General features: G+C 40.2%; 3 protein-coding genes and 1 long non-coding RNA gene across 4 annotated transcripts in view; all 4 read right to left on the bottom strand.

Moving 5' to 3' along the window:
- Window positions 1-2,391, bottom strand: part of LOC116057035 (NLR family CARD domain-containing protein 3-like) — a 4,263-nt gene extending 1,872 nt beyond the window's left edge. Inside the window, exons 1-4 of the mRNA XM_036001112.1 lie at window positions 2,274-2,391; window positions 1,299-1,418; window positions 941-1,038; window positions 1-325 (exon numbers count right to left, since the gene is read on the bottom strand). The exon at window positions 1-325 is cut by the window's left edge and continues 701 nt beyond it. Coding sequence (XP_035857005.1) covers window positions 1-325; window positions 941-1,038; window positions 1,299-1,418; window positions 2,274-2,344 — 614 coding nt within the window. The 5' untranslated portion in view covers window positions 2,345-2,391. The remainder of the gene's footprint in view (window positions 326-940; window positions 1,039-1,298; window positions 1,419-2,273) is intronic.
- Window positions 2,392-20,818: 18,427 nt separating this feature from the next.
- LOC118495144 lies at window positions 20,819-21,653 on the bottom strand. The gene is made up of 2 exons (XR_004897466.1): window positions 20,915-21,653; window positions 20,819-20,852 (listed from the first exon to the last, which is right to left on the bottom strand). It is a non-coding gene; the product is annotated as an uncharacterized LOC118495144 (long non-coding RNA).
- A 3,456-nt stretch (window positions 21,654-25,109) lies between these two features.
- Window positions 25,110-61,317, bottom strand: LOC116057043 (NLR family CARD domain-containing protein 3-like). The gene is made up of 11 exons (XM_036001111.1): window positions 61,233-61,317; window positions 59,256-59,330; window positions 55,110-55,250; window positions 54,699-54,818; window positions 54,328-54,425; window positions 51,903-53,724; window positions 49,015-49,188; window positions 29,699-29,872; window positions 29,200-29,373; window positions 28,809-28,903; window positions 25,110-25,222 (listed from the first exon to the last, which is right to left on the bottom strand). Exons 3-11 carry the CDS (start codon window positions 55,229-55,231, stop codon window positions 25,110-25,112), a joined length of 2,892 nt encoding a protein of 963 aa, XP_035857004.1. The 5' UTR covers window positions 55,232-55,250; window positions 59,256-59,330; window positions 61,233-61,317.
- A 4,795-nt stretch (window positions 61,318-66,112) lies between these two features.
- LOC116057034 (zinc finger BED domain-containing protein 1-like) lies at window positions 66,113-68,004 on the bottom strand. Its single transcript, XM_031309463.2, has 2 exons — window positions 66,846-68,004; window positions 66,113-66,686 (listed from the first exon to the last, which is right to left on the bottom strand). Exons 1-2 carry the CDS (start codon window positions 66,977-66,979, stop codon window positions 66,113-66,115), a joined length of 708 nt encoding a protein of 235 aa, XP_031165323.1. The 5' UTR covers window positions 66,980-68,004.
- Window positions 68,005-72,089: the final 4,085 nt, after the last annotated feature.

The raw sequence follows: 72,089 nt of genomic DNA, 5'->3' as shown, positions 1-72,089 counted from the left end.
AGACAGAACTTCTGCACTGAGAAGGTTTTTCCAACGCCAGCGACGCCACTCGTCAGAACGACTCTGATGTGTTTCTGTTGGTCAGGTAAGGCTTTAAAGATGTCACAGCACTTGATTGGAGAGTCATGGAGGGTCTTCTTCTTGGAAGCTGTCTCGAGCTGCCTCACCTCATGTTGGGTATTAACCTCTTCACTCTGTCCCTCTATGAGGTAGAGGACAGTGTAGATCCTGTTGAGGAGGGTTCTACTTCCTGTTTCAGCTCCTTCAGTCACACGTTCAAATGTCCCCTTCAGCCTGATCTTATGTTTCTGACGACCAACATTCACTAAAAAAAGGACAAAGCTGAGAGACAGAACAAGAAAGAGAAAAGTTGACAATCCGATGATTATTTTTATTACCATATGAAAACAATCCAGTTAAATTTCAGATGGACGTAAACTGTAACAATATTTATGTTAAATGTCTTCGCTAGTGCAGCATAATATATAAGGAAAATACGTGTTAGGCTATAACTTTGTTGAATATTGATATATATACGATACATAATCACACAAACATGAAGTGTTCTCAGTTCTGCTGCTTTCAGGATTCTGCTAAAATACAACACAACAACGCTTGTTGAGTTAAAAACAAATGAAAGGAAATGATTTCTAACTTTCTTTTATTAATTTCAATTATTCAATTGAAATTAATATAAAAGACAAAAAAAGAATGACAGTTTAATTTTGAAGTTACTTAAATTATCATTGTAATTAACACAAAAAAATCTGCGTGTCTTTCTTGATGTGTATATTGCATTAGTTAACGCTAATCAACAATAAAAAAGGATATGTTGTGCAGCCCTAGTCTGTGCTGTCTGACTCAACACATGTCTCAGTATTACAACAACCAGCGGTGTGTTCAGACATGAAGACATCAGCAGACAGATGGACAGACTTACTTTGTTCAGAGCTGCTCTGATTGGCTGTCTTCAGTCCAGCTCTGGTTCTGGATCTGGATGGCTGCTCCTCCTCACAAACATCACTCCTCTTCCTCTCTCTGTGAAAACATTTCTTCATCACTAAAATGATAGAGGCAGTTTTTTATTTAGAGAAAATAAATAAATTTTTTCAGATCTTAAATAGTTAAAAAAAACTCTTTACAGTAACTTCAACATTCGGCTTTAAAAGCCAGAAAAGATCCATCTGAGTTAGAAACAGTATCTGAACTAATAGTTCTGCATCATGAATATTAATCTTTTAGCAGAACATTTAGTCTTCATCTTCATCAGGTCAGCTGACAGTAAAACAGTCTCTTACTTTGTGTCTGAGGGTCCAGGTTCATTACTGAAGTTTAGAGGAGGATCATTGGACCAGTCACTCTTCATAGACAGACAGCCAGATACTACAGACTCTGCTCTCTGTCTGTTGTCCTGAACTCTGCAAACACCAACAGGTTTTTATTCATATTGCTTCAATCTTTGATAAATGCTCTTTTTTTAGCCCTTTATGAAGCTCTAAACACACAAACTGCTGCTACTGTCAATAATTAGGAGGATTTAATGTTATGGGCTAGTTCTGACCCAGAACGCAGAGATATCACACAGACACTGTAGAGCAGTTTTAAAAGGTTTAATAAAGCAATGTGTACTCAGAGTAATACAGTTGATAGTCACAGGGCCGGGAAACTCCTGGCTGGTCCAAGGTGGAGGCGAGCCGACGAGGAGGAGTCCAGGCAGTTACAGGACACGAGGGGAGACAGGCTGAGGTGAGATCACAGGTGGGTTTCCTGAAGCGCAGACTGAGGCTGGCAGGTGAGGCTGGGAGCATGCAGACGCCGTGGAGATTGCAGCAGGACGGAGCGGAAACACATGGGCTGTAGTTAACGAACTGGCGCCGACAGGAAGATCAGCCCGGGTTAAATATTGCTGGTTGATTCTGGATGATAAGCTGCAGCTGCGAAGATCGGCTGAGCAGGGTTGAAGCGGTCACGCCCCTTGACCTAGATCTCTCCAGACCACGCCTCCAGCACTCCAAACAGAAACAAACACAGACAAAACACAAACACACACAGACACACAGGAAAAAGGACATCCCAAGCAGGACAGAGAGAGAGCTGCCCGTAACATTTAAAGTTTGTATTAGTCCCCTTAGATTAGATTAGAGAGTTTTTCTGGGTCACTGACAGCTGTCACAGATACAAAGAGGAAGATGGAACAAATGTGTGAATGTGTAACAACAATAACGTGGCATTGGCAACTGATTCATAAAATGAGTTAGTATCAGTGGTCTTACTTTGTGTCTGAGGGTCCAGGTTCATTACTGAAGAATAGAGGAGGATAACCTCTGGACCGGTCACTCTTCATAGACAGACAGCCAGATACTACAGACTCTGCTCCGTCCTCCTCTTCCTCCAAACCACTCATCTTCTGATCTGAAGTCAGTCTGAGAGGTAAAACAGGAACACTGACTGTGAGCTCACAACATTTAAAAGAAATCAAGTTTGTTCAGGAGTCAAAAACAGGAAGCAACGATCAGGAAGTACCACACACACAGAGTATACAGTAGGATATAAAACCAGCCAGCACTCAGTCAGTTGTCATGGAGGGAATCGTGAAATTGAGAAATTAAAAAGCTATAAGACAGATTCCATCAGGCCCTACATGAAGTCAGTGCTGAAAGCTAACAGTAACATAATAAATGTTGGATTACCACTCACCCTGCCTCAGCCTTCAGACACAAACACACACACATACACACACACACACACACACACACACACACACACACACACACACACAGTCTCACACACACACAATCACACACACACACAATCACACACACACACACACACACACACACACACAAACACACACACACACACACACACACACACACACACACGGTCACACACACACACACACACACACACAGTGCAGCAGGCAGAGGCAGGAGAGAGGCCACTGTAATTGTTGTCTGATTTCAACGCTATAAAGACCGTTGCCGTGGTTGCGTCCCTCCCTTACCCCTCCTATAGTCCCTATGGACACTGGGCCAGTGGGAATGCTAATGTAAAAAACAGTTTTGGGGGAGAGTAGTTAGTAGATCTGTTTTGAAGTGGACTGTTCCTATAACTACGTTCCTGGAACTACTTGGTCAGAAAGAGGCTGTTGGAAAGACTCCAGGACTAATGTCATCTTTCTGTCCTCTAATGGAGACAAGACTCCAGGACTGATGTCATCTTTCTGTCCTCTAATGGAGACAAGACTCCATTAATAACAATCAGTCTCACCTTTCTGTCCTGTGCATCCTCCTCCACACATCACTACAACAGTAACAGAGGCATTTAGGTCACTACATTTTATTCTGAAAGGTCCCAGAGGAAACAGTAGAGTCCTGTTGTGTCTGACTTTACGCTGGTGGAGACGACGGTGTGTTTTCTGACAGCAGGAGAAAGGCTCCGACCCCCCCCATCTTCAAACTCAGCCTTCATTTAGATCTCAACTACACAGCTGTAAAGTTTTCTGACTGCAGCCTCACGGTTGGGACAGACAGACGTAGAAACACCTGGCAAAGGATTTAAAACCTCCTCTGTAGTAGTTCATGTTACAACATGGAGATTTATCTTCAACACAAGAGTCCTGAACACTTTCTCAGGAGATAAGAAGAGAAGTAGAAACATTATATTTAACATTACAGAGCCAGAAACTAACCCTGAAGAGACCAAAGACTAACGTGGTGTTAAAGTACCAAACAGATACTTACAGTTTCTTCACACAGTCCAAAATGTCGACGTAGAACAACTCAGGTGAGTTGTTTCCTGATGAGTCACAGCTCCACCTGACAGGAAGCAGATTTTCACAATAAGAGCTTTGTTTCTTCTCTCTGTGTAACTGTGGTTGTTGTTGTCAGTGACTGCTGTGTTGATGCTCCATTACTGACTGAAAGATTTAAAGACTGTAGACACAAACTAGTTCAAAGAAGGTGAAGTCTGCACAACAGCTTAAAGCTCCGGAAAAATCCTTCAATAGTGTAAAGAAGGCCCACAACATCTGGGCCACACGTTGGCCTTCCTCAGGTGTATTTGATTGCAGTGACCCATGACCCTTATCTGTTTTCATCATGTCACATGGTCAGAGGTCATGTGATTTGGGAAAAATAAACATACATTGAAATACTATTCAGTTTGGGCAATTAAGATGACAAAGTAATGACCTCACTGTTTGTCTTTCTAATGAATGCACATAGTTGTTTCAGACTAACAGACTCATGAATACAATTCTAATTCCTAGCACAACAATTTAAGATGGCTACACATTTTTCAAAAGGTGACATGAATAAATTATGACACAATGTTTACAAAATAGATCTTAAACAGCAGTTAAGATGACAAAAAACTGGCCTCACTGTACACTACAGACACCTAAAGGGTCTCAGATTAACTTTTTTAGTGTCTAAATAGTTACAATTTGGTGCAAAAGACAACGTGGAACAGTTGAGACCCTTTTTCACATTTCTTATGTCTCTATTGGCAGATTACAAGACTCTTACAGCTCATAGTCATGTTGGACTGTTGAATGTTTTCACGTTTATTAAAAGAAAAACACTTATTGCTGCCAGTTCATATCTATGTTCTCATCCTTGCATAAGAATATAGAGTCATTTTGACAGTGTGTCTGATGTTATAATGCTCCATGATATCTTTTATCTGTTACACACTCAATATTCAACTTTAACTCAACTTCTCGCAAATCTAAATCACAATATCGGGCAGAAAATTCACAATTAGATTCTAACCCTAACCCATCGTTGAGCCCTAATGCCCAGATAACTAACGTGGAGAGAAAACTATGTAGGATTATTAGGATCTGTTCTTGTGTACCCACAATTGAGCTTTGTAACCTTAAATGCTGGACATCACTAAATGTTATTGACTTTAATCTATCGTCTCAGTTTGGATTCCTGAGTTCTGGATTCATTAGTCTCATCAACCAGAACACAAGAATTAGAGTGTCTAGTTAAACTGGAGTCAGATCTTCCTCTTGCCTTTGGGCCAGTATTTTTCCCTGAATTTTCTACAGTATTCAGACATGTTACTGCAGTAAAAGTACTAATAGCACAGTGTGAAGTTCCAGCTGCTGGCTGAGCAGATAACGTGGAGAGAAAACAGACAGACTCTCTTTTCTCTGTTCTCTGGACTTTAACAGAGAACCTCAGCAGAGAACTCCACATTACAGACAGCACATTGAGGGCTGGGAGCCAAAGGGGCATCACTGTGTTTCATCATTTAACAAGGCAGCTTGGTCAGGAGGAGGAAGAGGACAGAAAGAATCCTGGAGAACCAGAAACTCTGACTAAAGAGATCAGAGGAGACAAGAGGAGCTACACTGAAAAGATGCAGAACAAGTTTTCAGCCAACAAGGCTGCGTCAGAGCAGACAGGCCTGCAGGACATCAGCTGCCTGATAATAACTGGATGGATTATCATAGAGTGGGCGTGTCTGTGAAGAGAAGGCTCGGCCCAGAGAAAGTGATTCTTAGTATTAAAGTAAAATATAGCGTTGCTCATAACTGTGAGTCGTATGTAGGCATGACATGTGGAGAACAACATCCCTATCCCCTGTCAATGTATACATTCAGTTAGTTAGCTCACTGGTTAATTTCCAGATAAGTATAGGAATGTGAGTGTGTAACCGTCACTTCATTATAATATTGAGTGTGTGTGTGTGTGTGTGTAATAGACTTGGAATACACAGAAAGTTTAGCATGAGCACCAAATAAGTCCAGGAAATTTACAATATGCATTACTGTACCATACAATGAGGTGAAAGGGGACGGGTTGGAGGGTGTGTGTGTGTCAAGAGATGGAAGATCTGCCCGGGGGAGAGGAGGAGACACCTTCAAGCAACAGTGCATAAAAGTTGTGGGAAAATGATCAGTGGAGGTCCACAGTTGGATGGAGCCTGGGTAACCTGTACCTCGTACACTTTTGGTCTGCAATCAGGAATACTTAGGATCTGTTCTTGTGTACCCGCAATTGTGCTTTGTAAACTTAAATGCTGGACTTCACTAAATGTTATTGACTTTAATCTGTCGTCTCAGTTTGAATTCCTGAGTTCTGGTGTCATTAATTAATTAAGTAATTAATTAGAGTGTCTAGTTAAACTGGAGTCAGATCTTCCTCTGGCCTTTGGGCCAGTATTTTTACCTGAAGTTTCTACAGTATTCAGACATGTTACTGCAGTAAAAGTACTAATAGCACAGTGTGACGTTCCAGCAGCTGGCTGAGCAGATAACTAACGTGGAGAGAAAACAGACAGACTCCCTTTTCTCTGAAGGAGGAGGAGGAGGAGGAAGAGGAGGAGGAGGAGGAGGAGGAGGAGACAGAAAGAATCCTGTAGAACCAGAAACACTGTGCCAACAGAGATCAGAGGAGCAGTAACTCTTCATAACAACCAGCAGTGATAAACAGGAAATTAAACTTCAGTTAAAAGTCATTTTAACTGTTAACAAACAACGACATGATGAATTATAATGTTACTGATTATTGGTAATGTTGTCATCTGTTATTTTAGAGAGAAATACCAAAATAAAGAACAATCCAACTAACCCAAAGTCCCCAGTTAGTCTTCATCTCTGAGCTGGTGATGACGTCATGGCGCCCTCTGGTGACATCATCAGGAACTACAAGCAGAGCTCCACCAATCATATTCACACATTAAAACATGTTTACAGATTTTATTAGTTTCATTTCTATGTTCTTATCTCACACACTCACCACACTTTAAATTACATTTCATGTATTTATTTGGTAATACTTTTATTTTATAGTTTTTGTATAAAGACAGTAAATCTGAATGATATTAAACATTAAAGCAGCCATATTATGCTCATTTTCAGGTTCATAATTGTATTTTAAGGTTGTACCAGAATAGGTTTACATGGTTTAATGTTCTAAAAACACCATATTGTTGTTGTACTGCAGTGCTCTCTCTCACTGCTGCAGATCCTCTTTTCACCTGGTCTCTGTTTTAGCTACAGAGTGAGACCTCTTTTCTTCTTCTTCTTCTGGACTATCTTTGATTGCACTGCACATGCCCAGTAGCTCAGATGTAGATCATGTCAGCTAGCTAGCTCCATAGACAGTAAAAGAAAGGCTGTTTCTACAACTTCAGTCAGTTACAAGGCAGGATTAACTGGGAGACTTCTAAATGAGGGCGCACATGGAAGTAGTTCTTTTGTAGATTATGGTGAACTTGTGTGTGTTGTAGCAGTGCTTTGCTACTGAGAACGAGGTAGCATGCTAGCGTTAGCATGCTAGCGTTAGCATTAGCGTTAGCATGCTAACGCTACGAGCTAATGGTTGCGGTTAGCCTGCTCGTTTCGGCTTGTGACGTCACAAGCCGTGCCGATTTTGAACAGCTCACCCAGAGACTGAAGGCAGGACACATTCAGAAACCGTATCTCACTCTAAACAGCATGGATGGATTTTTTTCAAAGTTTGTATGTGTGTGGAAGCACCAGAGACACAAAATAACTCCCCAAATCCCAGAAAAAGTGATTTTTTCATAATATGGGCACTTTAAGATACACACACGCACACACACACACACACAGACACACACACACACACACACACACACACAGACACACAGACACACAGACACACACACACACACACACAGACACACACACAGACACATACACACACACACACACAGACACACACACACACACAGACACACACACACACACACACACACACACACACACACACACACACACACACACACACACACAATGGCACCCCCTACTGGAGACACACAGGAACAACATACACTGCCAGGATACACACACACACACACACACACACACACACACAGACACATACACACACACACACAGACACACACACACACACACACACACACACACACACACACACACACACACACACAGACACATACACAGATATATATATACACACACACACACACACATACACACAGACACATACACACGCACACACACACACACACACAGACACACACACACACACACACACACACACACACACACACATACACAGACACATACACAGACAATACACTTTTAATAAAGTCGGTGGCGTTATAATAAAGGAGGCGGGACATGTTAAGTGATGTTCCACTATTGGTGCAGCTAACGCTGCATTCAGAGGAAAAGAGTGGATGATAGAGATGAATCATCTTTAGCCGTTCTTGGCATATTTATTTCTGAGCTGCAGACACATCAGTCTCACGGTCAGACAGCTTCTAAGTTAACTACGGCAAATCAACTGGGACAAACTTAATGAGGCAGACGCGTCCTCAATAGCCTGCACCTTAGCACTTCCCTGTGGCATAAACATATACACAATGCATTACATTACATAATATACAACTGAGGACGTCATGAAGATATTTTAACAGGACCCAACCTTGTCTACCTTAAAGCAGACATAGAGTCTAGTCATATCCTTAAAGCCCCACATCACCGGTCCTGGGTTTTAGTTTCATCGCCAGGTGAAGTACTAACAGCTGGCTGCTCATGTGTTGCTGGACCAGGGCCATCTTGCAGCCATGCAGGTGCAATACTTTGGAAGGTAAAGTGTTGATTCTTTGGATTGTTTCATTTTTTTCAGTGTATTTTGTAATATTAGTTTGCAACTAACAACTATTTTATAATGGACGATATTCTACTGTAGGTTGAGAATGCAGTGAGACAGGGAAAGATAGGGATATCATGCACTGATGTGCAGAGGAAATGGAATGCAGGCACAAGGAAGAATGTAGAGCAGAAAAAGGTGAAGCATATACATTTCAAACGTCACAAACCAGACCACATTCATCCAGGTTCAGCAACATCAGTAGCAAGTGTGTCATCTACAGAACGCTGCCCCAAACTTTTCAAGGATCACTCAGAATTTAAAAGTGATGTCAGTTCCTATGTGATGGCCCCACTATTCCAGCTACAGACGGATGGTCTCCTTCAGCGCTGTTACAGATTAGATAGAGAGAATAATGAGGCTACTCAGAGCCCGCGTGATCTACAGATACAGATAACACTGACCTGTAAGAAATGTCTTACTCTTTATGAGACCTATGTACAACTAAGTCCTGCTCAGGTGGACAAGTTGACCGAAGAGACCCAGGTACCGAGTGCATCACAACTGTGGCATGATGCAAGGAAGCTGCGACTGACTGCGAGCACAGCAAAGAGAGCCCCCAAAAGGGGCACTACTAACCCACAAAAAGTCCTAAATGAACACTTGCATCCACCTTTAGTGGCAACACTGCAACTAAATATGGAAAAGAGAACAGGGTTTCCTGCAGAACATGTGTTAGTTAAGGTGGTGGGGTTGGGGGGGGGGGGACTACACACTACACTACATATTACATTTATATAATAATATATAATTAATAAATAACCAGCTTTTCAAACTAACAGTTGCAATGTGCCATGTTAAGCTGATTAAAGTATTTAAATCATGAGGTATAACAGTGTTACTGGCATGGCTCCCATTCTCCTCGGTGACACGCTCTCTTCCTCTTCACCTGACAACTCTTCTCCAAAACACACAGCTCTGAGATAACACAGCTCAGCCCATAGCCTCACTCTCTCACAGCTGATCAAACACAGGACACGTCATTTCACTGGGTGGAGTGGTAACTACACTAACTAACCGTGTGGAGTGGTAACTACCCTAACTAACCGTGTGGAGCAACCTGGTCTCACAGAATTCCGTGAAATGAACACGGCCCCTTAACTCAAAATCTGTGACAGTTTCATGGAATCGCCGAAAATTCCGTGACGGCCCACGGATCCGATGCCTATGTAAGTCAATGACAGGCATCATCTGTGGTCTACACACAGACTCCCTGATCACAGCACGTTTCTTTCTGCCAGTCGGCTGCAGCAGTGAAGCTGTATAACTTTGCTATTATTGGTATTTTTAGCCCAATAACCGCTGTTTTAATCAACATTTAGTCACCAGATCTTATCATGGTTTATTTCTATTTCTTTTAATGTTATTATTTCGGTCTATTTCGGCCAGGGAAGCTGGATTTGTTTGTTTATTTATATTTTTTAAACTATAACGCTAGATCTATCAACATTTATTTAGATGTTATCATAGTATACATTTCTTTATTTTAATAATATTATTTCGGTCTTATTACATACAGATCTTAATACAGAACATTACGATATGATCCGAGCTACTGACACGCATTCAAAGCCGATATCCTACAATGCAATGCGGGCATTCATTCACAGAATCGGGCAGCGATCAGCTGGTCTTTAACGCCAGCATCGCTTCAATATACATACATACAGTCAGTGGTTTAGTCACCAGCAACAACACGTTGCTCAGCTTTGTTCCAGTAAGTTATACACTGTAATAACGTTTGAAAAATCCGCGGAAAACTCCGGAAGCAGTACGTCCCACTCAGCGGAGACGAAGATAAAAAATACATAATATTCGTAATATTGATGTTTTTGTCTAACGTTGTATTTGAGGATGTAAACAATGAAGATATTAATAATAATAAAATACAGTTTCATGTATTTGTCTCATGTATTGTGTGTATGGCAGGCCGGCCGGCGGCAGCAATCTGAAATGGAATGAAGCCAGCAGCCACGGCAGACAGCAGAAACACAGGAGTCCAACATGTCCCCCCAGCCAGCCCGGAAGAACTACAAGTGCACAAGTTTTGTAACAGGTTCTGGGGCCCGTCTATAGTGGGAGTTGTAGTTTTTAAATATATTGGTATATTTCTCATAATTAGAAGTTGGTAGTGTACAATTGTGGATACAACCTGGGTTTTTTGGGATGGGGAACACACTGGTGTCATCAGATTTTAAAAATATAATCGTTGAATAGGTGAAAATAGCTTATTACCACATTTGACAGTGCTTACAGTGGATAAACTTTGGTGACCATATCTACATGAGAGCTGAGGTCCAGAGCTTTCTAGAACAGCTGGTCCTATGTGTGTAGTACCTTCTATAACAGCTGGTCCTATGTGTGTAGTACCTTCTATAACAGCTGGTCCTATGTGTGTAGTACCTTCTATAACAGCTGGTCCTATGTGTGTAGTACCTTCTATAACAGCTGGTCCTATGTGTGTAGTACCTTCTATAACAGCTGGTCCTATGTGTGTAGTACCTTCTATAACAGCTGGTCCTATGTATGTAGCACCTTCTATAACAGCTGGTCCTATGTGTGTAGTACCTTCTATAACAGCTGGTCCTATGTGTGTAGTACCTTCTATAACAGCTGGTCCTATGTGTGTAGTACCTTCTATAACAGCTGGTCCTATGTATGTAGCACCTTCTATAACAGCTGGTCCTATGTGTGTAGGACCTTCTATAACAGCTGGTCCTATGTGTGTAGTACCTTCTATAACAGCTGGTCCTATGTGTGTAGCACCTTCTATAACAGCTGGTCCTATGTGTGTGTAGTACCTTCTATAACAGCTGGTCCTATGTGTGTAGTACCTTCTATAACAGCTGGTCCTATGTGTGTAGTACCTTCTATAACAGCTGGTCCTATGTGTGTAGTACCTTCTATAACAGCTGGTCCTATGTGTGTAGTACCTTCTAAAACAGCTGGTCCTATGTATGTAGCACCTTCTATAACAGCTGGTCCTATGTGTGTGTAGTACCTTCTATAACAGCTGGTCCTATGTGTGTAGCACCTTCTATAACAGCTGGTCCTATGTGTGTGTAGTACCTTCTATAACAGCTGGTCCTATGTGTGTAGTACCTTCTATAACAGCTGGTCCTATGTGTGTAGTACCTTCTATAACAGCTGGTCCTATGTGTGTAGTACCTTCTGTTGCTAAATGACAAGCCTTCAAAGATGGACTGGGTTCAAGGTTCAGAGGTCAATATTTCAAAGCAGGAGTAATGTATCCTCTTCAGACTGACATATGTTACTGTCCAGTTTGAGAAGTTTCCAACGATGTCTTTGCTATAGTCCTACGACAACGTTTGAATTTTTACACATCATGGAGACCACTTTGCAGGTGACACTTGATTGTCCCCAGAGGAATATCTGCCTTGAGTTCAAATGCTTCACACATAACACTTGACATATTGTTTTATCATACAGCTGACATATACTTACAATAAAAAACAACATAAAGTGATATGCAGTCAGACTGAAGCACATCACACAGCCACAATCTATTGTTCATCTTTCACAAACAGTGACAAGAGCAACCTACACACAACCCTATATGCATTATATCATGAAGCTATTCAACAAGCAGCCTTAAGCAACATTATTTAAAGTTTTAGTTGAGGTAGGTCCAAATAAGGCCTATAGTTTAGAAATATTTAGTTTACATTGGGGTGCCAGCAGAGGATAAGAGCAACTTGGCATGGAGAATAAAGATCAGACCATATTAGGTGCTTGCCTGGAGAGACTGGTTTCTATTCCTCTCCACAACCTTCAGTCACCTGACAACCAAACTTTAAATGAGATGTTTTTAGATATTGTCATGCTTTCTGACATATGAATATGCTCTGTAATGCAGCCTTGTATAACATAAACCCTCTGATTCACCGTGTCTGCTCTAAATGATAACATATACTTTGAACACGGGCCTTCCAGCCAGGTGTTGTCCATATGAACACCAAGGTCAGAATCAGATCAGAATCAGAAATACTTTAATAATCCCAGGGGGAAATTATTTGATCCTATAGGTGCCTATAGGAGCAGAGCCGATTAATTGGTTCATCATTTATGACCTCTGGTACCCTCCGACCCATGTCACAACGTCACAAACTCCTCAGTTTGTGAAAAAAATGCCAAAACACATGTTGTATATGTACACAAACAAAGCTACATGCTTCCTAAAACTAGTCCTTTCTTAATTTTGAAGGCTATATGGCTACAAGCTGTAACCACGGTGATTGATATGAGGATCATCTTCTGAATATAATAATTAATATGTTAGGCCTACCATAAATTGATATTTCAAAAAGTCAGTTATTTGCTCATTTTGTGTTTCTCTGTTCTGTGCACCATCCAATATTACCAGGTTCATGTTGTGGAATCTGTTCTGTATATCTGAATGATAAATGGTGCTAATAAAAAATTTAACTAAAAAAAATCATTTATTTAAAACAACTAATAATGCAGTGTGATGTTAAATCGAAGTAAGTCCCACACATGCATATGCTCATGTTTTTTTCCCCTTTAGTCTTTGTTATTAACATTCATCAACCACAAAATTAGAAAATTGCGTTTTTAAATAATGATACATGGAAAATAAGATTAAAAAAAAATGCTTCTCTTTGTAAGTAGTTTATTTTTACAACAAATGCTAATAAGTCAAACATAAGCATAAAACACTATTTTTTCATTATTGGTATATTTATTGTACAAATTCTCACGTAGGATACAACGTGCAGCAAGCTTTCACAGACGCCGTGCGGTAATTACTACGTCACTTTCGGAGTCTTCAGCTGATTTGATTTGTTGTCACAAACTCTTTACAAATTTGTTATCCCCAATAAACTTTTTAAAATACTGCACAATATTTATCCTACTAACAAAAAAAATTGAAAATTATTTAAATATTCAAAAGAACCATGAAATTAAATTGGAAGCAAAATATGTCATTCTTAATTACGATAACAAAAACAAAACAATACATAGAATTGTCAACTTATTAATTCTACAAGGTAAATTTCATATACATAAAGCAACATTTTTTAAATCTTTTTTTTTTTTTACTTTATTAAGTAAGGTTGTAATGTTCCCTGGTTGGAAATTATTATTTTTGTATATGATGCCGAATTGTTCTACACTATACTACATGTTTGTAAGGTTTTGCAAATAAAAAAAAAATAAAATAAAAAAAAAATTTGTTGTCACAATACATGAGACAAATACATGAAACTGTATTTTATTATTATTAATATCTTCATTGTTTACATCCTCAAATACAACGTTAGACAAAAACATCAATATTACGAATATTATGTATTTTTATCTTCGTCTCCGCCGAGCGGGACGTACTGCGTCACTTCCGGAGTTTTCCGCAGATTTTTCAAACGTTATTACAGTGTATAACTTACTGGAACAAAGCTGAGCAACGTGTTGTTGCTGGTGACTAAACCACTGACTGTATGTATGTATATTGAAGCGATGCTGGCGTTAAAGACCAGCTGATCGCTGCCCGATTCTGTGAATGAATGCCCGCATTGCATTGTGGGATATCGGCTTTGAATGCGTGTCAGTAGCTCGGATCATATCGTAATGTTCTGTATTACAGCATACTGTAATATTTCACCGGTAATAAGACGGAAATAATATTATTAAAATAAAGAAATGTATACTATGATAACATCTAAATAAATGTTGATAGATCTAGCGTTATAGTTTAAAAAATATAAATAAACAAACAAGCAATCCAGCTTCCCTGGCCGAAATAGACCGAAATAATAACATTAAAAGAAATAGAAATAAACCATGATAAGATCTGGTGACTAAATGTTGATTAAAACAGCGGTTATTGGGCTAAAAATACCAATAATAGCAAAGTTATACAGCTTCACTGCTGCAGCCTGACTGGCAGAAAGAAACGTGCTGTGATCAGGGAGTCTGTGTGTAGACCACAGATGATGCCTGTCATTAACTTACATAGGCATCGGATCCGTGGGCCGTCACGGAATTTTCGGTGATTCCGTGAAACTGTCACAGATTTTGAGTTAAGGTGTTCATTTCACGGAATTCTGTGAGACCAGGTTGAAATGACATGTAATGTAATGTAAAACAAGTCGGTCTCTTTCTCTTTTCAATCTCCTGTGTCTTGTTCTCAGCGTAGAAGAAGAAGACTCCTGCTCCTGAAATTAGGATTTTGAATACGTGTGGTCCTCCATGTTTCCTTCTTCAAACTGGCCGGAAAGACCTCAAACACATCACAGGAACTTGATGCTTTTATTGTGAAAAGAGACAGAAGTCAAAACTAAACATGACACAAGTCAACGGCATTTCTACAATTAGATGATCACAGCTTCCATCTTTAAAGAAGTTTACAATGTTCACCAGGAATCTGTTCAATCATTCTGAATTATTTCATACAAAGTTCATTCATTAGTTCATAACAATAACCTGAAATATTTCTGTTAGTCAGAATCAGAATCAGAATCAGAAATACTTTAATAATCCCAGGGGGAAATTATTTTTGTTACCACTCAGGTATACACAGCTGGAGCAGGAACAGGCAGCATGCAGCTTTCGCACATGCGCACTTAAAACTCTCTCTTAACTCTCGCAGGCACAGATACAGCATGACATGAAGGAGAGGAGAGGGGAAAAAAAGCAATTCTCAGACTATCCTCAGAGTGTGATCCTGTACAGACTCAACTGATCAGTGAGAAACAGGAGGAGACTCTCCGTCCTCCACACAACTCAGAGACACTGAGGAACCAGGAGAAATTAACCAGAACCCAGGATAGAGAGGCTGAGTGAATGTGGTGTTGAAGGTGTAGATGTGGATCAGTGAGTCAGAGGAGACTCTGTAGAAGGACAGAGAGCCAGCAGGACAGTCCACATACACTGCTACTCTACCAGAGACAGAGGAGGAGGAGATGGATGTTACTCTCTTATTGTGCCAGACAAGGTAACCACCATCAGAGCACCTCAGTCTCCAGGACTGATCATTATATCCAAACTCACAGTCTCTACTGCCTCCTCTCCTCCTGATTCCTCTGTAACTCACTGAAATATTAACATCTCCTCTCCTCTCAACCTCCCAGTAACAGCGACCAGTCAGACCATCTCTACACAGCAGCTGATGACACCAGGAGTCAAACCTCTCTGGATGATCAGGATATGGCTGATCCTCCTCCATCACTAATGTCACCTTCCTGTTGTTGTCAGACAGTTTGAGTTTTCTGTTCACTGTGTTTGTGTCCAGTGTGAGTTGACAGGAATCTGACGGAGAGAAGGAGACACAACACAGCTGCAGTTATTAACCAATCAGCACGTAGATGATGACATCAGAGGGTTGGATGAGTGATGTCACAGTTTGATGAATGAAATTAAAAACAGACTTACACTTCCTCAGACCTGGTGTCAACCATCTGACTCCAGCAGGCTCCACCCTGAAAGGAGGAGGGGGGGGGGGGCATTACATCACTCTCACACACACAGCTTCATCCTCATCACATGTAGGGCTGGAATTTACTCATTTATATTCATATTTGGGCTGTCAACCAATTCAAATATGTAATTCAGTTTAATTTCCTTTAAAGTGTCCAATCATAAGAGAGAGAGAGAGAGAGAGAGAGAGAGAGAGAGAGAGAGAGACAGAGAGAGAGACAGAGAGAGAGAGAGAGAGAGAGAGAGAGAGAGAGAGAGAGAGAGAGAGAGAGAGAGAGAGAGAGACAGAGAGACAGAGAGAGAGAGACAGACGAGCTAACTCTACTAACAACAGCTAACCCTGCTAACACAACAGCTAACTCTGCTAACAACAGCTAAGGACAGAGAAGAGGAGCAAGAAGGCTATGTTACGCTAAGCTAAGGACCAAAAGGCTCCAAACCAAAGGAAACACCCACCAAAGGCTAGCACGTCTCCTTCCCATTAAAGAGAAGCTGTAGTAGAGTAGAAAGGTAAGCTTCCTTCATATCCACAGTAGTTTAATTTGTAATTTCTACCTCAAGAAACCAAGGCTACCCTGTGGTAACTTAACATAGCGTGCTAAGTAGCAGCAGAGGGAGCAGCAGAGCAGCAGTTAGGAACTGAAACAATGTTGGGATCTCCTGGGGGAGAGCCCTGCCTCCTTCTGATTGGCTACCCAAAAGAAATTAAAAGTACACAGGCCAAGAAAGCTTACAAACACAAACAACAAAAGAAAACCCAGAGGCCTTGACTGCAGATATATGCCACACAGGAGGAATTAGTAACCTATTACTTTACACGGACAGTACCAATGCATGGCATAAAGCTATCTATGCGCACTATAACCATCACAAGAAGAAACGCATATGCAGTGGGAAACAGACAGACAAGGACAGTCCACCTCTTACTGTCAATGTCTACCACAATGGGACCATCATGTTTCAAGGCAATGAGGCCAGTTTCAGCTCTGTCCAAGAGGACTTCAACACCATCAAAGCTCTGGCAGAGACTGAGAAACAGAGACAGGAAAAGATCAGCAGTGAGGAGAAGAGCAACATCAACTCCACAGAGCAGCCACCAGGGGAAGAGCTGGAAGAGGAACAGCCTTTAGGAGACCGTCCAGGGCACAGCAGCCAACTGGACAGCAGAGTGTCCCAGATGAGAGTCTGTCTCTGCAAGAAGTAGAGCTGGTGGAACTGAAGGAGCTACTGCTTTCCAAACAGACACCCACTGAATCCACACAGCAGCTAAGAGGCCAGCTCAGTAAGGTGAGGAATGAGAAGAAGGCCTCCATACAGGAGCTAAGAGGAGAGGTCCAGGAACCGCAGCAGGGCAGAGAAGCTCTGAGAACAGAGCTCACTGCTGTAAGAGAGGAACTGCAGCAGGACAGACAGGCCATGGACAGAGATCTCACTGCTGTAAGACAGGAGATACAGCAGGACAGACAGGCCATGGACAGAGATCTCACTGCTGTAAGACAGGAGATACAGCAGGACAGACAGGCCATGAGCAGAGATCTCACTGCTATAAGAGAGGAGCTGCAGCAGGACAGACAGGCCATGGACAGAGATCTCACTGCTGTAAGAGAGTAGCTGCACCTGAGAGAGCAAACCATCCTCAGCCTCAAGGAGCAGCTCCACAGTCTGTGAGCCTGCCAACACCAACCACAACCCTCCATCACCATCAACAGCTCCCCTCAAACTGAACCACAGCCATCCACCTCCATAACACCAGACCATCACAACAACCTGCAGTAATGCCCACCCCCTCCACCACCGACCCACATAGAGAGGCCACTACCAATAAGCCTAAAACATCTGGAGAGTAAAAGACAACCAGCGATGCGATGAGCGATGAGATTATTATCCTTATAGATTCTAATGGGAAATTTGTGAATGAGGACCAGCTTTTCCCCGGACAGTCACCAAATCCAATGCCCCAGGACTGACAATGCCCTCCAGCTGCTCACTGAGCCCATACTGGGTCAGCCTAGCAATATTATCATCCACACAGGTACTAATGACCTGAGACTACAGCAGGAGAGGGTAGCAGAGTCTGTGAAGAGAGTAGCACAGAGGGCTACACAGACCTTCCCCTCATTAAAGATAATAATGTCCACCATCCTCCCATGAAGAGACTTCCATCCTGACACCATCCACCGGAGAAATGCTGAAATCTCACGTGGATATGCCCTCATACCAAATGTCCACCTGGCCCACCACCCTACCTCAACATCCACAGCCTTTATGATAATGTCCACCTCCGACAGAGACCCGCCCCGCCCTTATTCCCCAGGCCTCACCCTGGACCCCACCCTGCTGGCCCAGCCCAACACCACGCTCAGAGGGGCAGAGGAGCTACGCTGAGACACTCGCACCAACCAGTGCTGGCACCCCTGCAGACCTGGGGGAGATCAAACACCTGCTCAGTCGCTGCAGACCAGTTATTGCGCTCGCAAGCCATTGACAATAATAGGTTTCATAGCACAGCGCTGCCGTTTGCGCGTACAATGTGAAACGGCCCTGAGGTTGAGGTGCTGATCGCGGAGGTGGAGGCGAGAAAAAAATGTTCTGTTTGGAGGTTTGTCATCTTGGATAAGCAATAAAAGAAAATGCCCAGAATGGCAAATGGTGACCGGGCGGTGAATGCAACGAACCATGGCAGAAATAATAAAAAATACAAATTTTTTAATGTCGAACTGGAAATCAAGAGAATAGTGGCAGCACCACACCAGTTACAGAACAACATGCATCTCAGTGTCAGTCCAAATTACGCACAATAAGCAGTTTGAACTTACTGATGTAATGCCAATTATTTTCTAAGTGTTAGTACGCTCAGTGAAACTGAGTCCAGCGCGAGGGAGACCCGACTCAGAGGAGGAGAGGTTAGTGAGGCCAGCGTCTCCACGGCAGCTGATCTGCTGCCCCACGCATGGATGAAATAATTAAATAGTAAATAGGACTACAGTAACAGAAATATGGGCAGAATTAAGACAGTCGAGACGGCCCAGTGTTTGGTGGACCGGGTACACCTTGTTCACTTAATAGCCTACAAATCAGCCACGGGATCAGTTACACATCACATGAGTTAGCCCCCCCGACACATCATTTGTTCCTGGGGAGATGGATCCGTGCGTCCCCCCTCCTGTGCACCATGGATGTCTGATCCTCAGCAACTAAAGACTCACAGACACTATTGCATTTTCCGTGCCGATCTTTCTGTTGCCACTAAGATATTTCATCTATGGGAAATACAGAGGATGACTGAAAGTATTTTCTAAGTGGATTTATCATTTATTTCCCGTCCTCATGTTTAACAGAGGTTAAGTAGCCTGAGAATTAAACAGTTGATAGTGTGAAAGATGTGAAACATTTTCCACATAATATGATCAAACTTTTATGGAGTATCAGCAGATATAATTATGTCTTTTCATAGACAAAGTCACAGACGTATAACTGTAGTGGAAACTTTATTTTGTAATGTTTAGTTTTTTTCTGCACTTTTCAGTTAAAAATCGCCACGTTACAGAGCCAGAAAAGACTTTGCGTGACAGCCCGCACATTCTAACATCAAGTTAATTTTTTATACATCACAAAGTGTCCGTGAAAACCAGCGTGCGCAAGCTTTTCGTGCGTACGCAACACACACACACACACACACGCACGCCCACACACACACACACGCAGAAACACACAGACACATACAGACACGCACACACACACACACACACACACACACACACACACACACACACACACACACACACAGTCAGTCAGTCCCCCCCTCCTCTGTTACAGACAGGCACCACTGTGTTCACTATGCCCTATTGCCTGACTGACTGATGTGAATAACCTGATTTCTCTGTGTGCCATGTAGCCTAAACATCATATCCTGAATATGATCAAAAACAGGATAACCCTCATAACTGGAATATTCATGTACATGTAAACACATATGATACCAACAACATGCTAGATCCGTGGGTTCAGAGATAGCAGCGTCCATAGCAATCAGCAGTTTATCTACGGCAGTGGTGGGCCGTGTATTTTACACCTGGGCCTTCAGTACTGTTGCATCAAAAGATAGTAAACAACATAAGCATTCAGCCTTTCATATTCTTTGCAAGATAAAACACCAGCAGGGGGCCAGAAAGTGCATGCATTGTGGAACCCATCATTGGCTTGTGTTTCCCTGGGGAACATTTAAACTGGTACACCTTTGTGTGAACAAGTGGTTTGAAATGTTTGGTGAAAAAGCATTTCACCGAAATCCCTTCATGAAAGAGGGAACTCTCATTCAGACACATTCAGCTCATTCGAGAAAATGTAGGAAAATGGACATTGTTTGTGTAAAATTGTTGCCAGTTAAGTTTCTTTGTGTTGAGAATTGAGACCAATTGTCTAATTTGATAATTATATTTGGGAAACAATGATTGATGGCAAGCTAATTGACAATTTTTTTATTTTCATATTGTATTTGAAATGTATAGTTTTCAGTTAATATATTAATACCATATTGTCGGTGAAACTTGAGGCTATCTGTGTCTGTTTGATTTTGCTGGGAGAAGTTAATCCTCAGACTTAGTTAAATCCAATTGTTATTTATGATGTGGTTACAATGACAACAATGAAATGATATATTTAATTTGAAAATGTCCTTAAATTAATGAATATTTCTTTTGTGTTTTTGCCTTTAAAGGTTATCAACCTAACTTACTACTACTGCTTCCACTACTACTACTACTAACGACTAACAACTAACTACAATCTTCTACTACTACTACTGCTAGCTACAATCTTCTACTACTACTACTACTACTACTACTACTAACTAACTAACTAACTAACTAACTACAATCTTCTACTACTACTGCTACTACAATCTTCTACTGCTATTAATAATTCCTCTGCTGCTTGTACCTACAAATTAAAATCCATCTACAACAAACTAAACTGGAATTAAATAAAAGAGAAGTCAGAAGAAATCGGAGTTGTCCCTTGCGTCCTTCAGTCCTTGCAGAGCCCTTTTTCAAGTTTGAGCAAAGAGCTGAAGTGTGAACCATACATAACTTGACAAGTGCTATCCTACATCTATTAAATCACCTTTGAATAACCTCACCATGACACTAGGACATTACTGTGTGGAATAACATGATTTAACACAAGACTCAACACCTAGAGACACCTAATACACTACTGCAGAGACATGAACACACGCTGACTGAAGCATCACTTTCACACAGTATGACAGGATGCTGCATCACATGAATTCAAAATGAATGGAATTACCAAAGAAACCAAAACAAACCCACAACAACCGGTCATATTTACTCATACGGTGACCACAAAGCAATCAGAAACACAAATTACACAATCAGCGATCAACAGGCCTCCCCACAAATTCCAGCCAAGCAGCGGGGGCTTAACACACACGTCACTACGCACACACAAAGGCCCAGCAGCCACTGACACTGCTCAAATCTTTAACACCTAAAGCAAGCAGTAATAACTATAAAACCATTTCACTAAAATGCTGAAAAATCTATTAAACTTACCAAAAGCTGCCCATCATGTGAAAAAAAACTACATCCACCTTTTTTTCATTAACTTTACATGTAAAAATGTAAACAAACTTGCAGTGTATACAATATATAAAATTAAATTGATAAATATATATTTGTTTTAGAAATGAATATATACCCACTGAGCAAGCAACGTCTGTGGACGTACAAAACAGGTTGATATCACGTCCGTCCGTCCAGGCCATGATCTGAACGTCCATTGACAGCCAGAAACAGTTGATAAATGACACTGAGAAATGATGTCCAGTCAGGCCATAATCTAGACGTCCACTAACAGCCAGAACTAGTTGAGATTAGACGTTGACGCTGGCTATAATCTGGATGTCCATTGACAACCAGAATTAGTTGATGAATAACACTGAGAAGTGATGTCCTCTCGGGCCATAATCTAGACGTCCACTAACAGCCAGAACTAGTTGAGAATAGACGTTGACGCTGGCTATAATCTGGATGTCCATTGACAACCAGAATTAGTTGATAAATAACACTGAGAAAAATAGCAAAGAAAAAAGATCCCAGTTGTGGTGGAGAGACAGCATGGCTAAGAGACAGCATGTCTGTGTACGCATCTTTCCATGGCTATATAAATGTAACGGGAATCTGAAAAGTGTCATTACTAGGGTTAGGGTTAAAAACACAAAACTGTTCAACCACTGAGATAACACTCTCAATACCTCACACATCACAATACTGCACTATAGCGCAACTTGCACAAACATGTTTATATTACACTATTTAAGTAGGTTACATTTTTATTTGTATATACGTTGTACATAATTTCCTGCGTATATTTTTTTTTTGTAGAGCAGAGATCTTCAATCGGGGTCCTCAGAATTACTGCAGAGGGGCCACCAAATTGTCATTATTTTTTTTAAAGTTCCCAAGAAAATTAAAATACATTAATATGAATCCAACATATAATTTGCAATATTATTAGCAAATATAAATCCGCTTCACAATTTGTGAATCAACTCCTCTGTAGACAGGCTAACAGGCTAGGTAGTCACTAAGCTCCACAGATACAGTTAATCCTAAGGATTCACTGTGCCACATGTGTGTTTTACATTAAAACATGATTTATAAAATCATGCCAAAAATTATTATTTTAATAGCTTAGTATTCTATGCACTAAATAGGTATGAAAAAGGCTTTAGGCTGACCTACACGTTATAGGCCCAGTTTAATATTCAACTTAATTTTATAGAATATAAGTAGTACTGGGTCCCTGATCTGTCTCTTTTACTTAAGGGGTCCTTGGCTTAAAAAATCTTGAAGACCCCAAATGTAGAGTGTTCTTGTATTTTATTTATTATTTATTGTATATCTGTATGGGTGTTGTGTACTTGCTGCTGTAGCACAGACATTTCTATATATCTAGTCTTTCTTAACATGTTCAAACATATTCACTGCTGTTTAAAAACATAAGTTGAAATATGTTTAAACATAACATGTAATGCTGCTCCTTAGTGTAAAATGTTCGATAAAATATACAAGCTGCTTCATAATGACCATTGACTGTTAATAGTATACAGTCTATGATCATGACACACTACACACATGCACACACAGTGCATTTGTTTGGTTGCTTGTCACTCCAAAATAGCTGCAGGTGATTGGGCGTGGAGGAGGAAAAGGGCGGGGGTTAACGAAATTGAAAAAAGACTGCGGAGGGTCAGAGGAGCGGTTGACAGAGAAGCAGACACAGGGTAAGTTTTCTATTTATAATTTATTTAGCTAGACAATAAATAGATGGGTACTGGTTTGACAGAAGTTTAGTCAAGCTAATCAGTAGCTAACCATTGTATGTGCTAGGTAAGCTGAAGTACGTTTACTGTTTAGATGGACTTCGTTACCAGCTCATGCTAGAGCCAACGTTAGCTTGTCAGTGTTAGCTTAAGTAACGTTAGCATTGAGTTAAACGTTATTGTTATAGCTAGTTAAACTCGAGTCCTCAGCTGGGTTTGTAGTTTGAAGTTAGTCCGTTTGAATGAAGCACATACACACTGCCTGGCAGGTGGTGTGTTTGTGGCTTCGTTTTTAAAAGGACTTTTAAAGAAGTTTGTTAATATATTTTATCAAATGTTTTGAATTGAGCAGTCATTAACTTAAAAAGTCGTCAATAGTGTCCTACCGTGTACCAACAGGTCTATAACCATGACGTAAGTTGTCACATTTACTGTAAGCAAAGATATTTATCCAACAGTAAAATTAGTTCTAAACTGTCTCTGGTGTGGATAATTGTAGCTAACGTTACCAGAGTCAAAGGGATTTAACACACCATTAAGAATAGACAGTAGTTGGGTTAAATCAGACCTTGATACTTATTACTGTTGAGAAACTGAAAAAATAATGTATATAACTTTTTTACACCATGTGTTTCCATCCGTGATGTGTGTATGTAATAATAATCAGGATTAAACAAATGCTGATTAAAACATTTTTCTTTGTTATTGCAGCTGCTGTCTTAAAGTGGGAAAGCAAGGGCACAGAACATATTTCCCGTGCCAAGGCAGACCACTTTACATGCCCCTGCACTGCAAGACAGCCCCTCTTCTCCCTCCACAGTAGGCCTGCACGATATTGGAAAAAAAACTGACATTGCGATATTTTTTTTTCTGCGATAAGAAAAAGAGACTCTTTGGAAATAATAAATAATTCTCGACTACTAATTCTGTAGGGGAGTGCATCTACATAGAAAATAACAAAGGAAAGTTTCTTATGAACCAATGTGAACCAGTCTTTGTTGAACTTTAATGCTTTACAAACAACCAAAGCAAGTAGGCGCTGTGACTACTCTTCTGAAGAGATTTTGGAGAGGGAAATTAGGTAGAAATACACTAGTTGACTGATGTGACACTATTGTATTCATATAATACTATCAATCAAGACTAAAGTCAATGATATTAATAATAATGCATGCATATTGCTTCCTCTAAATTTCAGGTTATGGTTGACTAGCGGGGCCTGCTTTGGTTGTTTGATAAATTGTTCAACATTGATTGTGATTGTTGGTTTGCTGTGCATGCAGAGCCTGCATGTCACACACTAGCAACAAACTGTGTATCCAAGAACACTTAAATCAGTGTAAATTATGTTATATCATACACAGACTGCTGTTGTAGTTAAGTGTTACGTTTCCAGCGTCGCCGCTCCGAACCGTAACGTTAGATGGGATAGACGCCTTGTTTCTTTAGGCTCATACGTCACAAACACACGTTGCCCACGTGGCTACCTGTTTTAAAGGAGAAGGGTTGCCGGTGAGAACAGTGAAAGTTTACTTTTCTATCAAGCAGCAAAAAAGTTTTAGCGTCAACATCGCAACGTCCTGCAATGTGACTATTGCGCACGCACACATTGCGATGTAGACAATGAAACAAAATATCGTGCAACCCTACCCCACAGGCTGAGGAGGTTCAACATCGACTCCAGGATACTCTGCAACTTCTACAGGTGCATTATCGAGAATATCCTGACCGGCTGCATCACTGCCTGGTATGGCAGTTGCTGCACATCACCAAGATGGAGCTGTCATCTATGGGGGACCTCAAAATCCAGTGGTGTAGGAAGAAAACCAACAGGATAATCAGAGACCCAAATCACCCCAGTCAAAAACTGTTCTGCCTGCTGCCGTCCGGGGGGACAGTAGCCTACCGCAGAATCTGGACCTGCACCGCCAGTCTCAGCTTGTTTCATCCCACAGACCAAGACAAAGCAAGAATGTTGAACTTTTGAGTTCATCACAGGACACTTTACCATATTGATGTCACTTTACATTTTAATTACTTTTTACTTACTGTTTTACAAACTGTTTACACCTCTCTCTAACCACCCACTTCATTAGGTACACATGGATAATGTAATGTAATCAAATGCAACAGCTCTGCCATTAATTATACTTTTACAAAGCTTCAAATTTATAACTCTACTTTATGTTTTACCCCCAAATCAAAAATACAAATGTTTTCTGTCTCTTACTTTAAAACCTGTTAACACCCACCGGCCCGCCAGTGGGCCGTTTTTAATATTTATTAATATTTCAACATTAAAAATTATTTCATGAATGTGACACTTTTGTCAATATGGACATATTAAACATCATTAGATCGGTTAGATTCTCAGCTATCCAATTCTTAAGTTCATTTAATGGAAATCATAGCAACAAACATGATTCATTTAGATGTACAGACCTCTTAAACAAAAAAAGAAGGATTAAAAGTGACGACTTCTTACCTTTGAAGCAGTTGTAAAGTCTGAATATGCACCCATTCCCTAATTGTTTATATTCATTTAGTCCATCAGGGTCCAACAATCAAAAGACCAAAAGGGTTTCTCATAAAAATAATCCAGTAGGTACAAAATGCTGTGTAAAAACAAAACAAAAAGTCCGTAGCTAACTGTTTGCTAACCTCCTTTGTCAAATGCAGTCGGCAAAAATAATATTTTCTCTTCATCCTGCACGGTGTTGTTGGGTATGCTTGTTTTCCTTATCTTGCTGCCTACAATGCGAAAGCATCCCCAACTTTTTCTGTTTAGTTTTCACCCCGGGACAGCCCCCGACGTCCAGCAAGCGCTTCCATTATGGAGCGGTCAATATGCTGCGTCATCTCTCTGAGCAGCCATTTTAGGAAAGCTGTCATTGGCTATCGACACGTCAATCATGGTAGTTGTAGCCAATCACATTCCCTTTCCAATGGTATATAGCATGATAGGAATATCCAATGGGAGCCAGTCCAAATAAATGGGTAACAGACCTAAGCCCCGCCTCCCAGAGCCAGCATGCACGTACATCTGATTTATGAGAAAAAAATATGTTCAACAGTGTTTGAATGAATTTAAAACGATTTGGTAAGTAATTTTAAGTCTTTAGTATGTTTTTTTCTAACAGCATAGAAGTGAGTAAAAACATTTAGCAACATTTAGTCACTTGGAGAAGTTTTGGAGAGGTTTTGGCACACCAGTGACACATATTATACCAAATACTGAAAACTCCCTAGCTCCCATTAGGTTAGGACTAGAGATCTGAAACTTTATAGAGGTGTTCTTGACAAGGTGTAGAAGGCATGTGTTGTGTTCGGCATAGTGTGGCACAAAGTATGTTTTAGTTGTTTTTTTTCAAAAATTGTGTTTTTTTAGACAGGACCAAAATAACTATTTTGAACCATGTTTGAACTGCTGTAGTGTATGTTGTGTTTTAATCACATGCTAATCAAGCACATATCCATAAAGTAGAAGAATGTAGGTTTGAAATGAAGCCTCATACATGCATTTTGGCCTTGCAGTTCTTCTGTTATAAGCTTTTCCATTTGGGAACGAGAAATAGATGAAAATCAAGCAAAAGAGGTGGATTTCCATTGTTTTGGTGTGAGTTGCCCAGTGTCAGAGATATCGGCAATAGAGTTGCCTGACTTTTTTTAATATAATGCCACTATATGGCACTCAGCTTGTGGTGTTTAAAGCACAACAAAAATACTGTTTTGTTGAAAAACATAACAGCAATGTTTTTTTCATAATGTTTTTTCCAGAACTCATGACTCAATTACTCAGGATTACATGCAGACCTCTTTGCAAGCAGTTTCATGTTGGAACTACAAAAATTAGTATGCTGTACATGAAACTGCTCACAACAAATCTGTAATTAATCAAAAAAGGCATCTCTATGGCCGATATCTCCAAAACTCGGCTACTCACACCAAAACAATCTATGATAAATAGCACTACAGGAAAAATATTTATTTTGATTTTGGGGTAAACTGTCCCGTCAACCTTGACTATAAGAATGTTAGAATAATTGAATGTTTAATTTATTAGCTGTTAATATTTTGCTGAGAACCTCAATAAAGATTAAAGTCAATAAAGAAAAACTTAATTACAAAAAATGTCATTTCTAATAGATAAGATTTCAGGTATTTCCAATTGTAAATACAGCTACTAAAATGTCTTGGACAGGTGCATCTGAGGGATATCATTTTCTATGTACAGTTTTAAAGAAGTATTTCTGCACACGCCATGCCTACCAAAATCAGTTTTATTAAATACCATGTGGTGTTCCAACATTGGAACAATAACCTACATGCAGGTTTGATGACCGAAACGTGGTATTCAACAAAGCTAATAGTAAGTAAAGACATGAGACTCTGGTCTCATTTACAATTACTGGCTTTTTCTCAATGCTCTTGTCTTGTTTTTAACTCACTTTTTAACTCACTGTAAAATAAACTTTCGTTCTGGCTCCTGTGAGGACGTCTTCTAGATGTCTAACAATTACGTCTTTAACACATCTTTTGTTAACGTCTATACAACGTCTAGAAAAGACGTATAATAAACTTTCATTCTGGCTTCCCAGAGGACGTCTTCTGGATGTCCATAAATCACGTCTTTAACACGTCTTTAATTGACGTCTATACAATGTCCAGAAAAGACGTAAAATAAACTTTCATTCTGGCTCCTGTGAGGACGTCTTCTGGATGTCAAACAATGTCTATTATAAGTGTGTTATAGACAACTTTTTTGCTCATTGGGTAGGCCTTTAATTTTGAAAATATAACAATCTCTTGGCCAGCAGAGAAGGACTTGCTGGACCTGACGGCCCACCTCTGATCTACAGATTGAGTCATAACAATGAATAATCTGATTAATAGTGGATGGCTTGAGAGTGAAATAACGTATAAATAATGTCAGTTGCAGCACCCACAACTGACATTTTAAACAGCTAGCTAACTAGTCTGCTAAAAGTGTAGATTAATGCTTCATCCATACACTCTTCTCACAGAGTAGAAAGCACATTGCTTTGTGCTAAGCTAGGCTAAACCTGTCCTGGACCTTTCTCTGTCGAGTTGAAACTGATTTGACCCCGGGAAAGAGGAAAAAAACCACATGTTCCTTTAACATACAGAGATGTGTCCAAACTACATCAATTATTAACAAAAGGGAGTTATCATTTTAGTTCCTGGAGATGATCTCCTTTAAAACTTCCTACACAGATATCTCATTTTTGTTTATCAATGTTTGTACCTGAGAGTGTCAAGTCTCCAGAGAGGATCCTTCAGTCCTGCTGACAGTAGCTTCACTCCTGAGTCTCCTGGATGATTGTAGCTCAGGTCCAGCTCTCTCAGATGGGAGGGGTTGGAGCTCAGAGCTGAGACCAGAGAAGAACAGCCTTCCTCTGAGATCAGACAGCCTGAAAGACTGCAAATACACAGAACACCACACAGGAACCCTCTGTCAACACATGGAGCCATGTTTGTTTTGTTTGTTTTTTGTCCAGGTACATTTTGGTCCAGATTTAAAATACACATTTAAAATCATGTGTTCTATTACTCTACTCTATAACTCTGAGACTAGAAATTAATAAATATATAATTCATAACTACTGCTGAAGATTATCGTATCAGCAGAAACAAAGCTACATGTCAGCTGTTTTATCAACTAAAGTTAATCAGAGTTTAAATAGATATCAATTGTGTTGGTTAATGACTCCTGACCTGAGAGTCTCCAGTGTACAGTGTTGACTCTTCAGTCCATCAGAGATCAGCTTCCCTCCTGAATCCTGCAGGTTGTTGTTACTCAGGTCCAGCTCTCTCAGACTCGAGGACTGGGAGCTGAGAACTGAGGACAGAGCTTCACAGCTTCTCTCTGACAGGTTACAGACACTCAGTCTGGAGAGATGACAGGAAACAAGACAGATAATATTTGTGTTTAAATGTTGAGTCAGGACTTTTGGTATTTTTAATATATTAAACCCCTTTTCGGTTTAAATCCTTTCTGTTTAATTCTAAACAAGTAGTAGATAACTAATCAAGACTGAATCATGAATCAAAGTCACATGATAATAAAATATAAATGATTTCTGGATCTCAGCCATAATTTCATTCTTTGTGATTTAAATCAGAATGAAATTCTTTGAAAGCATTCACATTTTTTGAATGTTTCCACAGTATTTTTCAATACTGTGTTTCCAAAGATTATTGTACTTGATCTGACCTGAGAGTCTCCAATGTGCAGTGTGGACTCTTCAGTCCATCAGAGATCAGCTTCCCACCTGAATCCTGCAGGTTGTTGTTACTCAGGTCCAGCTCTCTCAGACTAGAGGACTGGGAGCTGAGAACTGAGGACAGAGCTTCACAGCTTCTCTCTGACAGGTTACAGCCACTCAGTCTGGAGAGACAACAGGAAGGAAACAAGTTATTATATTTAACTCCTGATGAAAGATATCAGAGTATTTAATGATGAATGATTCACACTTTCAGAGCTTTATTGGAGGGGCGGTAATGAAGAAGACATAATGATTGTGATTAACCCTTAGAAGCCGACGCCGTCGTCGGCGATGAACAACGGCACCTCTGATTAATATTTAGATAATTTGATAACGGTTTAATGTAGAAACTTACCTATTTTTGCTGCTAAAAGCTAACGAGTTAGCCATCACGGAGGTGTCTTTGTAGCCTTTACAGAAGGTTTTCTATCCAGCCTGGAAGGTGTGCCTCTTTTCAGAGTTGTTCAGCAATAAATCCAAATCCTTATATCCAAGATTTATCCACTTGATGTCCATAATTTATCAATTTTCCGTCATTTTTGCTGCTAGCTCGATGCTAGCTGCCATTTTGAATATCCCATGATGCTTTGCGAGATTGTGTTGACGTCTTTCAACCAATGGGAAGGCAGGTCCGTCATACAAAGACTATGTAGTGGACAAAGAGAGATCGCTCCAGCGAAGCCGAGCGAGAACAAAGGCTATAGAGTGAAAGATGGATCACTCCAGTCTAATTACCATTCTACAGAGAAGAATGTTTTGAGATGTGGCATAAATTTGGGCCTTTTTTGAAGAAATGTAAATAGTTTGTCCTTTTACATGAGTTATAATGTTCATTATGTTTATTTTTGCACTGCATGACTCCAAATATATAGGAGAACTGTTTTAGAAAATTGTTGTGTGTGATTTCAATAAATATGACATTATTATTTGATTATTGGCATAAGTGAATGTCATGAGGGCAAAAGCGTCTGGACTTTTTTTGAAAAAATTTATATATTTAGTCAACTGTATAAGTTATAATGTTTATTTCTTCACAGTGTGACTCCTAATACATATGGGAACTGATTTAGACAGGAGATTGGCTTCGCTTTTATTGATCTGTCTGTGATATCAATATATATCTGTGAGATTCATGTTCCGTTTTATTTATTTATTTGTCTTTAAGGTCATACAACTTTTTTACATTCAAGTGACCTCACTGCAGAACAAATAGTCTAATAGCCCTGAAAGAAATGATGTTCATAAATTGACTGTAGACAACAGGGTTGATGTTTTACAAGCTTTTTTAGAAAATAAAACCAGACGGACAATGAACTGTAAAAATGACCTTAGGGCTGGTAGGGTTAAATGTTAAGTCTGGACTTTTGGTCATAGAGAATATAAAATCCATTTTCTAAACAAGTTGGAAACATGTTAACTTATTGTGACTGAATGAGGAGTAAAAAGACACCCAGTATTTATATTCACTTAAAATTTAAAAAAGAATTATTTTCTCAATCTCAGCCATAGTTCATACTTTGTGCATTACGACATGTTATAAATAAGAACACTATGCTTTGGAAACCTTCAAAGATTTCCGAATAGTTACATTTTAAATCCTAACATGAGACGGGCAGCTTAAATTGAATAAAACTTAAAGTTTAGGGAAAAATCATGTAACAAGACAAATAACGATTGTGTTTATATGTTGAGTCTGGACTTTTGGTGATACAGTATATATCAAACCCTCTCGTGTAATAAAGCGATTATACAACAACGGTTACCAATTAAATAAAAGTTATAATCAAACTGTATTCATATTGTGGGGCAATTCACTCTCAAAATAAAGAAAAGTGACAGAGAGGATTTGTAGTCCCTGTCACTGTCAGAAAATCGTCATATCCGGAAAATGTAAATTATTGACCGAAAGAGGTGTGTCTATGAAGCCGGAAGTCAGAAAATCGTCATATCCGGAAAATGTAAATTATTGACCGGAAGAGGTGTGTCTATGAAGCCGGAAATCAGAAAATAGTTATATCCAGAAAATGTAAATTATTGACCGGAAGAGGTGTGTCTATGAAGCCGGAAACAGGGGAAGGGTTAAAAACTATTTAAAGTTGTTACACTCTACTACAGGGTGTGTCTTAAAAGGGATTTTGGGTTTTGTAAAGGTAGTAAACTTTTTTTTGGTCTCTGCCAGTACTAGAGGGCTTGCTTGTATGCTTTGCTAGCTAAATAATAGTTTTCCTGCTATTAATCTTGTTATTTTCCAGCTATTTTTCATCACTAAAAGATAACCTTTAGTACCAAAGGACCTTTTTACTTAAATCTTTTTTGCTGGAGATTTACTTGAACAACTCTTCAGCAATGTCTACCCACAGACATGACATGACAGACATTGGATATAGAGATGAGTCATCTGTTGAAGGAGGAGGAGAAGGACTCGGCACAGGTACAACATTTGAAATGAGTTATTCACCACAGAAAAAGAGAGTCCAGAGATCTTCACTACAAGCATGTCTGAAACCTGTACAGCTGATCTAGAATATGCCGGTAACAATAGATACTGCTATTCTATTCAATATAGTGCGGGGTATGTGACGTTAGCGGTGTACACTAGTGTTGTTGTGGATTTACCTGGCAATGCTAAAACTGAGTGTACAATATCGGTGAAAGACTGGGTCCTTTTCCGTAATGTGGTGTGCCCAGACCTTGACAATACTGGATTTCCTGAGATAGTTTATGTATCCCAGTGGGACAGTGACAAAGGGGTTAAAATCTACCGTGTTGAAGCGGATCGCTTCAACAGACTTGCAGAGGACTTTATTTTTCTCCGGGTGTGTGAAGACAGAGAGAAGGTAGTTGCTGCCAGAGGTCGTGAAGAATGGAAGCTAAAGCCATATCCTGTTTCTCACGAAGAATACAATAAGTGGTTTAAAAACAGGTTCTTCATACAATGGTGTGATTGGGAAATTTTGAAGAAACAGTTCGATACCATCGACTACGTCATCAGAAGAGACAGTATAAGGAGCTCTTATGAGAGTATTAGAAAGAGACTGATATTTGATGACGATGGACAACAGCCTCTACCACGGCCCCTTTATAGACCTAAAATCGTCAGAGACGAAAATTAGCAAAATGGTGGGTCTAATTTAATACATTTAATTGCAAATTATTTAAAAATTTTTGCTTTTTGTTACTGTGAACTGTATGTTTTTTTTCACAGAAGGTCTTGAGTGGTGTTATCCTTCACCCGGGACACCTCCTAGCCCGCAAACGTTGTTTAGCGTTTTCAGATCTCCATTATCATCATCATCATCATTGCCCTCTCCATCTCCTGAACGATTCCTGTCGCTGCCTCCATCTCCTGAAGGTTTCTGTTCATCCCTACATTTCTCATGTCCTCTAGCACCATCTCTGTTGATCCTATCGCTTCCCCCTTCCCCCCAACCCTCTGATGTCTTGCAAGTGTCAGATGTTGGTGTTTGTTCAGGCAATGTGGTTGGGGATCAGTTGGACGGTGTGGTGTCATCGCTGTTTATAGATAGCTTTAAAATGGTGTCACTACATCTGTTCAACATTGTACTACATGACTATTTGGAAGAAATCTGTTATGGTTGTCAGATTAGTCATCCAAGTCAGAAACAACACGAATGTGTGTGGGGTATCCCCGAATGTTTCTATGTAAACCACTTTGAACAGATTATGAAAAGACTATTGACTGATAAATTCATCTCAGTTGTACAACGCTTTCTGGCATTGAAACACCTCAGTGCTAAGGCTTGTAGAATCCAAGGAGTGGCTGAGACTGTTTTGTATGAATTGAAAACATCTGAGAATGTCACAGATAAAATCAAAGAAATGTATGACAACATAGCACACCTTCTTGGGAAGAAATGGTGCACATGTTATTATCAATGTTAAGGACACGAGACAATGTATTGGAAACCTTCTGTGATGTCATAAGTAACATCACAAATGGCTTTAAGTTGTTGAGAGTTCACCATATATTGGTTCTGTACACTATGATTATAGATGCAGTGAGTATGTATGTGAAAGAAAAACAATGCAGTGACATCTTACATGATTTGCATAAACTACACATTTTCATAATCAGTAAAAATCATGTAACATTCTTTAACTCTGAGCTACATTCAATACTGTCTTTGATATCACATTAGAGATAAACATTTTCTTATGTCACAATACCTGTATATGATGTATAATTATCAACATCAAAAATAGAAAATAGTAAAAATAAAACAAATAATGACAAATAATAATATAACATTAGAAATTAGAAAAAAAGACATTCATGATGTCTGTGCAACACAGCAATAAAAAAGAATATCAAAAACTAGCCCACTTAGACGTAGTAATGGGGGAAGCAAACCTTAATGACCTAGGAGTTAGAGATGAATGTGAATCAGTCAATGAGGGTTGTCTAATATTTACAACTGGGACACCTGTTTTAAATGCTGTAATAGCACGACACACTGTTGTGTTAGGAATTACTGATAGTGGAACATTTAGGTTGGCTAGTGTTTTTAAAAATACATTCCACCCCGTAGGTCTAGAACTGTCTAAAACATTATTAGGTGTTGTGACACTTTTCAATAAGTCGTACAAATGAGATCCTGTCACATTCTTATTTTCAACAACAATAACCCCCTGATCCGTCCACGATATCTGATTATTATTACGGGCTAAAGCATCCATGATATATTCAGCATTTCTCTTATTTCATTTAGGCATATGTTTTAACACCTCTGTCCTTATTATATCATTTTCTGCGATTTCGTCCTTTGAATCATTCTCTGGTAGGGATAATGTAATTACAGTTTTTTCACGCTCATCCTGTTTCATCATGGCTAGGTAACGTTGTAAAATACTTGAATATTTTTTGGCTTTCTCATAAACATTAATGTCTGGCTGTTTCAATATGTCACTCATGGCTTGGTCCAAAGCGTTTAACGATGACTGCCTCAATGACACATTTGGTGTATGTGAGGGTTGATGCGGTTGCTGATGTAATTGCTTTAGGGACTCAATTTGATGTTGAGGAACCAAATACATTTTCTGAGTATGCTCCATCTCAGTTCTGGTTAATAAGACTTGCTATAAACGGTATAGCTGCTCCGAGTAAAGGCAATAAAAAGCCACCTGTTTGATTGTCTTCTTCTTTTTTAAATGTTTGACATTTTTATCAGCTATTAGTCTAATAACTTTTAGCGTTTTTTAGATGAAACTTCTTTTTATCGCGTCTGATGGTGTGTGTTACAGTAGTCAGATGATCTGTGGAACGCTGATTGGCCACAAATGCCTTTACCAGACATATTAATGACTCATGGGTGACCACTTGCGCATTTTCTTAATTCAGTGTTACACCTTTGCATTTAACCGTTGTTTTGCCGTGAGCTGTCCGATATGCATAACACTTTGGCCCGCCCGAAACGAACTCGGTGATGTAGTCTTCCGAAAGGAGACCACAGACTTGTTCTGTGTTAAGCTCATCTGTTAAATCACCTAGATATGGCCCTAGCTTGGGAATCCACTCTCCCTCTTTGGTTGTGAAAATGACACTATCTGTATCACAATACAAAACACGCTCTTGCAGTTTATCTAGCAAATCATAAAGTTCGAGTTGGGCATATGCAGTAGTCATAGCACCTATGAAGACATTTACATCTTTTGTATTGTAATCCTGACTTTCTGTCTTACACCACTGCACCACGGCCACCTCGTCTGATATGAACGAGAACTGTCGAACATCGAAAGAATCACTAAACATGAGCTGTGTGAATCTGTCTGGCTCTGTTATGAGTTCACAAGTTGGCATGTTAGTTCTCATTGAAAAGCGACCCCAAAGGCTGTTCAAAAGTAACTTGTTAATGTTTCTGACTGCTTTGTTAACACCTATTTTGTTAGGGTCAAGTCTGATGTTTTCTTATGCAAAATAGTCGTCAATGTACTTTTTTTGTTCATCAGGAGTTTTAACATTACCAGGGTAGCCAGATGCTTCTTGTTTGCATTTAAGAAAAGTCTTGACATAATCGTCTGTCTTTTCAGGAAAATGCCAGACCTCGTCGATGTTATCTATCCGGTAACCCTTTTCAACAGCCTTTTGAAGTTCAAAGGATACCCATTCACCTGACAATTGTCTCTCACTGTCGGTATGGGAACACCCTGATGTCTGATTCATTTGCTCGGCACATGTTGCACACAGAGGGAACATTAGCTTGCCATTGCACCGATATGGCAATACAGGATGATACAAGCCTCTGGGGGGTGACACAGTACATTTCACAATTCCAAAGTAATTTTCTATATCATCAAAATCCTTGTGTATGATTTGTGGGTGCCCTACGGGGTAGCATTTTTTGGCTTGGATAGTTGGGTACAAACTTGTGAAATCGTAGTAGCGTATCTTTTCATAATTTTCGGCTTTGTGGTACAACTTCATAGCGTTTGTGCGACCGCCAAAGAGGGCATTTCTAGGATTGATACGTTCTGTTTTGACATATGTAGCCATAAACTCTTTGACTGTTGGATTATCGCGCACTTCCGTCAGCCACTGACATTCCCACATCACTATGACATTTAGACGATACACAGTTTCCAAAACATGTATTCTTTCCCGGAACATTCTGTACAGCTCGCCATAGGATTTGTTAAGGCGGACATTGATCGCAGATTGAACTTTGCACTTTTCACAGCCATGAAAGAAACAACCTGCAAATTCATAACAAGTGTTTGTAGATGCACAGTAACCATCGACGAACCATTTACCAAAGGACTTTTCGCCGTTGTTGCTAAGGGCGTGTCTGATTTCAATGTTTTCTGTGTGTGCAACATACTGGAGCCACTGCATGGATACATTCGAATATGTTTTATTCGGTGTTATGTATGACCTGTCATAGGTTAGAGCTACGGTGTCTTTGGGGATAAATAATGTTTTAAAAAACCCCATACAGCTGGATGCAAGCGTTGCAAATACAAAGGGGTCAAGACCTGTACTTTCTTTGAATGCATCGCGGTATGTTGTGCATGCTTTACGCAAGACGGACACATCATTAATACAATAACGGCGTATCTCATTTTGAAAATCAAATGTGTCATTGCAAACCGTGTCATACCATTCCATGAATGTTTTTTTAGCATCGTCAGACATCTCCTCATAGCCATAGTGTGCGGGTTCAGGATAAGGACCAACGTATTTCTCGTTCTGTAGTGTGTTGAATGCATGTGGGAAAAATCCCTTCATCAAATCACTGAAACCCATAGCAGCAGGTGTTTTGGCTAATGCCATAGGCAGGAAACTGAATGAATCTATCCAGCGCTGTCGTAGTTCTGTATTGTACATCATAAGAACTCTGCTACCGCGCATGGTCAGTTTTGGACAAATGTGTTGTTTAGCAAAATACTCTAGCAAAATGTAACTGTCAAACCCTGATGCATTGTGAGCAATGAATGTATAATCAGTAAATCGCGGTTCTTGGTAGTGATCAACGAAAGCGGCGACACAATTAGCGGTGTGGAAACAATTTTGATTTCCATTAATATCCATAGCGCAAACATAATTAGCCTCATGTTTACCATTGTGATAACGCGTTTCAAAATCATAGAATATGTATTTTGTACTATCTTTTTTTTTTCAATGGGTTGGATAAAGCATTCATGTAATGCATCGGTTGACTGTTCACCACAATGTTTGCATACGGGTGGTCTACAGACGTGTTTGATTTTTTACCGTATGGTATGTCAATTTACAGTCCTCACAAAATTTCATCATATCGCATGGGATGACTTTGTGTGTTGTCCCCACTAGTTTATGCTGATCAAAACATTGTTTGGATTTGCATATGCATTTACAATCGGGACACTTTATAGTATTACCAGGAAAAACATGACATGCTGTAAAACACACATTACAGCATTGACTGCATAGGTGAGACAACGGCTTATCGTACGTCATGTAACACGCATCACACACATATGCAGCACCGAAAAACCCTGTTTTGTTTTTAATAAGACAGTAATGATCATGATGTAAGTATAACCATACCGTTTTCACATGCAGTTCGTTGTGTGTTTTGGAAATGTGTAGCTTTTTACGACCGGATCCGTGATGAAATATTACAATTTTCACATTCAAGTGGTTCTGAAATTTGTCAACATCTGAGAATGATACCTTGTGTGAATATTCATACCCCAGATCACTATGAAGTTTTTTAGCAAAGTTTATTTTGTCACTTTGAGACATGCATGGATCAAGATAATGTGCCAGACAGATTGCGAAACACAGATTGTGATCATTGTCCTCGGTGTTCTTGGGATTGTACAAATGATTCCCCTTTTTGCATAATAAATAATAATAATAATATAATAAAATGTCATCATAAGCTACACTGCCTAATTTTAGACGCTTACCTCCTCCACTCATGTTTCTAGCTACTGTTACAATGAATTCTAGTGAGTCATCCGTCATTGAAGTATCGTTACTTTGTAAAACTTGGGAAATACGCTCCAAAAATAAGTCTGCATTATACTGATCATTTGAATGCAAAACGGCATGAATATCATCAAGTAGTGATGCCCCCCTTAGGGAGACATTTAAGATACTATCTTGACTGGCGTTCTCTAATGCTCTATCGATGTTACCTGTTAACTTATTATGCACCTGGCGGGGGACACTACCTATGTCATTCAAATCAATATTTCGCAAATCTAACCTCTGACGCAATACAGATGCATTAAAGTTAGGAATCTCTCTGGTAACAATTTCAGTTGCCACCCTAGAGGAACTACCCTCCCCAGACTGTGTATTTACATGCATGTTATCAGGTACTTGTACATATGTGTTAGCTGCATTACTGGTACTGGGTTGTACATCTGTATGTATATTTGCAGGTCCAGGAATTGAAGTTTGGTCAGACACTATATACTCAGACTGTGTATTTATATGCATGTTATCTGGTACTTGTACATATGTGTTAGCTGCGTTACTGGTACTGGGTTGTACATCTGTATATATATTTGCAGGTCCAGGAATTGTAGTTTGGTCAGATACAATATTTGAGGATTATTGTTCAGCTGTACGATTATTGCATGCATTCAATAATCTACGCAATTCACCACTGCATTTATCACGGAATCTTTTTCTCTGTTCGTTTGTATACATCTATGTTAGCATAGTTTTGGTCTGATGGTAAGACAGGTTCTGATACAATATGTGTTGGTTCTTGTTCAGCTGTACGATTATTGTTAGCTATATGTAATCTACGTAGTACTGCCTCAAACCGTTTTCTCTGGTTTACACACAATTGTACTTGTACATTGGGGTCGTTTCTTGCACTGTCAAAGTCTGCCCCACACAGTGGCTCTAACTCATCATCATCATCATCATTGTCTGTGTCATGTTCATATACACCCTGATAGGGGTGCTCAGATTTTTTTTTTTTGCGTGGGGGGGGGCATTTTCAATTAATGATTTTTTTACCGACACATTAGACTGAATTATTACATATTTCTCATTATCTGTTCGAAAAGTTTCAATGTGGGTTCAAAAAGGATTTTTATCTCTAGAAATCTCTGCTGCACTAGCTCTTTATCAGACACCCGCGCTCTGGCTTGACTGGCCAACTCTGTGCTCAGAGATATGGCTATGTCTAATAGCAGCTTGTTAGTGATTTGCAAATCGTTTACTTTATTCTCGAGTAAACCAAGTCTGTTATAAAGGGCGTCAGATGGTATGCTAGCAATTGGATCAGCCACAAGAGGTATGCTAGGTATATCTGGACTGGAACTGTATGTCCTGTTATTCAAACCAGCAGCATGTGCTTCACTGCCTGATGGAACAACTGGCACATTGGAACGATTCTCAATCAGATCAAGCAGGTCCTCTAAACAGTATTGATCACCTGTAGTATTATGTTGTTGTTGTTGTTGATGTCGAAAGTCTTCTTGATTTGATGGCAAACTGTAGTCTTCTCTTGAGTCTTCACTTTCTATTGCTTCAAGGGTCTCCTATAAAATGATTACAGTGTTGTTAATAATAATAATGATAATAATAATAATAATAATAATAATAATAATAATATTAATAATAGATCTCTCTCTCTCACACACACACACACCCACACACAGTTACACAGTCTGGGGGAATCTCTCACCTCAGGAGGTATCAACGATGCAGTATCAGTATAACTTCTTGGTGTTTCATTCACATGGACCGAACCCTCTGGATGTGTGACTGTACCCACAGGAGGGGTCACAGACGCTAACCCCTCATCTATAGTGTTAAAAATCTAAAAAGACAAAATATATACATATTTTAAAAACGTTTCTATTTTCTATATATATATATATATATATATATATATATATATATATATATATAGTGATTATAATTCTTTAGATAAAAAATGGTTTGTAACCTCTATATATGACGGTGACTCATCTAACAAACATGGCATTGAAGATACCCTATTCCATGGAGACCATGATAGTGGAAACTCTGGTTTGTCAGGTAAGGCCTTGATACTCTGAAACACATACACATTACATTCACACATAAATACCTCTTTTATTTTTTTTAAATATAGCAATCCTATTTTTATTAATTTTTTATTTAACTCACCTGTGAATCGGTCACTAAACTGGAGCTATTTGTCTTTTTCCTGTAGCAATCGGACACAGAGAAAGAGACGGATAATAGAAAATTAGTAATGTTATAACACACATTTGACTAAAATAAAATATAAAAACAAGTAAGTATGCATGTATACTTTAAAAACAAAAAACACACATACCTGATTTTAGATCCTGGGAGTACTGTATTTGATTCAGTATCAAGATGATTCACTTTCCTCGTTCTTTTTAAGTTTTTATTTTTACTTAAATTCTTCACAGCATTTAGTATATCATCTTTAAAGAAAGAAAAACACATTAAGTCAGCCATCAGCATCAGCAGGCATATCTGACGATCCTATTAATAGAAACTTATAAACAAACACAGTACAAAAATATTTTTGTTTTTTACTCTTGAATGAATTTAACAGAGAATAAGCAAGACATTTGATTTTAAATTTACTCACCAGGGTTAGCCATGACTGAAGAGGTATTCAAAGTAAATCTCCAGCAAAAAAAAAAAGATTTAAGTAAAAAGGTCCTTTGGTACTAAAGGTTATCTTTTAGTGATGAAAAATAGCTGGAAAATAACAAGATTAATAGCAACAAAAACAATTATCTGGCTAGCAAAGCATGCAAGCAAGCTAACTAGTACTGGCAGAGTGCCAAAAAGTGAATTGCTTCCCCAAAAACCAGACCTTATATTCATTTTCAAAAGACACACCCTGACAGGTAGGAGGTAGGCGGAGCTATCCAGCGAAACTGAAACTGTAACAAACAACATAAAACCTATTTATCCCCCTGATTTAGCATTATTATCAACCTATTTGGATCCTAACATATAGTTAGGTGTATTATATCTATATTGCATAGCCTATAATGTATGAAGAGATAGATCAGAGATTACAGTACTTTTGGTAAACTCTTTTTTTATAAATGAACAGGATGACTAGATGGTTAAATTAAAAATAAAAAACAGTTTGGTCTCAACTAATGACTCTCAACAACTGTTTTACACCCAGTATTACATTACTTATAACAACAATCCATTTTCCCCAGAGTCAGAAAACGAATAAAATGTCTCAGGACTGACCTTAAAAGTATTTGGTAAAGTCTAAAGCTACCTGAAACACCATTATTAGGATATAACATAATTTAGTTAAGTGTGCACATTCTCTCCAAGATTTTGATTCCATCCTTATATAGTTTTATATCTGGTATTCTTTATAATCATTTATACCTCATTGCTACATATTGTATACATGTAATACGTATGTACTTTAAAAAGTTAAAACAAAAATAAATGAAGAAAAGAAATAAAAAGTTGGCCCCTTGAAACAAAGCAGTCACAAAGACTGTCAGAACAAGTTTAACTAGATTTTTACACCCTCCTTTCAAATCAAGATGCCTCTACCCCACATAAAACCTGTTTTTCCCCCTGATTTAACATTATTATCAGCCTATTTGGAAGCTGACATATAGTCAGGTGTATTATATCTTATTGAATTGCCTAAATGTATGAAGAGCTAGCACAGAGGCTATAGTATTTTGGTAAAACTTTTTATAAAATCAACAGGATGACTAGATGGTTAAATTAAAAATAAAAAAACAGTTTGGTCTCAACTAATGCTAGGACTCTCAACAACTTTTTTACATCCAGTGTAATACTGGATGGGTTGTTGTTATAAGTAGCGTAATGCTACTTATAACAACAACCCATTTTTACCAGAGTCAGAAAAACAAATAAAATGTCTCAGAACTGACCTTTTAAGTATTTGGTAAAGTCTAAAGCTACCTGAAACACCATTATTAAGATATAACATAATTGTGTGCACATTCTCTCCAAGATTTTGATTCCATCCTTATATAGTTTTATATCTGGTATTCTTTATAATCATTTCTACCTCATTGTTACATATTCTACATGTAGTACTTATATACTTAAAAAAGTTAAAACAAAAAATAAATGAAGAAAAGAAATAAAAAGTTGGCTCCTTGAAACAAAGCAGTCACAAAGACTAGACAGAATAAGTTTAACTAGTTTTTTAACCCTACCCCTGTTTCCGGCTTCATAGACACACCTCTTCTGGTCAATAATTTACATTTTCCGGATATAACTATTTTCTGATTTCCGGCTTCATAGACACACCTCTTCCGGTCAATAATTTACATTTTCCGGATATGACGATTTTCTGACTTCCGGCTTCATAGACACACCACTTCCGGTCAATAATTAACATTTTCCGGATATGACGATTTCCTGACTTCCGGTTTCATAGATACGCCCACTTCCGGTTTACTATTTTCGCTTCCAGTTTCATAGACACGCCCACTTCCGTCCGCCATTTTAGCTGCAGTATATAACTACTCATAGTTCATATGTCATGTTTCATTTTTTAAACTAATTTATTGCTTGAGCCCCGTCCTCAGTTGGTTCAATGGAATTTTGTTGTATTGTTTTTCGGTGCAGATAGACTTCACTCGGGATAACAGCTAACAGCCCTGTGACATATAGTTACCATTAGCCCCCAGTCAGCTAGCAGCCAGCCACTTCCATTACAGCAATCTGTAACCGGCCAGCACTTAACTCCAGTGCCGGGGTGCTAATGACGCTAACGGCAATTTAATGAAGCGTCGGGAAACAGACCATATCAGACCCAGGTGCCCGAGTCAGAATAACGTCCATCCATAACGTTAGCTACGTCTTCGTTAGCGCTACCAGTGTTCGTGCCAAAAATCTCCTCCCTGCCGAATTTCTCCCCCCTTCGCATTTAGCTGTCTTTACAGTTTCGAAAATTTGATTAGATATACAGATCTGTCTTCTGTACAAAATTCTACATGGACTGGCTCCTCATGTATTGAGCCAGTTTGTCAACATAGTACCAAACGCTTACAGATCTACAACAGCAAGAGGTGACTGCATTGTCCCATGAGGAAAAGTGCATTCAGTCAAACAGCTTTTTCAGTCAGGGCTTCTCATGAATGGAACCTCATTCCAACTCACATTAAATTTAACTTAAAGAAGTGGCTAACAGGTAATCAGGACTGTCAACATTACATGTAGACTCTAAATCTTGCTGCTATCTTTTCTTTCCTGTCCTGCCTGTTTGTGCCACTTGTGCTATGCCTACGAGGTTGTCTGTTACATGGATACTGAACGTTTGGCTTGTGTGCATGTGTGGGTTGGTGTTGATAATGACCAACTGTTCTTGTTTATATGTTGATCTTGTCATTTTAGATTTTTTACATTTATAGTAAATTTTACTTGTATTGGGCTAAACCTGTATGTACTATTATAATCCTTTTATCTTTTTAGGTGTGACATTGTACGATGCAGGTAACAGCAGATTTAAAATAGCCTTTTGGCTAATTCTGGCACATTTTACATTTTTATAAGTATTATTAGTGTGCATTGTCCCTGTTAAATAAACCTGAAATAAATAAATAAAATAAATAAGTTAGCTAAATTAACCCAACAAAAGGTGGGTTAAGAACCAAAATGACTATTTAGGCTGTGTCTCATTTCTCTGTCTTAACCCTTCCCCTTACCCCTACCCCTTGGTTTTGCGCGCTCCCGTGAGAGCTGAGTGCTGTCCCAATACTCATATTGGTCGAGGGGTAGGGCTAGGGGGAAGGGCTATATACCCTTTAACACCAAGTAAGGACGCAAGTTACTTGAACAGCAAGGAGTATCCAGATACATTGCGCAACAAGGAACATGGCTTCCCAGTCAACCAGAGAGACCCATAAATGTAAGTATTTTCAGCTTAAAGAATTGATTTAAAAATTACGACGGTCTTGTTTTGTGCTCTACACAGTCCTGTACATATATATTTCCAACCATATTTGTAATTGAAACATTTTTAAAAATCGCTAGCTTGCTATGGTAAGGCTAATGCTAACGCTAAAGTTAACGTTAACGTTAGCTACATTGCTTATTTGCACAAAAGTCCCGCATTTCTCTGCCTTAAATGGACTCCATGCATGTCTACAGTGTTAACTAAACTCCATTAGCAACAAATTTCGTTTGATATCAGTGTATAACATTACTTGCTTTGGAGACATCAATACGTGCTTTACATATACCGTCCTGTATCACACAGAGACGCCGGAGGAAACCCAGGAGCTGATCCACTTTCTGGGCTTAAAACAAGCAGAAGGTTCTGCGTTCATGTTGTAGCCATTCAGTAATGGTACTGTATTATTGTAAACATGTGTAATTCATTCCTGTTCATGCACCTGTACATTGTTGTTGGTTATGATACAGGACACTAATAAAAGAAATGGGATATGGAGGGAAAGGTTACTGGCCAACAGGCATCAGACTGGGGTCTGGATTTCAGAATAGCTGTAGTTTTTTGTTTGTTTGTGGTCTTGTGTGTCTTCTTTTAGTTTTAAACATTTGGGTTCCTTTTTTATATGCTTTTGATATGTAAGTTATGGTTCTAATAGTTGTAATAGTTGTAATAATGTTTACTTTACTGGGCAAGAAAGACAGCTTTTTGTTAACAAAGAAAGTGTTTCTGAACATCAATGACATTCAAAACATCAATGACATTCAAAACAGTGATAACTGAAACAGATATACAACACACCATGCAGTGTGTATACAAATATTTATTGCAAATAGACCTAAGTATGTATGATGATGTAACCAAGTGGCGTCCCATTTCATAGGGGTATGTTTTCACCCCTACCCCTTACCCCTCGTTTTTCAAGGGCCAAGGGCTAAGGGGTAGGGGTAAAATGAGAAATGGGATTCAGCCTTAAGATTACAGCAAAGTGAAGAGAGAGGGGAGATAACAATCCCCACCCACATGGAACAACTAACCCCATCCGCCCTGGTGTTGAAAACATCCAAAAGGTGACAATGACATGTGAAATATATTGTGATAGTCACTGTGGTTTTATCTCTTGACTAATGTTAGCTTGCTGCCTCACTAGCTAACTGGTCAGCTCACAATACAAATCAAATCAAGAAAAACGTATTTATGTTGGGGAAACTGCAGCTATTTTGTTAGAATGACATGCATAAACATTACTAAACGTAACGTGAATAACCTTGAATGGGTAAACTTGTCCGTGAACAGATACATTCTATTCGGGGATGGTGTTTAACAATAAAACTCCCATAATTCCACGAAACTTCCCAATGTCATCAAAAGTTTACCATCCATTATTTTGACTGAGACACCCCTAGCAACAGAAAGTTACATATTGTACATTTAACCCTTTAAGCGCCAGTGTCGCAAAATTGCGACATGACGGCGTACTGAATCAAACAGCTGTTTTCTCTGAATAGAGTGTTATATGTCATTCATACTCCCCTCCACTAGTTGGCAGACATCCCGTACTTAGACCTTTGCTCAGAAATACGCCATGCTTCAATGCAAAATGTTCGAGAAAATCCCATCCAAACGTGACTTTTTTTGTCAAAAGCGACTAGCGACTTTTCTGGTGTTATTGGAGACTTTTGTGGTGTTTGGAGACTCGTGAAAGCACGTATCACTCAGCAGTTATGTGCTCAACGAGGAGCGGGTGCTGCCGTGAGCCCCTCCCCCGTCCAAAAGCCCTCACAGGCGGTCAGTCTCTCAGTGGCCTCGCGCAGCGAGCAGAGAGGAGACACACAGCGCTCCGCGTCCAGCCTGCATTGAATCACGTATGCAGCGCTGTTCTTGCCCTGGCTTACAGAGCGGGGTGTAAATGTAAATGTTTCTTCACTCTTACACAAAATAATTAGGGACGCGACGCGGTACTGAATCAAACTGCTGTTTTCTCCGAGAAAAAGTTATACGAGCAGCGGGTGCTGCCGTGAGCCCCTCCCCCGTCCAAAAGCCCTCACAGGCGGTCAGTCTCTCAGTAGCCTCGCGCAGCAGTCCCAGCCTGCCGTCAGAGCAGAGAGGAGACACACACCACTCCACGTCCAGGCTGCACATGAACAGCTTTCTGTTTACATGTATATGCTACTATATGGCACAGTAGTCATCATTTTGAACTGTTGGTTTTACCATATACAGTTTTCCTGTCCATTTGTTAGGCTTTGTGGTTGGGTGGGGTCTCAATATTGTTCATATTGTCTCTGTACTGTATAATAATAATGATAATGAAGAAGAGAAGAAAAAAGAAAAGAAAAAGTGTCCTTCATTAGCGTGGTGGTGGGTAAAAAAAAACAAAAAAAAAACTAAATAACGCTGTTTACATGAGTTTTGTGGTGTAGTAATAGTTCTAGTTTACGACTGTTGGCTTACAATTTACTTTTTCCCTGTTCATTTGATATGTGGACAACATAACAAATGGATGGAGGGGGTAAATCTGATGAAATAAGTTAAACTCTCTTCTAAAATATCAGGTATTTCATGGAAATTACATAATCCAATATGGCCGCCGCCATATGACGTCATAATATGCAAATTAGATGGGAAAATGTACTCCCGAGATAAACGTTAGGTCATTCTCAATATTTGTCTCATTTACACTTTGTCTCTATCTCAAACCACTTTCAAGCCAGAGCCTTCTGAAATTTAGGTGTCAAAATCTAGTATTTTTAAAAATAATACCCGGCGCCTAAAGGGTTAATGATGAATAAATCACACTAACAGAGCTTTGTTGGAGGGATGGTAATGAAGAAGACAGATAACATTTGTGTTTAAATTTTAAGTCTGGACTTTTGGTGATAGAGAATATAAAATCCCTTTAAACATATTTAAATTCTTGCTATGTTATTCTAAACATGTTGGAAACATAACTAATTGTGACTGAATGAGGAGTAAAAAGACATCAGATATACACATTCACATAAGATAAAAAAGAGGTTCTCAATCGCAGCCATAGTTCATACTTTGCGCTTTACGACATATTATAAATAAGAAACAAATTATTTGAAAACATCCAAAGAAGACAAATAACGATTGTGTTTATATGTTGAGTCTGGACTTTTGGTGATACAATATATGAAATCCCTTCTCAGCATGTTTAAATACCTACTCTAAACAAGTCAAGTTGGAAACATGATAATTAATCGTGACTGAATTAAGCAATATTAGACGAGAGTTTGATTTAATGTCATTATTGGCACGACAGTGATGCGGCTAAGACCGAGGCGCTGGCGCCGAGGTTCGTAAGCCCGGGGCACACCTGGGGGGTCACACCTGGGATGCCAGTTGCTGCCAATGAGCCGTCTGTAGGTGTCGTAGGCCTATCATTGAAACACCAGTGAAGGAGGGTGACCACCTGATGACCCCAATGAAGCTAAAAACCCCATTCTCATTCCACTCAACCAGAACTGTTTTCACCTCAGGTTCTAAACGGGATTGTTTCACCTAGTCCTAAAAAAATAACTGATTGTTCAACGGTCGTGACAAAAAAAGCATGAGGGTAGGCCATTGCAAAAATCGTAAAAAATATTAGCCAACATATTTATAAAGAATCACATTTAAATAGTAAGTTCAGCATTAACCCTACCAGCCCTAAGGTCATTTTTATAGTTCATTGTCCATCTGGTTTTATTTTCTAAAAAAGCTTGTAAAACATCAACCCTGTTGTCTACAGTCAATTTATGAACATAATTTTTTTTCAGGAAAAACTGGGCTATTAGAATATAATATTTGTACTGCAGTGAGGTCACATGAATGTAAAAAAGGTTGTATGACCTTAAAGACAAATAAATAAATAAAACGGAACATGAATCTCACAGATATATATTGATATCACACACAGCCAATCTCCTGTCTAAATCAGTTCCCATATGTATTAGGAGTCACACTGTGAAGAAATAAACATTATAACTTATACAGTTGACTAAATATGTAAATTTTTTCAAAAAAAGTCCAGACACTTTTGCCCTCATGACATTCACTTATGCCAATAATCAATATAATAATATCATATTTATTGAAATCACACACACAGCAATGTTCTAAAACAGTTCTCCTATATATTTGGAGTCATGCAGTGCAAAAATAAACATAATGAACATTATAACTCATGTAAAAGGACAAACTATTTACATTTCTTCAAAAAAGGCCCAAATTTATGCCAAACCTCAAAACAATCTTCTCTGTAGAACAGTAGTAGACTGCAGTGATCTATCTTTACACGCTATAGCCTTTGTTCTTGCTTGGATTCGCTGGAGTGATCCATCTTTTCAATTACATAGTCTTTGTATGATGGACCTGCCTTCCCATTGGTTGAAAGACGTGAACACAATCTCGCAAAGCATAATGGGATATTCAAAATGGCAGCTAGCATCGAGCTAGCGGCAAAAATTACGGAAAATTGATAAATTATGGACATCAAGTGGATAAATGTTGGATATAAGCGTTTAGATTTATTGCTGAACAACTCTGAAAAGAGGCACAAGTTCCAGGCTGGATATAAAACCTTCTGTAAAGGCTACAAAGACACCAAAGACACCCCCGTGATGGCTAACTCCTTAGCTTTTAGCAGCAAAAATCGGTAAGTTTCTACATTAAACCGTTATCAAATTATCTAAATATTAATCAGAGGTGCCGTTTTGTGTCATCTACGACGCAGGCGGGTTCTGAGGGTTAAAATAGAATTGATAGTTTTACTATTCAAATTATATTTGACTTTTGGAATTTGTTCCAACAGCCCTAGTGAGTTATACACTGTATGTGAGCAAAATACATGAACTGACCTCAGAGTCTCCAGTCTACAGTTTGGACTCTGCAGTCCAGCACACAGACACTCAACTGCTGAATCCTTCAGGTCGTTGTAACTCAGGTCCAGCTCGCTCAGATGGGAGGGGTTGGACTTCAGAGCTGAGGCCACGACTTCACAGTCAGTCTCAGAGAGTGCACAGTTAATAATCCTGTGATGACAGATAATAAACAACATATAAAGAATAATCAAATCTGAAACTTTTATCCTTAAAAAACAGAATCACATGTGATCAAAAAGCACATTCACAAGGGTCTGATGTTAGATTCAAATATGTTGAGGTGAGAGATCATGGGACCCCTTTCAAAAATGGCCATGCCATACAGACAGAGATCTATTTTGGATTTTTTTTATTAAAAAATTAAGACTGCAGGCTTGCATTTATAGTATAACTACAACTCACTTCTTCTCTGAGCTTGAGGAAGATAAAATCTCACCACTGAGGTGAACCTGCTGAGCTCTCCTTCACTGGCAGAACAAACCTGGAGGTCGTCCCAGCAGCTGACTGTGTGATCAGCTGATGTCTCAGTAAATCATGAGATAAATATACATATTCAATAAAAAACCACGGCGCTAATGTCTGCTGCTATTTTCTCTGCCCATCTTGCCTTTAGTGTTACTGAAATGTAAGAGAAATGCATTGTCTGACAGTGTGAATTTTAGGGTGACCAGAAATGGGACAATCTTTAAAAAGCTTTTCCCATATATGCTCATTGTTGGAAACTAAACAATGTAAAGTTGCAGCTTTTATTTAACGAGGATGGAGATGTTTTTTTGGCCTCCCCCCACATCCTCTCTCACATCAAACAATGATTATAGATATTAGGGCTGGGTATCGCCTCTAATTTCCTTATAGATTTGATTCTGATTCACAATTTCAATGTTTATTTAGAATATTTCAGTTGTAAAACTAATTCAGCTTGGATATTAAAGAGATGATACAGCTGTACAAGGTTCCCTCTAACCTGCTGCAAAGAGACAGAGCGCATCGCGTCATACTCTGAAAGCCACGCCCACCGGAGGGGAACTCTCCCCTTCTATCTGTAAGTTAAGCTAACTCACATAACGTCGGACATATCGTTAGGTTGGTGTGATGATGCTGTGGGATCCTAAAGTCTTCCCATTCTCTCGCTGATTCATCACGTCTGTATCCACTTTTTTCTTCATAAAAGCTATGTTTTTCAGGTCGGCAGCTTATGAAAACTTAACTTCTGGTTTATTAAGCCTTTTGGTAGTGAACATCACCACAGAGCAGCTTTTAGACATGTTTCTGTTGTTTTTCTAGCAGATGGAACAAAGAGGAGGAAACCTTTACACAATACAAGTCAACAGAGTAGAGAGATGTTTTCCCCTCCGATGGGACTTGCCTCTATCTCTATTATTAAAGTCTCAATGTTTACATCAAGAATTTACCCAAAAGCAGTTACATTAAAGGGTAACTACCATTTTTTTTCAACCTTGGTCCAGTATTGAGCGAGATCGCAATGATGGGCCGGCGCGAATCAAGCTACAATGTAACCTAATGGGGCAATTTTGAACCAACTTTTTGTCCAATGAAAGTGATTCCACGTTGTCAAAATCATTTAAATATTGAGACATTGCATTGAAAATCTTTTAGATAACAGCAGCCTATGAGTTCTGTATGCTACTCCATAACAACAGACTACCTGAACACCTTTTTTCACCACCGTGTTTCACTCTCCTCACCGCTGTCTTCAGAAAAGAAGTCAAGTCCTGAAATCTATAATGTTGTCAGACACTTTTAGCAACAATCTGAGCCTGTCAGTAGCAAAAAAGAATCACGTTTATTGGACAAAAAGCAAGGCTTCACACTTGCCCCATTAGGTTACATTGTAGCTCGGTTCACACCGGCTCGTCATTGTGATCTCCCTCAATACTGGACCAAATTCAAAGATCTTTGGTCACATAAGTCTATTAGACACAAATGCATGAGCAAATGGGGGCAAGGTTGAAAAAACCGTAGTTACCCTTCAATGTACTTTTTAGTCAACTGAATTTTATTTATAGTATCAAATCATAATAAGAGTTATCTCATGACACTTAGACAAAGATAGAGTAGGTCTAGACAACACTCATATAATATACAAAGACCCAACAATTCTAGTAATTCCCCCAAGAGCAAGTATTCAGTGTGACTGTGGCGAGGAAAAACTCCCTTTTTTTAATGTAACTTTGGAGCGTTATCTAAACTTTCCGACAGCTAGCATGACATAGTTGATACCAATGGATTCCTTAGGTCTTCTAGTTTCATATATTATACAGACCCATATATACCCATTCTGGATTTTAACTATCGATATTTGATCATTCAAATGAAAATCAATTTAAATTTGAAAAATCTATTATTTAAACTAGCCCTGATAGATATTCTAGAAAATGTGAAAACTAACTTCCTTAAAATGAAATAGTTCAGAATCTGCTCATAAAAATATGATAAAAATAACTAACTGAAAGTTATTATAAAAAAGCTTAAACTTCATGTGATGTTAGATCAGCACATCACAAATAATAAATGTCTGTTTGTATATGAAATAGACACATTATAGAAACACACTACAGACTCTGTATACACTGTAAAAAGGCTGTCAGCCTCCGTCTGTGATTAAATGACAGAAGATACTTTAGCTACAACCACAAAGATCATCATCGTCTCATTCTCACAGCGTTTGAGACAACAAAGACATCTGCAGAGTAACATGTAGAATTATTTACAACAAGCAGGTTTATCTTTTATAGTGTGTACATTTTATATTGTTCATGTGTGTGTAAAGTCTGTATGTTTACTCTAATACTGATGGTCTCAGCTTCACACTGATTTAAAATGATAATCACATCTGGACTTACCGAGCTTTTCTGCAGTTCCTCACAGCTAGAATCAGTCTCCGTCGTCCCTCCTGTAATGTGTTGTACTTCTCCAGGTCCAACTCATCTACAACCTCCTCTGACATCTGAAGCATGTAGGCCAGAGCTGAGCAGTGGATCACAGAGAGATTATTCTCTGATCTGTTCTCTGACTTCAGGAACTCTTGGATCTCCTGATGGACTGAGTGGTCGTTCATCTCCGTCAGACAGTGGAAGATGTTGATGCTTCTGTCAGGAGAGATCTCATCACTGTTCATCCTCTTCAGGTTGTTGATGGCTCTCTGGATGATTTCTGGACTGTTGGCTGTCTGACCCAGCAGGCCTCCTAAGAGTCTCTGGTTGGACTCCAGAGAGAGGCCATGAAGGAAGCGGACAAACAGGTCCAGATGGCCATTTTTACTTTCAAGGGATTTCTTCATGACTTTCTTCAGGAAGACATCCAGGGATGGGTAATGATCACTGTACCAATCAAGATGATAATCATCCCAGTCTTCTCCCAGGAAGTATGGTCCCAGAAAGTCCTTGACTACCTGTGTCTTCCTGTTGGTGTAACAGTGGAACAGGTAGACTGCAGCCAGAAACTCCTGAATGCTCAGATGAACGAAGCAGTAGATTGTTTTCTGGAAGATCACACTCTCTCTTTTGAAGATCTGTGTACAAACTCCTGAGTACAGCGAGGCCTCTGTGACATCCAGACCACAGCGCTCCAGGTCTTCTTGGTAGAACATGATGTTTCCTTTCTCCAGCTCTTCAAACGCCAGCCTCCCCAGCTTCAGAGGAACTTCCCTGTCAGCCTCCGTCAGCTCCTGTGGACTCATCTCATGTTCCTCAGCATATTTGAGCTTCTTCCTCTTTGTCTGAACCAGCAGGAAGTGTGAGTACATGTCAGCCAGGGTCTTGGGCAGCTCTCCTCTCTGGTCTGTAGTCAACATGTGGTCCAGAACTGTAGCAGTGATCCAGCAGAAGACTGGGATCAGACACATGATGTGGAGGCTCCAGGATGTCTTGATGTGGGAGATGATTCTGCTGGACAGCTCTTCATCACTGACTCTCTTCCTGAAGTACTCCTCCTTCTGGGCATCAGTGAAGCCTCGTACTTCTGTTACCCTGTCAACACACGCAGGAGGGATGTGATTGGCTGCTGCAGGTCGGGAAGTTATCCAGACGAGAGCCGAGGGAAGCAGTTTCCCCTGGATGAGGTTTGTCAACAGCACGTTGACCGATGACTTCTGTGTGACATCAGAAACAGCCTTCCTCTTGTTGAAATCCAGTGAAAGTCTGCTTTCATCCAGGCCGTCAAAGATGAAGAGAACTTTAGAGCCAGCGAGCTGCTCTGCTGGGACCTCCTGTAATGTTGGATGGAAAACACGGAGCAGCTCCAGAAGACTGTACTGCTCATCTTTGATCAAGTTCAGCTCCCTGAAGGAAAGAGGAATCACCAGACTGATATCTTGGTTTTCCAAACCCTCGGCCCAGTCCAGACAGAACTTCTGCACTGAGAAGGTCTTTCCAACGCCAGCAACGCCGCTCGTCAGAACAACTCTGATGTGTTTCTGTTGGCCAGGTAAGGCTTTAAAGATGTCACAGCACTTGATTGGAGAGTCATGGAGGGTCTTCTTCTTGGAAGCTGTCTCGAGCTGCCTCACCTCATGTTGGGTATTAACCTCTTCACTCTGTCCCTCTATGAGGTAGAGGGCAGTGTAGATCCTGTTGAGGAGGGTTCTACTTCCTGTTTCAGCTCCTTCAGTCACACATTCAAATGTCCCCTTCAGCCTGATCTTATGTTTCTGACGACCAACATTCACTAAAAAAGGACAAAGGTGAGAGACAGAACAAGAAAGAGAAAAGTTGACAATCCCATGATTATTTTTATTACTAATATGAAAACAATCCAGTTAAATTTCAGATGGACGTAAACTGTAACAATATTTATGTTAAATGTCTTCGCTAGTGCAGCATAATATATAAGGAGAATACGTGTTATGCTATAACTTTGTTGAATATTGATATATATACGATACATAATCACACAAACATGAAGTGTTCTCAGTTCTGCTGCTTTCAGGATTCTGCTAAAATACAACACAACACTTGTTGAGTTAAAAACAAATGAAAGGAACTGATTTCAAACTTTCTTTTATTAAACAAATTGAAATGAATATAAAAGACAAAAAAGAATGACAGTTTAATTTTGAAGTTACTTAAATTATCCTTATAATTAACACAAAAAAATCTGAGTGTCTTTCTTGATGTGTATATTGCATTAGTTAACGCTAATCAACGATAAAAAAACGATATGTTGTGTAGCCCTAGTCTGTGCTGTCTGACTCAACACATGTCTCAGTATTACAACAACCAGCGGTGTGTTCAGACATGAAGACATCAGCAGACAGATGGACAGACTTACTTTGTTCAGAGCTGCTCTGATTGGCTGTCTGCAGTCCAGCTCTGATTCTGGATCTGGACGGCTGCTCCTCCTCAGAAACATCACTCCTCTTCCTCTTTCTGTGAAAACATTTCTTCATCACTAAAATGATAGAGGCAGTCTTTTTATTTTGTGAAAATAAATACCACATTTGACGAACATTTTCAGATTTTAAATAGTTAAAAAAAACTCTTTACAGTAACTTCAACATTCGGCTTTAAAAGCCAGAAAAGATCCATCTGAGTTAGAAACAGTATCTGAACTAATAGTTCTGCATCATGAATATTAATCTTTTAGCAGAACATTTAGTCTTCATCTTCATCAGGTCAGCTGACAGTAAAACAGTCTCTTACTTTGTGTCTGAGGGTCCAGGTTCATTATTGAATGTCAGAGGTTCTCCTTTGGACTGATCACTCTTCATAGACAGACAGCCAGATACTACAGACTCTGATCTCTGTCTGTTGTCCTGAACTCTGCAAACACCAACAGGTTTTTATTCATTTTGCTTCAATCTTTGATAAATGCTCTTTTTTTTAGCCCTTTATGAAGCTCTAAACACACAAACCGCTGCTACTGTCAATAATTAGGAGGATTTAAAGTGTGTATTAGTCCTCTTAGATTAGATTAGATTAGAGAGTTTTTCTGGGTCACTGACAGCTGTCACAGATACAAAGAGGAAGATGGAACAAATGTGTGAATGTGTAACAACAATAATGTGGCATTGGCAACTGAGACATAAAATGAGTTAGTATCAGTGGTCTTACTTTGTGTCTGAGGGTCCAGGTTCATTACTTAAGTTCAGAGGAGGATCTTTGTAACTCTTCATAGACTGACAGCCAGATACTACAGACTCTGCTCCGTCCTCCTCTTCCTCCAAACCACTCATTTTCTGATCTGAAGTCAGTCTGAGAGGTAAAACAGGAACACTGACTGTGAGCTCACAACATTTAAAAGAAATCAAGTTTGTTCAGGAGTCAAAAACAGGAAGCAACGATCAGGAAGTAACACACACACAGAGTTTACAGGATATAAAACCAGCCAGCAATCAGTCAGTTGTCATGGAGGGAAACATGAAATTGAGAATTTAAAAAGCTGTAAGACAGATTCCATCAGGCCCTACATGAAGTCAGTGCTGAAAGCTAACAGTAACATAATAAATGTTGATTACCACTCACCCTGCCTCAGCCTTCAGTGTCCTCCTCCTGCTCTGTTCTCTCCACTCAAAATGGAGTCTCAACTGACTGAACTCTTTCACTTTCAGGGTTTCCTCCCTTTTCTCATGAGCCTGGGGCTGCGTTACATTAGTGGTTCAACATCTCTTTCACTTCCCCTCAGCACATACCCACAGCCAGGGTTGTTCCAGTTGTCTGAAAAAGATAGATAGATAGATAGATAGATAGATAGATAGATACTTTATTGATCCCCAAGGGGAAATTCATCACAAACAGGATGATAAAATAACAAATCCACATGAATAATATGGAATAAAAGAAAAGATACTAGATAAGAAATCCACATGAATGTACTGAGGGATGTATAAACATGAGAGGCCTGCAGTGACAGGACAGGGACTGACCCTGGGATTCATGCAGTTCAATTAAAATTCAAAGAAATTCATACACATAATTTCAGTGAAGTGTTTAACAATGAAGCTTTACAATATATGTCAGATATGATTACATTACATATTCTATGAATGATATTAGTCTGAACTACTTGAACAGATTACATTAACAGGAAATGTTTCCCCAGCAGTTAATGTTAAAAGCTCTAGTCACAGAACTAATAGTTAAGTTTGATTGTAATTGTAATTTTGTGGAACATGATGGAACATGACTCCATTTACCAGAATGCTTTACTTTAACCAAATATTTAAAATGGTTGCCAAACAATTTGAGGTGGACATTTGTTTGAAAGCTTCTTTTCTACACAGTTTGATGTAATAACAGCGACATGGAAAATAATAGCAGGCCTAAAATGTCATCTGTACTAGTTCATTTTGAAGAACCAACTCCAACACAAACACCAGGGGCCTCATGTATGAAAGACTGCTCAGCTTTCATACCAGAAGATGGCGTACGGCCAAAACTTGAAAAGTACCTACGCACAGAAATATTCCCATGTATAAAACCAGGCGTACGCCAGGTCCTGCACCTTTCCTTTATACATCACAATCAATGTGAAACTGAGGGCACGTGAACGAGCCACCGACCCCGCCTTGTCTCCTCCCGTAAATTAATATGGAAATTACTATAATGCACCCCCGACGTCATTCTTTGTCCAATCACAACGGGTTATCCCGCTGCAGATGGAAGAAAGACTTTGCGGAGGTGGAGGCGAGACGAACATGTTCTGTTTGGAGGTTTGTCATCTTGGGTAAGCAATAAAAGAAAATGCCCAGAGTGGCAAATGGTGACCGGGCGGTGAACGCACCGAACCATGGCAGAAATAAAAAGTCTATATTGAAGTGGAGATCAAGAGAATAGTGGCAGCACCACACCAGTTACAGAACAACTCAGTCAGTCCAAATTACGAACAATAGCAGTATGAACTCACTGATGTTATGCCATTTATTTTCTTTTTTTTTAAGTGTTAGTACGCTCAGAGAAGTCCAGCGCGAGGGAGATCCGACTCAGAGGAGGAGAGGTTAGTGAGGCCAGCGTCTCCACGGCAGGTGATCTGCTGCAGCACGCATGGATGAAATAATGAAATAGTAAATAGGACTACAGTAACAGAAATATGTGCAGAATTAAGACAGTCAAGACGGCCCAGTGTTTGGTGGACCGGGTACACCTTGTTTACTTAATAGCCTACAAATCCTCCACAGGATCAATTACGCATCACATGAGTTAGCCCCCCCGACACAGCGTGTGTTCCTGGGGAAATGGATCCATGCGTCCCGCCTCCTGTGCACCATGGATGTCTGAGCCTCAGCAACTAAAGACTCACAGACACTATTGCATTTTCCGTGCCGATCTTTCTATTGCCAGTAAGATATTTCATCTCTGGGAAATACAGAGGATGACTGAAAGTATTTTATAAGTGGATTTATCATTTATTTCCCGTCCTCATGTTTAACAGAAGTTAAGTAGCCTGAGAATTAAACAGTAGATAGTGGGAAAGACGTGAAACATTTTCCACATAATATGATCAAAGTATCAGCAGATATAATTATGTTTTTTCATAGACAAAGTCACAGACGTATGCCAGTAACTGTAGTGGAAACTTTATTTTGTAATCTTTGGTGATTTTCGGCACTTTTCAGTTAGAATTCGCCACGTTACAGAGCCAGAAAAGACTTTGCGGACGACCCGCACATTCTCACATCAGTTCTCACATACATCACAAAGTGTCCGTGAAAACCAGCGTACGCAAGCTTTTCGTGCGTAGCAACGTTCATACATGAGGCCCCTGGAAACCACAGAGCTATATGCAAGCACTGCAGTGCTCCAGTCTGTGGCTCCATCAAGGCTACTTCACATTTCAAAAGGCATTTACAAGGAAGTTAACAGACAGACAGTCTTTTATTTTGAAAATCAGAATCAGAATCAGAATCAGAATCAGAAAAAGCTTTATTGCCAAGTACGTTTACACACACAAAGAATTTGTCCTGGTGTTGTAGGTGCATGTCACATTAAAGCAACACGCACAGACACACCGAGTCGCCATATTCGGCGCCAAAACAACTCTCTCTTAACTCTCGCAGGGAGAATACAGCATCACATGAGGAGAGGAGAGGGGGAAAAAAAGCAACTCTCAGACTATCCTCATAAAGATAAGAACAGTGTGGGAACAGGAAAAAACACCTCAGCACATAAGCACACAAACAGTACATTTGCACTGCTGAACACAACATAACATAACATAAATGTACAGTTGCACATTTGGCTGCGAAGGCGTGGGACTGGGGAGAGGGTAGGTTGGGGGAGTTTGGCCTGCTGAGAAACGCACAGCCCGGCAGTCCCACTAGTGTCCCAGTCCGCAGAATGTTAAAAAAAAAAAACATCTCTTGATGGTATTATGCTACTGATATTTGATATCATCACTGTTGCGGTCACTCAAGAACGTGTAATACACATTTTTCACTTAAAAAACAAAAACATAATGCATTACCTTACTTATTATTCTCTATGGATAGTAACTCATTACTCTACTCATTACATTACTGTAGCGCAACACAGCAAGAGCCTGGCATATAGCTCATAAAGGGCTAAAACACACCTTCAACTCACAACACACCAGTAACATTAATGTGTTACATCACTCAGTTACAGCCAAATGTGATTATATTATGGCATTACTTCATACGGAGTTTCCCCCAACACTGGATATCATATGTGTTTAAAAGCATGCAAGCACACTTTTTAACTTATTACTTATTGGAGGTGAGAAGCTCCATGAAGTGAGGCGACAGCCGGCAGGAGCCTGCCCCGGCCTCTAGCTCGTCGCTGGGCCAGTCCTGCTCAGAGACCCCGCTGTAAGCTGGAGGTCTCCCAGACCGCCACACACACACACACACACACACACACACACACACACCCCGCTGTAAGCTGGAGGTCTCTCAGACCGCTCTCGTTAATAACAGGCTTTATTTCACCGCTGACGGATCGCTTGTTTAAATATCACAACACATGTCATCATAAGATCAACGGGAACCTGAGGTTAACTGTCTTAACCTTGGTTAAACTCCACACACACACACACACACAGTCACACACACACACACACACAGTCACACACATACACACACACAGTCTCACACACACAGACACACAGTCACACACACACACACACACACACACACACACACACACACACACACACACACACACACACACACACACACACACACACACACACACAGTCACAGTCAGACTAACGTGGTGTTAAAGTACCAAACAGATACTTACAGTTTCTTCACACAGTCCAAAATGTCGACGTAGAACAACTCAGGTGAGTTGTTTCCTGATGAGTCACAGCTCCACCTGACAGGAAGCAGATTTTCATAATAAGAGCTTTGTTTCTTCTCTCTGTGTAACTGTGGTTGTTGTTGTCAGTGTGTGTTTGTTCTTCCTTTGTCCCGTGAATGCAACACGAGGAACTTTCTACACGTCTATAGAGGTTAATAGTGCTTTTCACTGATTGGCCACAGGAAGTAAAAACGTAATTTTCTGCTTTTTCACACACACACACACACACACACACACACACAGACACACACACACACACACACACACACACACACACACAGACACGATGTGTTTCTCATAAGAAATAAAGGATCTATAAGACAGTAACACTACCAGATACCTACACAACAGGGCGGCCGATCTTTGTGAAGACGCCAGTTGTAATCATCACAAGTCCAGTTGAGTTGGTTTCTCTGCAGCTTTCTGCTCTTAAACTAAACTAACCACAGCTGGAGTTCACCAGTCAAACATTACACACATTATATATATATATATATCTATATATATTAAAACATTACAGACATGAGAGTTAAATTACCTTCAGCTGGAGCTCCACACGAAGAGAAAGCGCTGAGACACTAAATCTGGAAAGTGAAAGTAAACTTTAAACAGGAAACAAGAGGAACCGCCCAGAGAGGCTCAGCATTACCAAATATAGTAACACAGACTGATTTAATGGAGTTGTTTTTAAATCTAAAGTATGTCAAGTCAAGTGGGTTTAATAGTCATTTCATCCATATATATATATATATATATATATATATATATATATATACTGTATATAGTGAAGCAGAAAAACATTTCACAAGTGGATCAAGTGGTGTTACACATTTAAAATATATAAAAACAACATTATATAAAAAACGACATACGAGACAGGCTACATTTAGTGCACACACATTACAGACTACACATGAAGTACAATTACTACTTAAAGTAGAGCCTTTAAGACAGACCAGGGACAGGACAGACAGCAGACAACAGAAGACGGGGCGTAAGTAGACCTGTAACAGAGCGCTGATTGGTAGAAGTCAGGGTCCATTTTTATTATAGTATATTTATATTAAGTATTACCAAATAAATACATGAAATGTAATACAATGTAATTTAAAAACTGTGGTGTGTAAGATAAGAACATAGAAATGAAACTAATAAAATATGTAAACATGTTTTAATGTGTGAATATGATTGATGGAGCTCTGCTTGTAGTTCCTGATGATGTCACCAGAGGGCGCCATGACGTCATCACCAGCTCAGAGATGCTGTGTCTGAATGGAGTTCAGTGGTCTATTTGTTCTTGTGTCAAACTAAATAGTTAATCTTTCACCGTGTGGTCCTGTGGATGTTTTAATGTGGATTAAGACGAGGAGATGTAGAAGAGCGTCGAGCTACGGCTTCATTCTGGGGAAACCTACAACATTTAGTAACTTAAATTTGTGCATACTAATATAACTGAATACAGGAATTTAGACGTCAGAAGTTGTTTCTCTCCACTGTTGCACCAAATGACTACTGAGAGTGTGGTCTACACCTACTCTATTTGTAGAGTGTCCTGATTAGGATTGGACTCTACTAATAACATGGTAGTGAATCTGAACCCAAAGATGCATCATAAAGAAGAGCCACTAGTTCCTGTTGGAGGAGTACCAGCTCATAGTGACCAGTTCCATATTAGTTGGTTTAGTGAGAGAATAAAAGAGCTGAGTCATGTTGTCTCCACATCAGTCCTGTCAGTGAATACAACGACCGACACTAACTGCTGCAGACAGCTTTCTGATCTTCATCACAAGAGTCCTGAACACTTTCTCAGGAAATAAGAAGAGAAGTAGAAACATTATATTTAACATTACAGAGCCAGAAACTAACCTGAAGAGACCAAAGACTAACGTGGTGTTAAAGTACCAAACAGCTACTTACAGTTTCTTCACACAGTCCAAAGAGGTGATGAAGAAGAGTTGATGAAGAAGAGTTGATGAAGAAGAGGTGATGAAGAAGAGGTGATGAAGAAGAGTTGATGAAGAAGAGGTGATGAAGAAGAGTTGATGAAGAAGAGTTGATGAAGAAGAGTTGATGAAGAAGAGGTGATGAAGAAGAGTTGATGAAGAAGAGATGATGAAGAAGAGGTGATGAAGAAGAGTTGATGAAGAAGAGGGTCTCTCTCTATACAATGCTAGAATATGATGTCTGTCTCTCTCTCTGAGCTAAATTATAAATTACCAGTAACTTAATAGCTCCCACTGCTCGCTGTAAATGATTATATTTCATTGGACAAGAACCTTGAACCTTTATCAGAAACATTAGAGTTGTGTTGTGTCTCACTTTATACACACACACACACACACACACACACACACACACACACACACACACGCACACACAAAAAGTGAAAGACTTGCGTTCTTGACAGGTTCATTTAAATAATGATCAGAGGGAAGGAGGTGGCACTGGAGTCTGGGGAGCAGAGGAGTGGAAGAGGGGAAGGCTGGAAGAGGGAGAGGAGGCAGGATGGAGCAGAAGAGTGGAAGAGGGGAAGGCTGGAAGAGGGAGAGGAGGCAGGATGGAGCAGAGGAGTGGAAGAGGGGAAGGCTGGAAGAGGGAGAGGAGGCAGGATGGAGCAGAAGAGTGGAAGAGGGGAAGGCTGGAGTGTGTGTGTGTGTGTGTGTGAGTGTATGTGTGTGTGTGAGTGTGTGTGTGTGTGAGTGTGTGTGTGTGTGTGAGTGTGTGTCTGTGTGTCTGCGTGTCTGTGGCCAACAGAGAGACTGACAGTGGAAACTAAACAGGAACTAACAGTTGCAATGTGCCATGTTAAGCTGATTAAAGTATTTAAATAATGAGGTATAACAGTGTTACTGGCAAGGCTCCCATTCTCCTCGGTGACACGCTCTCTTCCTCTTCACCTGACAACTCTTCTCCAAAACACACAGCTCTGAGATAACACCGCTCAGCCCATAGCTCACTCTCTCACAGCTGATCAACCACAGGACACGTCATCTCACTGGGTGGAGTGGTAACTACGCTAACTAACCGTGTGGAGTGGTAACTACGCTAACTAACCGTGTGGAGTGGTAACTACGCTAACTAACCGTGTGGAGTGGTAACTACACTAACTAACCGCATGGAGTGGTAACTACGCTAACTAACCGCGTGGAGTGGTAACTACGCTAACTAACCGTGTGGAGTGGTAACTACGCTAACTAACCGCGTGGAGTGGTAACTACGCTAACTAACCGCATGGAGTGGTAACTACGCTAACTAACCGCGTGGAGTGGTAACTACGCTAACTAACCGTGTGGAGTGGTAACTACGCTAACTAACCGCGTGGAGTGGTAACTACGCTAACTAACCGCGTGGAGTGGTAACTACGCTAACTAACCGTGGTAACTACGCTAACTAACCGTGTGGAGTGGTAACTACGCTAACTAACCGTGTGGAGTGTTAACTACGCTAACTAACCGTGTGGAGTGGTAACTACGCTAACTAACTAACCGTGTGGAGTGGTAACTACGCTAACTAACCGTGTGTTGTGGTAACTACGCTAACCAACCGTGTGGAGTGTTAACTACGCTAACTAACCGTGTGGAGTGGTAACTACGCTAACTAACCGTGCGTTGAGGTAACTACGCTAACCAACCGTGTGGAGTGTTAACTAAGCTAACTAACCGTGTGGAGCGGTAACTACGCTAACTAACCGTGTGGAGCGGTAACTACGCTAATCAACCGTGTGGAGTGTTAACTACGCTAACTAACCGTGTGGAGCGGTAACTACGCTAACTAACCGTGTGGAGCGGTAACTACCCTAACTAACCGTGTGGAGTGGTAACTACGCTAACTAACCGTGTGGAGTGGTAACTACCCTAACTAACCGTGTGGAGTGGTAACTACGCTAACTAACCGTGTGGAGTGGTAACTACCCTAACTAACCGTGTGGAGTGGTAACTACGCTAACTAACCGTGTGGAGTGGTAACTACACTAACTAACCGCGTGGAGTGGTAACTACCCTAACTAACCGTGTGGAGTGGTAACTACGCTAACTAACCGTGTGGAGTGGTAACTACCCTAACCGTGTGGAGTGGTAACTACCCTAACCGTGTGGAGTGGTAACTACACTAACTAACCGTGTGGAGTGGTAACTACGCTAACTAACCGTGTGTTAAAGACCGGTAGCAGCAGCCGGGACGGTGAGAATCCACCGTGAGAGGTGATGATAGTTCCAGTCACTTCCTCATGGATTCACTTCGTAGGAACAAGAGGAGAAAGCCTCACTGACATAGTACAGACAATAACATAGTTATATATAATAACATACAGATACAACATAGTTTTATATAATAACGTACAGATAATAACATAGTTATATATAATAACATACAGATAATAACAGTTATATATAATAACATACAGATAATAACATAGTTATATATAATAACATACAGATAATAACATAGTTATATATAATAACATACAGACAATAACATCGTTATATATAGCTAGTCTCGCGGTACAGTGGGGGGGGTAGCCTCTCAGTACAGTGGGGGGGCTAGACCCTCAGTACAGTGAAAAGAAAGCCTCACTGATGTGAAGAACAGGACAGAGAAACATATAGAAATGCTCTCTGGCTGCTATATACCAACACTCCGGTCAGGGGGGGGCTAGACCCTCAGTACAGTGGGGGGGGAAGTTAGGCTCTCAGTACAGTGGGGGGGGGAGCTAGTCTCTCAGTACAGTGGGGGGGGGGAGCTAGGCTCTCAGTACAGTGGGGGGGAGCTTCATCACTCTGCTACCAAGTCATTTTAAAATTAAAACGGTAAATATCTGATGAATGTTATAATGAGTCCCTTGTTGAGCCAGTAAGACTAAATGTCAAAAAAACACAAAGAAAAGACACATTTTAACAAGTTATTGTTGAAGAACAAAGAAACCAGTTTACCAGTCAATTAAAAATGTTTCAGCACCACGGACAGAGACAGCTGATGATGGACAGAGACAGCTGATGATGGACAGAGACAGCTGATGGACAGAGACAGCTGATGATGGACAGAGACAGGTGATGGACAGGGACAGGTGATGATGGACAGAGACAGCTGAACATGGACAGGGACAGGTGATGGACAGGGACAGGTGATGATGGACAGAGACAGCTGATCATGGACAGAGACAGCTGATGGACAGCGATGGTGCTGAACAGGCCAAGTGAGCTCAATCAGAGCCACACTATATAACTGACATGGCTCTATTATATATATGTCTGATAAGAACACTATATAATGACATGGCTCTATTATATATATGTCTGATAAGAACACTATATAATGACATGGCTCTATTATATATATGTCTGGTAAGAAGAGCTGGATTATCACAACGTGAGATCATATGCAGTAATTAGCTTCTTTCAGCTGATAACATGTCACTTGGCGAGGGCTCCGTTCTCGTCACGTGATGCAAGATCGGCGGCGTTTGAGGGGCCCCTAACTGGCACAGGGCCCTGGGACGGCCGCACCCAAGCCCCCACGCTATCTCCACTACTGTGTAGCTCAGCCCCCAATGTGGCCCCAGACGTATAAGATCGGCTGTATCGAGATGACTCCGCCCTCTCCCCAGAACCTGTTATATCTGTGTCATTACCCTGTGGACAGGCAGGTGAGGGAAACAGTTACATGGGGCAAGAAAGACATTTTTTCTTTGTACAGTAAATAAAACCCATGCAGTTATTTACTAAGCCATGTTGATTTGCCTTGAGAAACTACACAAAAACACAGACTTAAAATAAAAAAATAAAAATGAAGACTTAAATTATCACTGTGTGTGTGTGTGTGTGTGTGTGTGTGTGTGTGTGTGTGTGTGTGTGTGTGTGTGTGTGTGTGTGTGTATTGAAGTACAACACATTAAGTGTCTTGTTACTTGAAATAAGCTCACCTCTTAAATTCACTAGACCCACACAGATCTTGATTATTTTATAATTTTTTGGGACCAAGTTGACTGGCACTGTTTGAGAAAGAATCCTGTACACCTTAAGACGCCGAATTGCACGTTCAACATGAATGCGGGCGTGAGCAAATAGTCCAGAAACCCAGAGTTCTGTGTTATGGAGGGTTAGTCAACCTTATTATAATATTATATAATATTAAATATATATATATATATACCCTATAACCCCATATATATAATATTTAGGGCTGTCAATCGATTAAAAAATGTAATCAAATTAATTACATACTCTGTGATTAATTAATCAAAATTAATCGCATACATAATTTTTGCTGTTAAAGTATTTTAAATATTTCAATTCAAATAAATCAATAAATAATCAGCATTAGTGATATTTAAGTTCAAAAACTCTTTTTTTTATTATTTTCACTGTTCAAATAATGGCCATAACAATCAACAATATGACCTAATATGCTGAGAAAATAAATTCAATAGTGCTTTAGGAAGAAGATTTTTTTTCACTGTACATACAAGGCATCTCAGGCCACAGTTAGAACCTAAGGGACACAATGAATAAATTAACACTCCCTTTAATGTCAACACTATTTCTCTTGTATGTGCCATAAATAAACTCAGGCAACAGAGACCAAAAGTTGAACATAGTGCAATATCAATTCCAGGGCTTTTTGTATAATTGAACATGAACCTCCAATAAAAAAAAAACAGCCCCTTTTACCACATTTCACACAAAAAAATCAACAAAGCAACAATTTCTCATTTTTACGTTTTAGTCAGACACATCTGCCTCACTTCTACTTCTCCTTCAGCCAGTCACTGAGACAAACTAACTTCTCTACATTCTCAGAGCTCAAGGCTGCCCTCTTTTTTGGACTATATTACCTGCAAGTGAAAAAAGTCTCTCACAAGGGACAGAACTGGCAAGCGCAGCCAGATATTTGCGAGCCAGGACAGACAGCTGTTGATGGGCTCCTGCATGAGTTGTCCACCACTGCAGCGGGCATTCCTCCATGCTGATGCTGGGCTCTGCTTTGTAGCGGTTCAGAGCCCTGCTTGGTTCCACCGTGTCATTATCTGAGTCTGTGTCTGAAGCAAAGAGTAGGAGGCTTCTCTTTTTCGGTGGCTCCTCTGCAGGCTCTGGGGTAGCCGTACTGGGTTTATTTTGCAGCAGTACCTCAAGACTGGTCCACACCTCTTCTCTGTCTCCTCTTTGAAGATACTTCAAGTCCTTGAAGCGTGGGTCCAGTGCAGAAGCTATGTTGAGCCATCCATTGTTGAGGTTTGCTTGTCGTTCAGACAGGAATTGTCCTATGTAGGCTCGGTCCTCCTCTGAAACGTCCATTGTGCGGTACAGGTGGCAGAGAGCAGGCAACACCACAGAGCAAGAAACATAAGTCTCACCTCCAAGGAGCTCAGTCACATATCTGCAGTGGATGATGAGAGATGCACACAGTACATTTATGATATCAATGTCATAGTAGTAGCCTGGCCTACATCAATATTTTTTTTTTTAAATGACATTTGTGTGTGTGTGTGTGTGTGTGTGTGTGTGTGTGTGTGTGTATGTGTGTGTAAGCTTTTACTTGCATGGTTCAAGGATGGTTTCCAGCCTCTGAAGTTTGTCCCACTCAGATGTAGTCAACATAGTCAGCTTGTGCTTCTGTCTGCTCAGTGTAGCCTTGATAGCCTCCTGGTTCTTCAGGAGATGAGAGATCATGGTGAGTGACGAGTTCCATCATGTGGGAACGTCCTGAATCAGACTTTCTGTCAGTTGCCCAAGTTCATTTTGCTGCTGGTGGAGCTCCTCTGTATTAGCAGGGCTATGTTTAAAATGTCCCACTATCTTACGACACTTTGCCAATGTGTCACAAAACCCACTGTCTGCGAGGCAAACAGTGATGCTTCTCTGTAACATATGAGCAACGCAAGGCATGTGCTCATATGGAAGCTTTCTCGCCGCAGCAATCATGTTTCGGGCGCTGTCTGTGCCGAGTGTGGTGATCTTTTGTTGAACTCCCCATGCCTCCGCCACAGACAAAAACTGCTATGCGCAGGCATCGGCGGAATGCCTGGCGTCCGTTTTTAGCATTGCTAACGCAAATGACTGGAGTTTCCACTCACAGTCAATGATGTGTGCCGTAACACCAAGGTAATTGTGATTGCTAACTGAAGTCCAGTGATCCCCTGTCAGCACGATATATTCCGCTCCCACCAATAAATCTCCTTTTGTTTTTTTTTTCAGTGTCGTACAGCTGCTGGATTTTTAACATAATGGTGTTTCGCGATGGCGGGTTATATGTTATGTCTGAAGAGGCTATTTGCAAAACCTCTGCTAACCCCCTGTCTTCTATCACCGAAACTGGTCTGCAGGACATTGTGATCCATTTAGCAAGAGAATTGCTCAGTCGGTCACATACAGATATGCTAAGTTTGCGTTTCAGTGTTTGCTCCAGTGTGGTTTGAAGATGACGTTGACTGCTACAGTCGGTATCACGGGACGTGGTAGGTCGTAAGCCTACCTCCGGATTAACGTTAACTCCTGGATGCTTCGCATTGAGGTGGTACTTTAGAGTTGACAAACTCCGGTGATATGCAAATTCCTTGCTGCAGACATTGCAGACGACTTTATTTTTATCCACACTTCCGTCAGGCCGTTTTTTATGAGTAAATGTTCCAATTAATGATCCAGGCAGCGCATTCTCGTCTCCCTCCTTCATTTTACAGTCCAATGGTGGCTAAATGGCTCCGGGTCAAAGGTCAATACGATTAATCTGCGTTAATTTTTTTAACGCGTTATTTTTTCTCAGATTAATTAATCGAAATGAACGTGTTATTTTGACTACATTGTACTTTCTGTGTGCAGATACTCACTCTCACCACTGGGAGGCGTCAGCAGACGGAGACCCGGACACTGGAGCGGCCACGCCCCTTTCTACTGAAGTACGTGGCTGCCACCATGAAGCAGCAGCCGGACAGGAAGTCGACCGGCCTCTCGGGGTATCTGAAGCGCCGCTGCATGGCGAAGAGCAAGCAGATGCAGCTCAGCGGCGAGGAGACGCCCACGCAGAGCCGAAATCCATCAGACCGCCGTGGGGGGAGGCATCACAGGGGGCGCCGCAGCACACGCACCCAGGAAGTGGTGGCCGAGACAGGGGGGCACCTGGGAGAATATTACACAGAAATAAAGATTAAATGTTTTAGAAAAAAGTCAAAATAGTTCACAATAGACACACACACACACACACCCTCTGCAGAGTCTCTATGGTGTGTATAAAGTCTTGTGTGAGTCGTTGACCAGATGATGAAGTTCTGCTGCAGGTTGACTCTCTAAGTTAAAGACTTGAGGGGGACGGGTCATCTTTTAATCTACTAACTGTTCTCTGCACACAGAGTTACACACACACACACACACACACACACACACACACAGACACACACAGAGACATACACACACACACACACACACACACACACACACACACACACACAGAGACACACCCTACTAACTGTTCTCTACAGAGTTCAACTCTTAGAGCAGCGTCTGTTTCTAACACATCACTTTAACATCTGGGAACATAGGAAGTCTGTAGTCTGAGTCTGTAGTTTGAGTCTGTAGTTTGAGTCTGTAGTTTGAGTCTGTACTTTGAGTCTGTAGTCTGAGTCTGTAGTCTGAGTCTCCTGCCGGTCTCTGCTCTGAGCTTTGTGTCGTCCACTTTCCTCCGTCTCCTTCCTCCTCCTCCTCTTCCTCCTCTTCTTCACTGGACAGAACGACTGCAGAAGGAAAGAGGAAAAGAGGATCACAATAAAACCAGCGGACTGATAATCAGCGAGGTAAGGTAGCAGTTTGTTCCCTGTAAAAGTTAAGTCAAGTTAAGTTATGACCCTGAAATAAAGGTCCTAAACGTGAAGCCCAGGGTTCCGACTACGTGCTGAGAAACAGCCAGGCTACGGTAGCACCGTAGCTACGGTAGCTGGTAGCTACGGTGCTACGGTAGCTACGGCAGCTACCATAGCTACGGTAGCTTTCAGACCGGAGCAGTTTCTGCAGGTGCGCCCCGCGTACTAAGTAGAGCCTGACCGATAAAGGATTTTTAACACCGATACGATACAAATAGTTGATGATTTAAAAATCCGATATATCGGCCAACATATATTTAAAAAAAAGAATAAAAAATCCAGAAACGCCTAACAAAACATAAACAGATTTCCTTAACATTAGTTATTTGTAGTTATTTATGAGTCCTCACTAAAGTCACATGATAATGCAGTTTAAAAATAATAGTTAGTTTCATTGTCTGAACAGAACATCAAAATATATTAAAGTTCTGATGCATATAACGTATAAAATAGAGATTGGTCATGGGGTACTTTCCATAAAATCATCTCTCAATGCAAATCAGACCAGCTATTGATTGATGATGTGGGGGTATGGTGAAGGGTATGTGATGATGTGGGGTATGGTGAAGGGTATGTGATGATGTGGGGTATGGTGAAGGGTATGTGATGATGTGGGGGTATGGTGAAGGGTATGTGATGATGTGGGGGTATGGTGAAGGGTATGTGATGATGTGGGGTATGGTGAAGGGTATGTGATGATGTGGGGTATGGTGAAGGGTATGTGATGATGTGGGGTATGGTGAAGGGTATGTGATGATGTGGGGGTATGGTGAAGGGTATGTGATGATGTGGGGGTATGGTGAAGGGTATGTGATGATGTGGGGTATGGTGAAGGGTATGTGATGATGTGGGGTATGGTGAAGGGTATGTGATGATGTGGGGGTATGGTGAAGGGTATGTGATGATGTGGGGTATGGTGAAGGGTATGTGATGATGTGGGGTATGGTGAAGGGTATGTGATGATGTGGGGGTATGGTGAAGGGTATGTGATGATGTGGGGGTATGGTGAAGGGTATGTGATGATGTGGGGTATGGTGAAGGGTATGTGATGATGTGGGGGTATGGTGAAGGGTATGTGATGATGTGGGGGCCAAGGGAACTTTATCAGGATGCATAGTATCCTGGATCCATGAAATAACTGGCCTTTCAAAATAAAAGTCTGCCTGCCTCTATGGGAATTTAACATAGGGGTGTACTGACTTACGCCCCCTGTATTTTAAGGAAGAACATTTATTTATTTATTTACGATACATTATTCATTCACAAAGATAATTGGTGTCCTTAAAGATTGGATTTTTCCTCATTTTTTTAATTCAAGGAACACGTCGACTTATTGGGACTTTAGCTTATTACTGTCATGTATTAGCATACCCTTCTCGTCTCCGTGCGTGCTGTAACGCTGTCTGACGCGCCCAGCATTAGCTTAGCCTAGCACAGATCCTGCAGGTGAATGGTTCCAGCAAGCCTACTGCTCCCAATAAGTGACAAAATAACGCCAACATGTTCCTATTTACATGTTGTGATTTGTAGAGTCACAGCGTGGACAAAAACAACGTAACATGACACACAGCCATCTTCTAACCGTAAAAAACTGGGAACTATATTCTCAGAAAGGCTTGCTGCAAAGCATATCACTCCGCCCAAGTTGCAGAGCTTCGCCTTCAGAGAAAATAGTTGGTGAACTCTCTGGCCGGCTCATGTGAGTGAGAGAGAGAGAGAGAGAGAGAGAGAGTATCTTCTGTCCGCGTGGTAAAAAAGTTAAAATACGTATTTTTAACCCCCCAGTCTGAACAGAAGCTGCTTTCCTCCAAAGACCCAGCAACACAACAGCTACATGACAACATTAGCAACGTCAGCTGGAGTAACGGACTCTGCCTTTACGTGATTATGTCATTGAGACGTTATTTGCGTACACAGTACATCCTGTTTTTTATTTTATTTATTTATATGTACTTTATCCTTTATTGTATAAATGTATATTCGTTATTAGCTCTTTATAAATTATGTTTTATTCATATGTGCTAATGTTTTTAACCAGAATCGTTTGTTTATAGCATTATGTCAATAAAATATATTCACTTTATATATGTAGTATATAAATAATAAAAAAATGTATTCAATATTACTATTATATTCATATATACAGTCTATGGTTTGGATGTTATTAAACGTAACACTAAAATAATCAGAAAGACTAAAAAGATCCTGAACAGCACCCCCCCATCTGGAGTTCACTGACTTTAAAAGTTAAACAGAAAGACCTCAAACACATCACAGGAACTTGATGCTTTTATTGTGAAAAGAGACAGAAGTCAAAACTAAACATGACACAAGTCAACGGCATTTCTACAATTAGATGATCACAGCTTCCATCTTTAAAGAAGTTTACAATGTTCACCAGGAATCTGTTCAATCATTCTCAATTATTTCATACAAAGTTCATTCATTAGTTCATAACAATAACCTGAAATATTTCTGTTAGTGTGATCCTGTACAGACTCAACTGATCAGCAGTAAGAAACAGGAGGAGACTCTCTGTCCTCCAGAGGACTCAGAGACACTGAGGAACCACGAAACCTGAACAAGAACCCAAACCCAGGATAGAGAGTCTGAGTGAATGTGGTGTTGAAGGTGTGGAGGTGGATCAGTGAGTCAGAGGAGACTGTGTAGAAGGACAGAGAGCCAGCAGGACAGTCCACATACACTGCTACTCTATCAGAGACAGAGGAGGAGGAGGTGGATGCTACTCTACCAGAGTCAGAGGAGGAGGAGGTGGATGCTACTCTACCAGAGTCAGAGGAGGAGGAGATGGGTGTTATTCTGTTATTGTGCCAGACAGAGTAACCACAATCAGCGCAGTTCAGACTCCAGGACTGAACATTAAGTCCAAACAAACAGTCTCTACCGTCTCCTCTCCTGCTGATTCCTCT

Source organism: Sander lucioperca, chromosome 5 (assembly GCF_008315115.2).
Source record: "Sander lucioperca isolate FBNREF2018 chromosome 5, SLUC_FBN_1.2, whole genome shotgun sequence".
Taxonomy (NCBI): Eukaryota; Metazoa; Chordata; class Actinopteri; order Perciformes; family Percidae; genus Sander; species Sander lucioperca.
The sequence above is the reverse complement of the archived record's forward strand: the minus strand, read 5'-3'. Positions and strand labels throughout refer to the sequence as shown.

Excerpts from the sequence above, each read along its gene's own strand:
- LOC116057043 (XM_036001111.1), bottom strand. The coding sequence starts at position 55,231 with ATGAGTGGTTTGGAGGAAGAGGAGGACGGAGCAGAGTCTGTAGTATCT. Across the intron at positions 29,873-49,014 it reads TGTAGACTGGAGACTCTGAG|ACTGAGTGGCTGTAACCTGT; the intron begins GTCAGTTCATGT and ends TTGTCTCTCCAG. Across the intron at positions 29,374-29,698 it reads TGCACATTGGAGACTCTCAG|ACTGAGTGTCTGTAACCTGT; the intron begins GTCAGATCAAGT and ends TCATCTCTCCAG.
- LOC116057034 (XM_031309463.2), bottom strand. The coding sequence starts at position 66,979 with ATGATCTCTCATCTCCTGAAGAACCAGGAGGCTATCAAGGCTACACTG. Across the intron at positions 66,687-66,845 it reads ACCATCCTTGAACCATGCAA|ATATGTGACTGAGCTCCTTG; the intron begins GTAAAAGCTTAC and ends CATCCACTGCAG.